General features: G+C 54.9%; 4 protein-coding genes across 5 annotated transcripts in view; 2 read left to right on the top strand and 2 right to left on the bottom strand.

The window, feature by feature from the left end:
• NDUFA11 (NADH:ubiquinone oxidoreductase subunit A11) overlaps nucleotides 1-1,461 on the bottom strand; it is a 6,121-nt gene extending 4,660 nt beyond the window's left edge. The window contains exon 1 of the mRNA XM_065874979.1: nucleotides 1,297-1,461. Coding sequence (XP_065731051.1) covers nucleotides 1,297-1,393 — 97 coding nt within the window. The 5' untranslated portion in view covers nucleotides 1,394-1,461. The remainder of the gene's footprint in view (nucleotides 1-1,296) is intronic.
• Nucleotides 1,462-2,496: 1,035 nt separating this feature from the next.
• Nucleotides 2,497-4,155, top strand: VMAC (vimentin type intermediate filament associated coiled-coil protein). The gene is made up of 2 exons (XM_065875531.1): nucleotides 2,497-2,687; nucleotides 3,837-4,155. Exons 1-2 carry the CDS (start codon nucleotides 2,497-2,499, stop codon nucleotides 4,153-4,155), a joined length of 510 nt encoding a protein of 169 aa, XP_065731603.1.
• Nucleotides 4,156-7,363: 3,208 nt separating this feature from the next.
• CAPS (calcyphosine) lies at nucleotides 7,364-8,214 on the top strand. Of its 2 annotated transcripts, none has more exons than XM_065874970.1 (4): nucleotides 7,364-7,446; nucleotides 7,514-7,691; nucleotides 7,836-7,961; nucleotides 8,113-8,214. In XM_065874970.1, exons 1-4 carry the CDS (start codon nucleotides 7,364-7,366, stop codon nucleotides 8,212-8,214), a joined length of 489 nt encoding a protein of 162 aa, XP_065731042.1. The 2 variants fall into 2 exon arrangements, with proteins under 2 accessions (XP_065731042.1, XP_065731041.1); XM_065874969.1 differs by having other exon boundaries at nucleotides 7,836-8,042.
• Nucleotides 8,215-9,800: 1,586 nt separating this feature from the next.
• RANBP3 (RAN binding protein 3) lies at nucleotides 9,801-62,950 on the bottom strand. Its single transcript, XM_065873846.1, has 17 exons — nucleotides 62,929-62,950; nucleotides 44,487-44,542; nucleotides 30,426-30,462; nucleotides 30,253-30,339; nucleotides 28,165-28,236; nucleotides 22,783-22,848; nucleotides 21,818-21,910; nucleotides 20,842-20,960; nucleotides 19,231-19,347; nucleotides 17,242-17,345; nucleotides 15,983-16,061; nucleotides 14,770-14,872; nucleotides 14,196-14,320; nucleotides 12,688-12,808; nucleotides 10,794-10,936; nucleotides 10,213-10,396; nucleotides 9,801-10,127 (listed from the first exon to the last, which is right to left on the bottom strand). Exons 1-17 carry the CDS (start codon nucleotides 62,948-62,950, stop codon nucleotides 10,084-10,086), a joined length of 1,572 nt encoding a protein of 523 aa, XP_065729918.1. The 3' UTR covers nucleotides 9,801-10,083.
• Nucleotides 62,951-68,996: the final 6,046 nt, after the last annotated feature.

Below are 68,996 nucleotides of genomic sequence, written 5' to 3'. Positions count from 1 at the left end.
GACATAGCGCCTCTGTCAAAGGTTTCCATCCGCACCCCCTCAAACACCCTCCAACAAGCCCCCCTCCAGGCTCTGTTCAAGCAGACGCCACAAAACCCATCCCCTGGGGCTCCCCCTTCAGCCTTCCTGAAGACTCTTCAGGAGGACCCTGGAGGCGCATTCCTTGCCCCAGTCACCCCCAGGAGCAGACCGGGATTTGCAGCCCGGCTCCCAAAGACACCGGGGCAGTTCATCCACCTCTCTAACCTTCAGTTTCCACCTCTGAGAAATGAAAATGGTAACGGTGCTTCTTATTAAATATGCAGAAAATGGTAGCGTTGACTAGGTCCTAATGCAAAGCCTCCCAGTGCAGACTCAAATTCTGCCAGGCCCTGTTGCAGGAGCTGGAGATACAGAGGTGGCCCCCAAACCCATCATACCTATGTCTCAGACTGAGATTGGGAAGGAGACTAGAAGAGGCTAGACTCCAGGGTCTCCCCTGCAGAGGACTGCCAGGGCTGTGCATCCCCTCAGATTCCCCCAAGGCTACCCTTATGGTAGCTGCTGACTCACTTCACATATCATCTCCACAGCGCCCCTAAGACCCCTCTGATGGCCCCCAATAAAAGTTTCAGATGTCTCTGACCACCCAGTTCTCCTGGATCCTACAAAGACCTCATCCCACTCCAGAACCTTCTCAAACTTCTGCCTTCAGACACCTCAATAATAACCCACGATCCTCCCAAACTATCTCAAAGACACCCGTTGGAAAGTTTCAGAACCCTCCAGCTTCTCTGACACCGATAATGGCCCCGTCCCACTCCACCGCTTCCCACTCCATCACTTTCCCAGAGCCTGGTGAGCGTTTCAACAATAACCTCAAAATGCCAGCACCCAGGGATTTTGACGACTCCAGTGGCCAGCTTGTCACATGTATCACGACCTTCCAGGGCCCTCCAACCCTGCCACACCCATCCCCCCACAACGTCTATCTCACACCAGCGGTCCCCATGGCCGGCTCAGACACCCCGACGATGGTCACGTACCACTCCGCGAGATTCCCAGCCCCCATGGGACCCCCTCGGACTGCTCCCAGTGACCCTATGACCTCTCTGCGCCCTGTGAGTTAGTCCGACACCCCCACAAAGTCTATCTTGTACGAGAGGCCCCGAGCGTCCCAAGGCCGCCCCAGACACCCCGACGATGACCACTGCCACCCCGCGGGATCCGCAGCCCCTCCAGGACGCCCTCGGACAGCCCCCAGTGACCCCACGGCCTCCCTGCGCCCTCCGCCCTGGGGACCCGACCGGCGCTCACCAGTGGCACCACCGATACTGGTGGTGGCGTAGGTCTTGTGGTGGCACTCGGTACCTTCGGGGATGTCCCAGTACTGGTGAAGAAGCGTCTTAGCCATGACGGAACACCCCGGGCCCCGCACCGCAAGACGCCCCGGCTCCCAGCGCCCAAGGGCGGACGCCGCTGACTCTCGCGAGACTTGCTGGGCGGCGCGCTCCGCCTCTCTTGCGGGCGGGACGGCAACAAGCGAGCAACTTTATTGAGCGCCGCGGAGGTGGACACGGGTCGCGCTCAAGCGCTTGGAATCGGGACTGGCGTAAAGGAAGAGCGCGTGCAGCCCTGGCCGATTTCTGGAGGGGGAAACTGAGGCCGACCAGGATCAGTGAAGGCAGATGTCGCTAGTTCAGCTCAGAAGGTCCTGGGTCAGGAGTGGTTTGACTCCCGGAGGTGGGGCCTAACTAGGGGCGGGACTATCAAAGGTACTAGGCCTATCCGCAGGCACAGAGGAGACCGCGGGGCCGTGCTCCACTTGATAGGAGAGAGACGTCATTATGGGGCGGGACGTGGCGGGATGTGGCCACTCCCAGTGCCCGAATCTGTGGGGAGGCTTGGTTACGCCCAGTGGCCAGTCTTAAGCCAGAGTCTGAACAGCGTGCGACTATTTGGGGGCGTGGTCAGGTTCAGGGGCTTAACGAGAAAGTGTCCAATCCCAGTGCTCGGATTCTTAGCACGGTGTGGTCTGTGCCCAGTTTGTGGCTAGTCCAAACCCCTGGGCGGGATGAAGAATGCTCTAGGCTTGGGGCGTGGCCAGAGCCCAAACATAACCTGAAGGCGTGTGGGCCTGACCAACCCGGCGTTAGCTTCTAAGTTGGGGGGGGGGGGGGTTGTTCTGTCTCGAGGGAATGACCAATCCTGCTGCCAGAGCCCGAACTGGGGCGCCACCAGAGGACAAGGCCAACCTGGGGGCGTGGTTTGTTAAGACCTTGGCCAATCTTGGAGTTAGGCCCGGCTCAGGGGTGGAGTTTCGAGTTGCCGGAACCAGCGAGGGTGTTCGGGTTTGAGGAGGGCGAGACCCAGCCCTGGAGGCGGAGCCTAGCAGTGATCGCGGCCAATCACGCCGAAGCCCCTGAACGGACCGCTGGGGGCGTGGCCCCGTGGGCGCGGCCAGGACCGGTTCCGGGCCGCCCGTGGGCGTGGCTGGGCCTGGACCGCGGCGGGGCCATGTCAGCGCCGCCGCCCCTGCAGATCCGCGAGGCGAACGCACACCTGGCTGCGGTACACCGGCGCGCGGCGGAGCTGGAGGCGCGGCTGGATGCGGCCGAGCGCACGGTGCGCACCCAGGCCGAGCGCCTGGCCCGCCACGACCAGCAGCTGCGCGCCGCCCTAGACGAGCTGGGCCGCGCCAAGGACCGGTGAGGCTCGGGGCCGGCCACATGGACTTCTCGGAGGAGGTGGGCGGAGGCAGAGCCGAGACTGGAAAGGAGGACCGGCAGGGGAAATCGTGTGCATTCACGTGGAGCCGGACTACTGGTGGGATTGGAAAAACAAACACCAAAATACTTGACTTAGTTTTCACTATGTAAAGTTGAGAGATGTCATACAAGTGTGGGTATCTAACTAGGCAAAATCGGCTGGTCCTGAGTGGTGCAGGGACCACCAGCCACCTGATGTAGGTACTGGAGCCATGGCAGGTTCTTGAGGAGGGGAGGATGGGATGATACCAGCAGTTTTGAAGAGTCCCTCTAGCTGAGGGTTGAAAGGGATGAGACAAGTGCCCAGGGAGGAAGGTGGTGCTGAGGACCGGGTGGGAAAAAATTCAGAGCTGGTTGGATTCATTACTTCATCTTTACTGAGCATCTACTATGGGCCAGGCACTGTGCTGGGTATTAGGGCACATCAGTAAGACCTATGCAGCCCTGACCTCAAGCAGACACATTGTTAGGCAGTTCCAATATGGGGTGATTGGGTGTGTGTGATGGAGGGCCACACGGCTCTGAGGGAGCCCGGAGGGAAGGCTTCCTGGAGGGGGAGCCATCTAAGCTGAACAACAAAATAGGAAAAGATGTAGGGGACAAGGGAACTGCAGGAAGAGCTACGGGGATGGATGAGGGAGTGTGTTAGTCTGCTGAGGTTGCTGTTAAAGAATACCACAGACTGGGTGGCTTAAACAACAGCAAATCATTTCTCACAGTTCTGCAGGCTGGGAAATCCAAGATCAAGGTACTGACAGATTCAGTTCCTTGTGAGGTCCTCTTCCTGGCTTGCAGATGGTCATCTTCTCACTGTGTCCTCACGTGGCACAGAGAGAGAGCAAGCTCTCTGGTGTGTCTCTTACAAGGAAACCCTCATGACCTCATCTAAACTTACCTCTCAAGGCCCCATCTCCAAGTACTATCACATTGTGGCATAGGGATTCAATATATGAATTCGGGGAGGGAGGGACACAGACATTCAGTCCATAATAGGGGGACTTTATCCTGACAGGGATGGAGGTCGGGAGCAGGGGAAGAGAACCTCTGGCTCCCCCGTGCCATAACTGCCCCGTGTTGCCTTCCTGCCAGTGAGATTGCCGCTCTCCAGGAGCAGCTGCTGACCTCCGAGGCTACTGTCCAGAGTCTGCAGGCTGCCGTGTGCCAGAGGGACAAGCTCATCAGGCAGCTGCAGCCCCGGGCTGAACTGCTGCAGGACATCTGCCGCCGCCGGCCACCCCTGGCTGGGCTGATGGCCACCCTGGCTGAGGCTGAGCGCCTGGGGCCCTTGCCGGCCAGTGTCCCCAGTCACCCACTCCCTGGTGGGCCCAGTTCACACCTTGCCAACAGTACTGGGGAGGAAGAGGACAGGGACCACCTCCAGCCTGCTGTGTTTGGGACCACTGTGTGAGTCCCAGAGTAGATTCCAGAATGGAGAAAGAGGACCCCTACGGGGACTTTTTCCACTGCTGTGGGTGTCCTTGGGGGTCACCAGTACCCCAGAGAGGACCCTGCGGCAGAGCCATAATCCTGTCCAAACGTCAGAACCTGCTAAAGAGTTATAGGTTTCAAATGGGCGGCCTACAGGAACAAATGCAGATGTTGAACCCAGAGAGAAGTTTTTGTTTTTTTAAAAACAAAACTTTGAATCAGTCAATCACCCTTGTTGGGAGAACTGGCAGTGCTGACACAAAAATCTGGATTTCTAGCTTCGGACTGGGCTGTGCCTGCCTGGATCTGAGTCCAGGGCACCCTCTTCAGTGAGTGTGAGTTTCAGGCTCCACATGTCTCTTAGGGCCAGATGTCTGGCCCCTGAAGCATCTGAGTTTGAGACCTCTCTTTTTCTGGTGGAGGTGGATGATTTGAGTTTCTCTCCCTTTTCCCCTTGCCCTGATTTTTGTTCGTCCCGAAGCATTCCCCACCCTAAAGCTTTTTCTTATTCTCATCTCAGTTCAGAATTGTGAGCCTCAACCCTCAGGCCATTTTGCATTGGTTATATGAAGACAAAAGTTTTAATCCTAGATTTTTTCCCCCAAACTCTATCCTTCCCTCAACACAGGGAAGAGTGTGTGCGTGTGTGATGTGCTGAGATGTCTGCAGCCAGGCTTTGCTGCCCAGGCAAACTCGGGCACCCCATAAGCTTTTCTTGATAGCGTCCTGCCTCAGGGTCTTGACACTGGCTGTTCCCTCCGCCTAGAATGCTCTTCCCCCAGCTGTCACATGACTAGCTCCTTGTCACTCAGGTCTTTGCTCAAACGTCACTTCCTCCCAGAGGCCTTCCCTGACCACCTTATTGGAAGTCATTCTTCTCCACTCCACCCCCACTGCCTCATTTTATTTTCTTTATGTAACTTCTTACCATCAGAGTGGAAGCTCCATGAGGGCAGGGTTTTTGTTCTCTGTTTGTCACCAGTGGCAGGCACACCCTGGGACCCCGGTAGGAACAGGATGGGTCTATGGGCCCTGAAGAGAGCCAGGGACCCCAGCACATCCCATGAGGCGCCCCGGCCAGTGTAGCTTTTGTAGCAGCAGCTGGCTCCTTTTTATATTCCTTAGAGAATCTATTTTTTCACTCCTTATTTCTATGCTGCCCTTCTTGGCCCAAGATATTCAGGGTGTTTTTTTTTTTTTTTTTTAAATCAAAACAGGGAACCCTGTGCCCTTCTCTGCCCAGCCCAAGTGCCTGGCCTGGTACCATGGTAGCTTTTTACCGCCTCCTGACTCAGGGAATGGTCATACCAGGAACCATGGCGGGGCACAGCCCCTTTCAGCCCGGAAGGCTCAGCGTCCACCCTCAGCCCTCAGGATGGGGCCGCCTGGCGTCTCACAGTGACCCCTCAGTGTGGCAACAATGGCCCGGTTTTCTCCTTTGGACGAACAGGGGTTGGAGGGTGCTGTTTGTACGAGGCGAAGGCAGGCTGGCGCCTGTCGGAGCTCAAGAATAAACCAAATGATTTCATGGCATTGGTCCTTCCTCCTTTCTTCCTGGTGGGGGAACTGGAGGGGGGCTGCTGTGCTGCTCCTGGTCCAGGGTGGGGCCCCGCTGGGTAGGGAGACACAAGTTACAGCCCCGGGAGCTTGTGCCAGGCACTCCACACACACGGTTGTGTCTCATCTCCTCAGACAACTATGCACACAGGCATCACCCCATTCTACAGCTGTGCAAAGCAAGGCTCAAGAGAGGTAAAGTGAAAAGGGCCTCTGGGTCGGAAGGGCCCTGGCCACTTCCAATTTTTTATTGTTGAAATTCTGATTCTCTTAAAAATGTGGAGATGCCCAAACAGAGCTACAACAGTTGTGGTTACATTCTACATGTTTCTATATATATATAGAAAATCCGACATTTGTAACCCTCATAGAAATACACAATGGAGTATTTCTTTGCCTATGTAAAGAATTTTGGACTGCAGCAAGCCACAAGAATTTCTGCAGCAGAGTGCCACTGCGGTTTCTCATAAAACTGATGGTGTTGCAATCAGCTGTAGCTTGAATCGCAGGACCGGGTGGCTTGTGATCCACGGCTTGGCTTCTGACTGTGGCAGCAACTTTCGACAATACCACTGTGCTGTGTGCCACTGCAAGCTTTGAAAAGCTTCTGATGATCTCTGGGTCTCTGCGGGTGGTGGCGTCCCCAAACGGGGGCCCACATTTTTAGTCCTGGGAAATCCATTATCATTTTCAATCCTGACTGTTGGTGTAACGCTCTCGGTTGGCAAGATGTCCAAAGTCTCGACAGAAGGCATTCAGTAATGGCGGCCTTGGTTCCTCTTGGATCACGGATGTCAGGGGTCAGGGTCGCTTCTCCGGCCGGTACCGAAGCCCCTGGCTCAGCAGCTTGTCATGAATGAGCCAGCCCACCAAGTGATGTTTGAGACCTGGAAACCAACCACCAGGTGACCCATATTGACTGGCCCTAAGTAACTACCAGGAATTGCTTTGTCCAAGTCAACGTTGATGTCTGTAGGACCCAGCTGTGAGCACCACCTGCTGGACAGGGGCCTGGGTCACCTCGAGTCCTTTAAAATTGGATCCCTCAGCAGCTTTGGCTGCGGCCCTGTGAAAAGGGGCTGGTGGCTGGTGAAGCCCAGAGAGGGGAGGGGACCTGCTCCAGGTCACACAGGAATTGGGCCTTGCCTCCCTCCATCCAGGACACTGGTCCCCACAGGGCTGTGGCCCACCCTTCCTCCTTGTGGTTAGGAAGTGACCCCCTCCCCCCCACCACCACCTGGGCCTGGCTTTATCCCAGGACCTGGGCACTGCAGGGAGTAAGCGAGCAGGACAGCAGGTGGACAGCGGCGGCAGCAACAGCACTGCCCTGTGCCTCTTGGCCCGCCATATGCCCCCACAGGGCCATGAGGCTCTGGTGCCTAGAGAGTTACAGCTGGGGCCCCTCCCAGTCTCCAGGGTACTGTCCCTTAGCAACAGCCCGGCCTGGCAGGACACACTGCCAACGCTGGGCAGAGCAGGCAGAAGGCAGGCGGAGCGGCTACCCGGACTCCAGGACAGACGAAGGCCAGGTGAGTGAGCGGGGGCACCCGGCCTGTAGCCTGGTTGCCAAGCGAGCGGGAGCCCCTCCAGATCTCTCTCCCATCCAGCAGACCAGGGAGCCCTGAGCCATCATGGATGCTGTGGACGCCACCATGGAGAAGCTCCGGGCCCAGTGCCTGTCCCGAGGGGCCTCGGGCATCCAGGGTCTGGCCAGGTGAGCTGTCCCCTCACACCTCCCCAACCCCCCGGATCACTTTCCAACCACGCCCCCTGCCCCCCAGGTTTTTCCGCCGCATGGACCGGGACAGGAGCCGGTCCCTGGACGCAGGGGAGCTCCAGCGGGGCCTGGCCGAGCTGGGGCTGGTGCTGGACACAGCCGAGGCGCAGGGCGTGTGCAGGCGCTGGGACCGTGACGGCAGTGGGACGCTGGACCTGGAGGAGTTCCTGCGGGCACTGCGGGTGAGGCCGGGCGCTCGACCGCGCGCGTGTCCCTCCACCCTGTCGTCCAGGGGTGCCCAGTCCTTGTGGGCTTATCCACATCGGTGTGGGGACTCGGGGGACCTCCCGAGCTCCACCCCCACCCCAGTCACCACCTCCCCCCAGCCCCCCATGTCCCAGGTCCGGGAGGCAGTCATCACAGCCGCGTTCGCCAAGCTGGACCGCAGCGGGGACGGCGTGGTGACTGTGGATGACCTCCGGGGGGTGTACAGCGGCCGCGCCCACCCCAGGGTGCAGAGCGGGGAGTGGACGGAGGAGGAGGTGCTCCGCCGCTTCCTGGACAACTTTGACTCGTCCGAGAAGGACGGGCAGGTGGGTGCGCGGGTACCCCACTCCCTCTGCCCACGCCGGCGGTCCCCCCTGACAGCCCATCTGCCCCCAGGTCACGCTGGCCGAGTTCCAGGACTACTACAGTGGCGTGAGTGCCTCTGTGGACACGGATGAGGAGTTTGTGGCCATGATGACCAGCGCCTGGCGGCTGTGAGCGGTGCACACCCAGTCGGCCGGCACCATGCAGCGTAGGGCCCCACCCGGCACCCCTGGGCCAGGGCCCCTCTCACCTGGGCTTTGAGCTGAGCAGCCCCGGGGTGGGGGATGGAGGGGATTGTGGGAAGATTGAGGCCGCAGAACCGGCTGGACCAGGTCTCCAGGGACACGGCTTGGCCACCAGGTGTCAGTGGGACAAAGGTTCCAACGATGGGTCACTGGTTCAGGAGCCCAGGGAGTGAGACCCTCCATGCCCACGCCATGCCGACCCCAGGTCTCCTCCTGGCTCTGCTCAAGTGAACCCTGTCAGCACCCTCACCCCTCCCTCGTGACTCCCCCAGGAAGCCAGGCAGCGCCCGGGTGGGGAAGCAAACTGCTCTTCTGTGAAGCAAGGCTCTGCACGGAGCGGTCAGTCTTGGAAGGCAGCCAAGCTTGGTCACCTGCCCAGGTGTGGAGTGCGGGGCAGGCCAGGCTGCTGAGGAACCGTTCCTGGCCAGGTTGCCTGGCTTCCTGAGGCCCCTGGGGCACGCGGGAGACCAGAGTTTTAGTTAAAAGTTTTAATGTAGTTCCCAAATACATTTCATATGACAATCTTACATAAATGTTCCAAAACACATGGGCGTTATCTGGTTTTACTTGTCACTAGTTGGCTAAGGCTTAAAGCAGAGAAGTGTGACCGGATCTGCTGGGAGGGCCTTTGGTGTCGTCCCGTGGCTCAGGCGCGGACGCGGATGCGGGCTGCACAGGCCACCCTGAGGTGTGGGCGGCACAGCTCAGACAGGCCTCCCCCTCACCCTGTGAGGGCCCTGTGCACACAGGCCTCCTCTGCGGGCCCCGCCGGGCGGGCGGCACCCAGCTGGCTCTTGGCCACGCTACGGGGTGGGGCGGGCAGAGGGCGCCGCTCCTGTGTGTGCTGCGAGCATGGGTTCTGCCCGTTGTCTGGAACCGGTCCGCTCGCTGCCCCCTCCTTGAAGGCCCTGCCAGGGTCCCCCTCTGCCTCTCACAGAGGCCCCCAGCCCTCAACGGTCTTGGGGGCAGAGATGTCCAGGGCTGGGCAAGGAAGGAACGGCCAACAGCAGGAAGCAGGTTTGCACCTGGGTGCCTGATGACGGGTGACCCATGTTATGGGAACAGACAGGAGGATGGGGGGGGAGCCCTCCCACGCCCTCCCACGCCCAGTGACCCTTTTCTAGATAGGCTCTCCAGGCCCAGGGCCCAACCCCTCCGCACCCCACGACTTGGCCTAGAGGAACCCCAGGTGGGGAGCACCCCCAGCACGGGGGCCGCGGCCACAGGGGGGACGAGGACGCAGCCCACGACAGAGCCGTGCCTGCTCGACACACAGGAGAGAAGCGCCTCGATTTAGGAAACCAAACACAAAGCCTTGGGGGGGAAAGAAAAGGTCTAAAAATAAACCCTCCGAATCAGAACGTGGGAGCTGGGAGGTAAAGACAGTAGTAACAGAAGGTCCAGCAGGCCCAGCGTGACACTGTGTGGACAGACCCGGTGCCCGGGCAGGCGGAGGTGGGGAGAGCTGGCGACACGACGAGGGTGGGGTGAGGAAACGAGGGGTCCCAGTCCCAGTGAGAAGCGTGACAAGTCTTAATGTGCCATCTCAATTCAAGGTGGGGAGGGAAGAAATGTTCTTTTTCGTTTCGCTCATCAATATGATGAGGTTCGTGTCCCAAACCACATTCAGGCAGTTCCCGAGTCTGCTTCTGAACGGGACGTGCGGATCCAGACTGTGGCCACCCAGCGGGGAGTGTGGTTCCCGAGCCCCGCGCCTCGACGCTGCCGGAGGGAGGGGCGGGCGGGCGGGCAGACAGACGGACAAAGCAGCAGGCTCGTGGGCAGCCGGCTCCCGGCGCTATGTGCTCCCGGCCGTCTGCCCGTCCCCTTCGTCGCCAGCGCCTGTGGGGAGCGGTGGCCTGGCCGTCAGGTATCTGCCCTGGACACAGCCCCACCCCTCGGGTCAGCCCCGGGACCCCCGGCTCACCGCCTCCGGTGGCCCCCGACGGGGCCAGGACGTCGTCGTCGTCGCTGTCGTCCTCGTTGGACGGGGCCGCCCCGGGCTCGGGGGCCGGCGTCCTGGCCTCCTGCTCCTGCTCCACGTGGCTGCGCAGGGCCAGGATGCGGTGGTGCAGGGCCGCGTACAGCTGGCCCGTGTCCTTGGAGCTGGCCTGGCGGAGGCAGAGGGGAGGGCCAGGTTACAAGGCCTCACGGGGAGACCCCTCCTCAGGTGACGTGGCCGCAGCCCCTGCCGTAATGGGATGTCCCAGCTCCCGGGCTGGACTGGGGAGGAGCCTGACCTCTCTCCTTGACAAACCCGGGGACAGCAGACCGAAGCTCCCCCAGGCCCAGGGCCTGTCCTCCCGAGGGGTCCACAGAGCCTGGGCCGGGCCAGCCTTCGGTGAGCCATCCCGACCCTGGAGGCCTCCTACTCTCCCCGGCCAGGCCCTCAGTGCAGGGCTCTGAGTGCTAGGCATGGGGCTGCCCTGCCCTCGTCCGGGGGCTGTTTGGACAGCTTTGTTCCCCGAGAGGCCGGGGGCAGCCCAGCCCGTCCCTGGGGCTGCTCACCGAGATCAGGAAGACCTTCACACCCTGGTCCTCCGTGTCCATGGCTGTGATGCGGATGCTCTTCTCACTGGCCTTGTCCATCTGCATCTGGGCCCACAGCTTGGTGTTGAGGATCAGCCGCAGGCTGCCCTGGGTCCGCATCACTGCAACCAACGAGGCCATCAGCTCTGCCCCCCACCCCTCGACGAAGCCGCTACGAGAACAGACACAATCTGCAGGAAAGCCAACACCCCCAGGGTGAAATCCCACAATCCCCCCAAGGTCCACGAAAGCCTCCTGTCTGCTGAGCGGCAGCCCTGGCAACCCCCCACCCCTGGCGGCACATCCAGTGGGTGGAGCTGGTGCCAGGGTGGCGGCTCCCCTGGGGAAGGGGCTGGACAGGCAGCAGCAGGAGGTGGAGGTGGGTCTGCACACTGGGGACAAGCCACACGAAGTCTACGCCCCCTGACTGTCGCCACCCACAGGCCGAGGCGCAGCTCCTGCCCCATGAAAAGGAGCTAACTGCTTAGAGGAAGGGTCGGGGCTGACCGCTGCTCAGAGCCTCCATCAGGAGGGAGACAAAGGTAGACTGAGGGCAGCACACAGTGGAGAAGAACAGGGGACAGGCCTCCCCTCTCTGGAAATGTGTGTGAGACCACGAGTTCCACCCACAGTGGGGTCCAAGGCCAATGTCGTCTTGCTCAATTTGTCCGAGCCTACCCACCCTGCCCGAGCCCCAACCCCATGGACACAGGTGAGCCCTGGCCTTCCTGCCAGCCCGGCCCTCCCTACTGGAAAACCTGGAGCAGATTATAGGCGGTCACCCCAGTCTGGGTGACCCTCACCCCCGCCAGCCCTCTGGGCCCGGCCTCACAGCCCGACCCGCCCCCCGAGGTGGACTTGGAGGGAAGGAAGGTCAATGCCAAGGATCAAAGGCTGCGTGGGGTGAAAGGAGACGACAGCCAGGAAGGATCTCAACAAGGGAGGGGACAGTGCAGTTACAACGAGGCTGGTCACAGGCTGATGACCCAGGGGCAGAGCCACGAGCTGCGGGGGCTCAAAATCCTGCGCCCTCTCTGTCCAGATACACTTGCACGTTTCCATTAGGGAAAATGAAAAAGAACAGTGCCTGAACAGAAGCCCAAGTGCATAAAAACAGTGCCGAAAAGACACAGCATGAGCTACGCCTGGGCCAGAAATGGATGTTTCTGTAAAGGCCGCAGGACAATTTTAACTGGGGAGGATTAAAAAAACAAAACAAAACAAACAAAAAAATGAACACATACGTTTCACATATATACAAACACGCCCGCACACACATCTGTTCTGTAACAAGCGTACTTCCGGGAATAAGATTCACGTGTAGATGGCCCCAGTAGCATTACTTACAAGTCAAAAACAATTAGGAACAACCTACATGTCCATCGGCAGGGAAATGGCTGAATACACTCACGGCCGACGGAATGTTAATCCATACAGAGGCTTTTCACAAACAGTCATATTTTAGGGAAAATTTAACAACACAGGAACACGCCCACAAAACGGCAAGTGAAAAGAGCAAGAGACAAAGTCACCCCACTTCCTTAACAAAGATCCACAGAACAGGAATGGACCGCCAAAACATTCTTGGCAGACAGAGATTTCCCTCTTTTTATAAAGAGATTTTCGTTGATGTTTGATTTCTTTGTTTACTCACCACGAAACAACTGACACTTTATAAGAAAATACGTTTGAAAATGGCTAAATCCTTTCATCCACTTTCACGATCAGGAAGAGGAACATCACAGAAGGGCTGGCGGCTGGAGCCTCTGGGCCAGGCCGGGTCCCGCAGGCTGAGGGCCGGCTGTGGGTGCAGATAGGGAGTCCCGCCCCGCCGCGCCCCAGGCTCCTCCAGAGAAACCTGGCCGAAGCTCACCTAGTCGGGACTGCAACGTCCCATCGTCAGTCGATGCCATGTCGTTGAGTCTGAGCAGCCCCCGGCCTCTCTCCACCCACGACTGCGAGGTCTTGTCAAAGACAAACAGCTTACACTGGATCTGGAACACAAGGTGGCCCTCTGGGTGAGCAGGGACCCTGGCCGGCAGACAGACCCCGGGAGCCTGCAGGGAACCCGCGATGAACCAGCAGGGTCAACGAACTATGGTCTGGGGGACACGTCTGGCCCTTGGCCACTTTTCTGTCCTGCCCTCGAACTAGAATGGATTTCACATCTTGAGAGGAGTATTAAAAAAAAATAATCATTAAGGAAATGCACATCAAAACCACAATGAGATACCCCTTCACACCCACTAGGATGGTAATAACCAAAAGGACAGATGACAACAGGTATTGGAGGATGTGGAGAAATCAGAACCCTCACACCTTGCTAATGGGGATGGAAAATGGGGCAGCCACAGTGGAAAACTGTTCTCCAACACATTAAACGTGGAGTTATCATATGGCCCAGAAATTCCACTCCTAGGTATCTACCCACGAGAAGCGAAGCACGTGTTCACATAGAAACTATTATGTGAATGTTCACAGAGCATCCTTCTTAATACCTCAGAAGTGGAAACAAACCAAGCGCCCACCAGCAAGTGACTGGATAAACAAATGTGGGCTATCAATACAGTGGACTGTTATTCAGCCTTGAAGAGGAGTGAAGCGCCGACACATGGTCCACCAGGGATGAACCTCGAAAATGTGGACACAGAAGGCCACATGTTGTACGATCCCATTCACGTGAAATGTCCACAACAGGCAAATCCACGGAAACAGAAAGTGGGGTTGCCTGGGGCTGCAGGAAGGGGGATGGGCAGTGACTGCTCATGGGCACAAGGCTTCTTTTTGGGGGGGCAAAAATGTTCTAAATTAGTGAATACAGTAAAAACCACTGTACTGTACGCTTTAAAAGGGTGAATTTCATAGTATGTGCACTGTACCTCAATAAAGCTGTTGTACAAAAAAACTGCAAGAGACCACACGTGGCCCTTTACAGAAAGAGCCTGCAGATCTCTGTAAGTCAGTATCTCTCAAGATGGAGAGAGAAGAAAAACTGAGTGGGGGAAAAAGTACCACTAAAAACCCCACATTAAAAACCCCCCAAAGCCACATATACGTGGTTTATAGACACACACACAGGTATGTGCGAAAGGACGAAGGGCAGATGGAGCCCCACCACACTGGACGTGCTGCCCCAGGAGGGGAGGGAGATGGGACGGGGCACGGGTGCCATAAAGTCTGGTCTAAGAAAAGAACACAGCACCACCGGGACAAAATAATCACAGCTGTTGACTCTGGGTGGCAAGAGGTGTTTGTTACACATCTTTGTAGTTCCCTGAATTATCGAGACTGTCTCAGAACAGACCGTTTTGCTCTAAAACAGAGCAGTACAAGAAGTCCGCTAGCCGCACCAACAGGTCCCCGAGGCCGGGCGCGCCTCACCTGCAGCACGTTGCTCTCGGCCTCCTCCCCGGTGATCACCTCCACCTTCTCCAGCAAGCACTTCCGCGCCGTCGCCTTGGTGTAGGCGGCCGCCGACTCGGCCAGCGACTCTGCAATGTTATTAGCTAAACGACATTGACTATTGATTTGGTCAGGGGGAGGGTGTACCTCACAGGACACCCAAAGGGTGGCTCTGGCCTCAAGGGGGCCAGCGCCTCGGGCCCACAGCGGACCCTGGCAACGCACCACGTAACTCTGCCTCGGAGTCTGCAGGGTGGCCACCGGGAGCGGCCAGTGCAGCTGCGGACTCCCACTCTCCCACTCAGGCGAGGACGGCAGACAGCGAGAGACCTCCGAGGGTGCTGAGAAGCGTCTGCCGCCTCAGGGCGAGGAGGAGGGCGACAACCACCTCAACCCCATCCTGGTCACCAGGCAGGGCCCCGGGCCTCGCCCCCCTCCTGCTCACTGGACCCCAGCACGCACGGCTGTGGGCTGTGCCCGAGGGTGGTTCACAGCGTCCCCGCCCCTCCCTGCCTCCCGGACGCCCCCAGGAGAGGGCAGGACCGAGGCCTACCTTTCTCGGGGGTGGCCTCCTGGGACGAGGACTCGGACCCGGACTCGGCCACTGTGTTTTCTCTGTTGGCATCCGGGCTGACCTCGTTTAACTTGGGCGGGCTCTGCGGGGAGCGAAGGCGCACAGGAGGAGGGGGCGTGGGGGGGTGGTCCCGGGGGCCGACCGCTGCAGGACAGGGAACCCCTCTGCCAGGAGGCAGCTCCTGGCGCCCCCCACCCAGCAGAGGACCCCCCTCTGCCGACGCTGGCCTCCCTCCCGCACTCTGGGGACCCGCCCAGCCCCAGCCCATGCCCACTCAGCGCCTGCCGAGCAGCATCAGAGACAGGCGGTCCTCAGTCCTCACAGGCCCGCCCAGACGCGCACGCGAGCCGCCTCTGGAGCCTCTGTGGCGTCACCTGGAGGCGTGTGCCACCAGCCGACCTTGTGCCACCTGGTCCCCCTGGCCCGTGAAGCAGTTCTTTGCCTACTTCATCGTAATCGAAAAAGGACAGTACTGACGCTCAAGAAAAGAAGCAGGTGGCTCCTTAGTGAAACAAACACTGAGACCAAGACGGCAGGAGTCAGGCGGGCCCCAAACAGCGCCTGAGCTGCCCTCACAGTGGACACAGCGGGGCTGTGTGTCACGATTGGGAAAGAAAAGGAAGAAAGAGAAGGAGGCGGGTGACAACCCTAGAAGCCCATCCCGGGCTGGCTGGGCTCTCTGGGACCAGGACGTGGCCCGCGGTCAGCCACGTGCCTCGGCCGTGGTGTGTCAGGAGTGCAGGGGACACTGGAGACCCTGCGGGGTTGCCCCCTCGCCCCCCACTTCTGTGCCGCAGCCTCACAGTGGCGATGGGGCTGCCCTCCCTTGGCTTCAGAGGTGGCACAGGGTGGTCCCGGCCCACATGGCTAAGGAATCTGGCCTGACGGCTGTCACCGCACCTGCCCTTAGCTGGGAGGAAGCGCGGCCCGTGACTCAAGGGAATCCCTTCTCAGGACGAGGAAGGACAGGATGCGCGACACTGGCTCCTACAGAGCCTCCCTAGGCCACCTGCGCCGCCCCCCGTTTAAGCTGAGTCTGAGCTGGGTCTTCTTTCTCTTACTTGGAAAAGAAAGCATTCTAATTTCACAGGACTCAAGGCAGCAGCCACACCCGACGTGTCCCAGTGACCTGCGGGACGCTCCGAGAGCCTTCCGGGCCCCGGGAAGGACAGTCCCCACGGGGGTCACTCACCAACACGCGCTCACTCATGTTCTGGCCAAATATGAATTTGCTGCTGGCGGCGTCGGCACTGTTGGCTGAGCTCTCTAAACTGAAGAGGAGACACGCTGTGAGCGCAGGGTGGCACAGGGCCAGGCGGTGTGCACGCCCACATGCGCGGCGCACACACACGGTCGGAGCGGAAAGCACGGTCGAGGCCCCGCTCCGCCTCGGACTGGGCTGGCGTGCCAGGGACAGGTACCCGCAGGCCTCCATGCCAGGCCTCTCCAGGCGGCAAACACAGACCCTTGGCTCGCACCGCCTGGCACCAACTGCACACGGGCGCCGTGTGACACACCAGATGCCCGTCTTCCCCAACCCCCAGGAGGTGGGCAGCACCGCACAGAGGCTGAGCGCAGGGGTGTTCCGTCCACTCCCAGCAGACAAACCCGGCTGTCTCTTGCCAGTGGGCTGCCCCCGGGAGGCACTGCAGCTCTCTGGGTCCCTCCCCAGGCCTGCACCAAGGAGGTGATGCCTCCTATGGGGTGGCCGGCAGGTGACACGGGATGACCTTCGGGGAGCGCTCAGCAAACGGCAGCTGCCCTGGCGGTCACACTTCATCCGGTTTAAGACATCACAGGCTGCACGTGCCTCCCAATTTGGGAAACACTCAGGTGCAAAAAATGCGTCTTAAAATATCTGATGCACTCTGCTAACCGGGGGCCAGGCAGCCAAGCAGCGAGGTCACTGTTCCCATCGGGCCTCTCCGAGGTGGGAGCCCGCACGGCGCCTGCTCTGCTGGCCCATCTCCCAGGCAGGGACGAGCCTTCCTTCTCAAACACCCCGGCAGCCAGGCTGTTGGCAAGTGCCACCACCAGTAGCGCCAACGGCGAGCCCAGGTCCAGGGCAGGGAGCACCTGGTGACAGGAGACAGCCGAGCTGTCACTGGCCCACCGGGTTCTGTTCTGGGCACGAGGCCCGGGTGACAGAGGTCACTCCCGGGGCTGGGCTGAACAAGCCCACGGGACTGGGGTCCTGCCTCAGATGTCTGCTGAAGCCCGCCATCCCAGCCCCTCCACATCTGTGTCCAGAGCAGAAAAGAGGGAGGGGCTGCAGGGTGACTGGGATTCTGGCTGCACGTGCCCTTGCCCTCCCGAGGATGGACTGGGCTGGCTCCTGGTGCAGGAGGGTCCAGGCTTCTCTGGGCCCTGAGGCAGGTACCGTGGGTGACCACGGGCCCGAGGCGGAGGCTCTCCCCGTACAAGGCTGGGCACCAGGCCCGAGGCGCAGACCTGGAGCTGATGTACTGAAGGAAGTAGTTGGTGGCGGCTGGCGCTTCTGAACTGGGGTGTCCGGCGTTCTCCATGTCCACTACTTCAGCGTTCTCATTTATTAACTGGGAAACAGAGAGGAAACACTGCTCAGAGAACGGCACGTCCTGGCCTCTGCAGCTCAGCCTGCCTCCACGGGCCCTACGCTGACATGCGGCATGGCTCCGTCTACATGTGTGTACCCTGGGGTGTGGTAAGGGTTAAGATACAAAAACAGTCCATAAGGCACTAGGGAGCCTTTTCTACCTTGTTTTAAAAAAGCACACTCAGGCTGGCACCTTGTTGGCATTTTTATCAATGCTTCTGCACCGAGGAATCACAGGTCGCTTACAAATCTTACATTTTAAGGGGTTCATTATAAACAAAACAGAAGCATCATTTCTCAAGGCTGCTTCTACGCCAACTGCCATGCTAGCCTGGTTAAATACATCCTCCGATGAAACTCTCCCGGGAACGCTGAGAAGTGGGTGTTAGCGACCTTGCTCTGAGTGAGGAAGCAGAGGCTCAGAGGGGTTAAGAAACCACAGCTTTGAGTCGCCCCCCCACCATTGAGAAGCTGGGATGCAACCATGAGACGCCCGGATCCCCACGAGACATCGCCCCCACCCCAATCTCAAGGCAGCGAGGAACAGATTCGACCTGATGGCTCAGGCCAGGCCCCCGGTCCCCAGCATGGGTGGATCTCCAGGTCCTCCCTGCTTTTGCCTCCTGCTCCCGGGAGGGCGCAGCTGCCAAGGGACTCATCATTTTGCCTAAAGCTGTGCAACATCAACACCTATTCTTGTGTCTCTTGGGGTATCTGTGCTTCTACTGGACAGTGGGCACCAAAGGAGGAAGCTGACGGCATGGCTTGACATCTCCTCCACACCCGAGAGACTCTTGTTTTCTCGTTTCAGGGCTTCTCACCTTTTGCATTACTGACCCCAGGCGCGGTGGTTCCCTGAGCGGGGACGGGGGCATCCTGGGCACTGTGGGGTGTTGGTCAGCATCTCTGGCCTCCACCTACTTAGTATCAGTGGCACCTACCCCCCAGCTGTGGCAATGACAAATGTCCCCAGACACTGACACTGCCCCTCAAGCCTCTAGGAGCTTCTTGCCAGATGAGCTGCTGGCAATGGCACAGAGGGACCTTCAGTCCCTGGGGCTGGGACAGGTCTTCCGAGAGGGCCAGAGCGTGGGGTCCAGAACCCAGATCCCCTGCCACTGCCACATGCTCCCCACCCCCGACTCAAAGTCCCCAGACTAGACCAACACACCTGGGGGGCAGCCAGGAGGTGACAGATCCTGTTGCCTCCTGTGGGAGAGAAAACAGTATCTTTCCACCTGCCCTCCTTGAAAAAAGGCGATGGCTCTCAATTGGGGGTGACATGGTCCCACGGGGAACATTCAGAACCGTTGGGGATGCTTTTGGCGGTCATCACTGGGGGCGGGGAGAGGGGGTGCTGCTGGCATCTAGAGGGCGGGGGCCGGGGATGCTGCTCAACACCCTACAGTGCACGGGACGGCCTTCCACAACTAAGAAGGATGCGGGCTGAACGATGCTAGTGCTGCAAGAAACCCTGAAGTAAGCACAGAAAAATCTCTCTGGCGACCTGGAAAGCATCGGATCCTAATGTCTGCTTCCTCCTTGGCTATAAACACGTCAGCTGTCAGGGCTAAGTTGCCTCTCTGAGCCTGGCTCCTGGAAGAACGAGGGAGCCTGCCGCCAGGAGCCACCGCTCAGCCCCACACTGGCAGGGGTGGGGCAGGGTAGGGGGCAGCCGGCCGGGGTGCTGCCAGGAGTCAGCAGCACAGCACGGAAGGGACGCAACAAGCAGCTGCTGGGCGCTGAGGCCCAGGACCACCCCAGACACGGCCCCCACTCCCCATCCCCGGGCAAATGAACCCGGGGGAGGCATAAAAAGATCCCTTCACTGGGTCAACAGTTCATCCGGCCTTCTGACCACATACCTTAACTCTGTCCCTCAGGTTCTGCCCGAACACAAACGCCTGCTGTGCAAGCTGCTCCTTCTTCTCGCAGCTCTCCTCAGAAGCACTGCTAGACTCATTTTTCTGCGAGTCTTTCTCCTGGTTAAAACAAGCAAACAGAACAACTGAAAAGAAGCAACACATCAGCCCTGAGAAGCGAGATGAGCCATCTCACACCACTGCATTTGCCTGGCATGGATCCTGTGGAGCGGGCCCTGGGGTGGGGGACCAGGGAGACGCCCTAGGGCTGGGGGGGACCAGACCTCTCCGGGGAGGGGGAGGGGCGAGGTCTTGGCAGTGCCCTCGTCACCGGGAACACTGGGTGGAGACGGTGGGGTGGGGGGTCACGTCCAGGTCTCCCTCCAGCTCAGAGCCCTAGCCACCAGTTTCTGAGAAGCAGTATGCTGTAGGAATGATTCCTTTTTCCAATTCCACTAACTGTGGTTTCAGGGTGGGGGGCTCAGGGACATCTGAAGATTGAATTGGAGATGTTCATTTTCACCATTTGAGCCTGAACATCCGGCGGCGGTATGGCAGCGGGTGGGGGAGGCAGAGGGTGGAGAACCTCAGGCAGCGACCTGTCTGCTGAAACGGGCAGAGTGGAGATAAACACACGGGTGCAATCTGTCTCCGTACGTGGAGCCCTGGATGTGTTGCTGCAACTCGGATTTCAAGTCCGTCTCTGCCAACCGCAAATGCAGGCTCTTCATTAAATGCCCCTTATTTTCAGCTGCTATGCAACGCTACTGGAAAACATATGCATCTGGCCTATATAATCCCAGAACCCTGGAAGACTTTTTTTTAAAAAAACAAACGATTTCTGGGCTTCCCTGGTGGCGCAGTGGTTGAGAATCCGCCTGCCAATGCAGGGGACATGGGTTCGAGCCCTGGTCCGGGAAGATTCCCACATGCCGCGGAGCAACTAAGCCCGTGTGCCACAACTACTGAGCCTGCGCTCTAGATCCTGGGAGCCACAACTACTGAGCCCACGTGCCACAGCTACTGAAGTCTGCACGCCTAGAGCCCATGCTCTGTAACGAGAAGCCACCACAATCAGAGGCCCACGCAACGAAGAGTAGCCCCCGCTTGCTGCAACTAAAAAGAAAGCCTGCGCACAGCAACAAAGACCCAATGCAGCCACAAATACATAAATATATAAAAATAAAAAGAAATAAATAAATGATTTCTGAGCGGACTCCCAAGCACACTTCTGCCACTAGAAGTAGCACATGTGTATGAACCCCTGAGGAACTGCTCGGCTGTGGAAGAGGGATGGGAGACATCTCTCCAAGTACAGCGGTACAAGGCCCCAACAGACTACGTGCGTGGAAACGAAACAGGCCTTGGGCTATCCGGCCCTAAGTGCCAGAGCCCCGCTCGTGGCCCCTTTCACTCAAAACCAACTGTGGAGTTCTTGGTGGGCTGGTGACCTGGCCAGTCAGTTGTGGTTACACATGGAGACCTCTGAGCAAATCAGGATGCTTTAGCATGGGCCAGCTTGGATATGGCCCAGAGTGGTCAACAGCCCATGCGCCCGGTGAGGCCCTGAGAAGCTTCACGTGCGGTGCACTCCCTGCCCCATTGCCGACGGACCTCGAGTGCTGGCGTCTCGTCAGAGGGACTCCTCCGGGCGGGGTTGTCAGGCGAAGCCGATGTCGCTGCCCCCGGGCAGTCTGCCGGGACACTGACCCCGTTGGTGCCGCTGCTCGGGACTGTGGGGAGAAAAGGACAGCAGACATCTCAGAGGTCAGCCCGGACCACCTTCAGCACCGCTGCCTTCTACCACTTGGGCTGACAGTGTAACGTCTCCTTCTTAAATAAGGAACGGATCCGGAATCAATACTGAAAGTCACAAATTCTTAGGTTAGAAAAACCCAAACCCCAAACCAACACCTCACAAAAGAAAGAATCCTTTACTGCTTACTCCACAAAGAACCATGTGAATCTTCAGTTTATTTAGAAATACTACTACTTAGGTGAAAAAAAAAAAAAGAAAATATATTTGGGGAATAATCATGAGTTTTATAAAACTAGTTTTACTAATAGTCTTTTTTTCTATGCACTTTCTCCTTTAAACAGTTGAGATTATGTGACATGTACAACTTTAAATCTGGCTTTGTTTAGTATTAGACCAAAACAATTTTCCATGCAATTAAAACCCTTCAGAAATATTAACTATTTTTGCTCCCGATGAAGAGCTCTTGAATTGTAGGGAAAGATTAAGAGGAAGAGAAGAAAAGTTTATCAGTATTAAGAAAATTAAGGATGAACTGAAAACCCCAGCCTTTGTGGATATAATAGAAATATGGTTCAGGTCTCTTAGACATACAGGACTGAGTTTTGCCTGCAAACACACAGGGACGCATCTGGGCCGCTCAGGGTTGGGGGGCCAGCTCTCAGGAGGCCAGTGGAACTGCCTGTCTTCCAGGCTCATTGGGGATTTGAGGGCTTGTTTCTCCAGCACTCTATTTCCCAGTGCGTTCAGCAGACGGGGCCAAAGCCACCTGCATCGTGACGCGGCTGTGCCCTGACGTGTGAGCCTGGGAGGGGCCATGGCTGAGTCACTCACCGGTCTGTGAGAGCACCTTTGGCTGCGGGGCTTGTAGCACTGCTGGGCGAAGCACGCTCCGCTGCTGCTCCTTGGGCTTCTGGCTCGGCAGACCTGGGGACAGAGGTCGGTTTGCCCGGGCCCTCCGACCGCAAGGGCAGAAATGCAACCCCCCCCCCCCACGCCGGCTCTCAGGCACTTTACAGAAAAATTCACCCCAGCAACGCATCTGATGTCCCTCTTGGGCTAGACTTTACAGGGATGCATACTGAAAAAATTAAAAACCCAAGATATTTTCTCTACAGTTAGACATACAAAATCTGGCTATTGTTATTTTTATATGTGATTAAATGAAACCCCCATGAAACTGATGTCTGCAAATTAATCCAGTGAGTACAGGAATGCTACAGGGGGGACCAAGAGACAGCTGTTCTCAAGCGTGGGGCTCGAGGGTCAAGGGCAGACGGTGAGGGGAAAGCAGCGAAGCCACAGTTCACCTCTCAAAGTTTAGGACTCTGCTAGGGGTCACGTAAAGGTACCCCTTGCACCTGCTTCTCAAAATGCCACGTTGAGAAAATCCCTCTGCCAAACATACAGGGCGAGGACCACGAGAACGCTCCTGGCCCTGCAAGGGCTTCCCGTTGGATGTGACGTGTCTCGATGGCGCGAGTGCTGGGCCCCGCTCACTAGCGGCTGCTCTGCTACTCAGGGTTAACGCTGTGGGCAGATCGCTCAGCAGAGACAGTCTCACAACTGAGCTACTGCCGGGCACGGAGCCTGAACGCCACCCACAAAGCCGGGCCCGCTCCCTCGCCGCCACCTCCTCGGGACAGCGGGCTCACAGGCAGGAGAACCTCCCTGGTCTGACGGGCTCTTTCCAGCGGTGTTCCAGTGCTCACGTGTCAGAAAAGTGAGCCCGGACCGCACTGGCACGCAGAGGCCGCAAGGCAGCCACTCTGTGCTCCTCCTTCAAGGCGGACACGCACCTGCACTGGGTGCCTGGCCGTGGATCAGGGTCGGCGGCTTCAACCGGAATCCACTGCTCTTTTCCTCTACAAGCATAAGAGAAAAAATAAAAAGCGGGCCTGCCTGGGGTGGGGCAGCAAAGCTAGGAGGGACCAGGGGCAGAAGAGGATTGTGGTCTGGGCTTCGGTGGCCATGGGCCTGGGGAACTAGGGAAAATGTTTCCAAGTTAAAACAGAAGAGCAGAGGCCCATCCAATCCCGTCTGTAAGGGAGGAGGCTGAGGGCTGCAGGCAGTGCTGGCCCTGGGGTGAACTGCTGGCAACGGAAAACTGGAGGGCGTGTGTGGGGCTGGTCAAGCTGCAGTCCACCCACCCAGCTACCTGCCGGGGCTGAGAGCTCGGAGGCTGAGCTGTGCTCGCGGGCCCCAAGGAATATCAGGGAGCCACAGAGTTCTGGTCCCTGGGACCCAGCTCCCTTTCCAGGGGGACACGTCTGTAATCAGGAGAAGCTTCTCTACTACCAGCAGACCTCTGAGAACTGAGATGCATTTTCTGTGGTGAAAGATCAAAGGTGGCAGACGGCAGGCTCTCTCCAGATGTGCCCGGAGTGCTTGCGGCTAATGAGGGCGCTGGGAGGCCCAGGAGGAGGAGGCGGGGCCTCCCTCAGGACGAAGTCTGGGATGGACTATGCAGAGCTGACAGACACAGGGGCTCAAAGCCTGGTTTCAGCTCAGCCACCAGTACATACAGACCCCTTAATCCCTGCACCTTGGTGACTCTGCCCATCTCAGGGGGCGGGGGAGACAGTCTAATGCATTCCCTGACCAGAAGGATCAGGATAAAAAGGCTTGTGACTCCAATAGGACACGTCTGTCCCCAGAAGAGCCCAGGGACAGCAGCATTTTGGGCCCCAGAGGCAGCCTCACTTTTGTGCTAAGGTCCAGCCCACGGGGGAAAAAAACCCTTTTCGGGTCATAGGGAACAAGATCAAGACAGAGAAATCCCTCGCGTGTTTTTACACACCAGCAGCGAGCAATCCGAAAGTGAAGAAAACAATTCCATTTACAATAGCACCACAGAGAATATAATACTTGGGAATAAACTGAACCACGAGAACTACAAAACATTGTTGGAAGAAAGTAAAGACTTAAATAAATGGAAAGATACCCCAAAAGGCCACACAGTGTATGACTCCATTTACATGAAATGTCCAGAGCTGGCAAATCCACGGAGACAGAAAGTCGATTTGTGGTTGCCAGGGGCTGGGAAAGACAAAGTGAGGAGTGACTGCTCAAGGGCATAGGGTCTCTTTTTGGAGTGACAAAAATGTTCTAAAATTAATTATGGTGATGGGTGCACAACTCTGTAGATACACTAGAAATCCTTCAACTGTACACAAAAACACCACCACAAACACACCTGGTCAGTCCACACTTTCAGGTATGAAACAAAATCAAATCAGAATTCCCAAACAGGGGGCTTCCCTGGTGGCGCAGTGGCTGAGAATCCGCCTGCCAATACAGGGGACACGGGTTTGAGCTCTGGTCCGGGAAGATCCCACATGCCACGGAGCAACTAAGCCCGTGCATCACAACTACTGAGCCTGCACCCTAGAGCCCGCGTGCCACAACTACTGAAGCCCGTGCACCTAGAGCCCGTGCCCCGCAACGAGATGCCACCACAATGAGAAGCCCGTGCACCGCAACGAAGAGTAGCCCCCCTCACTGCAACTAGAGGAAGCCCGCACGCAGCAACGAAGAACCAACTCAGCCAAAAAAACCACAAAAAAACCCAAAAGAATTCCTAAACAGGAAGGCCCTCTTCCTGTGGGCTATGTGTTGGTGAGCCAAACTGCTCTCCTTGGGCAAAAACAGGTTACAATAAGTAACTCTCACTGCTAGCTTGCATGAAGGAGCTGACCCCGACGGGCTCTGGGGAGCCTGTGCTGGTGGAGCTGGTGCCTCTCCCGTAGAGGGGTCGTTAACACCACACTCAGGAGAGCCAGACAGCACAGGATGCAGGCGAGGACATGCTGCCAGATGTTCCTTTTGGGAAGGGAAATACTGAATTACATTTCAAAGCTCAGGACTATTCAGAAGATGACTGGCAATTTAGAAACATTAAAAAAAAAAAAATGCGATGAAATTCGTAATTCATGTGATTTTAAAAAGCCCTTAGAGCTGGCTTTGCAGTGTTCACACTGGGGCTAGAGACTGCTCTCACCGCCCTGCTCTGACCGTTGGACCCCCGGGGCTGACCAGGCTAACCAGCAGGGGCGACAGGCCTGGAAAGTCACTGCCACTGAACCCGAGCACTGGGCCCAGTGCCTGGCCCACCCCAAGGATGCACAGGACATCCATGCTGAATGCTGCGGTGAATGGAGACACAGACGGGCGTGTGTGCCATACTCGCAATGGCAACCGGGGACTTGGGACGGCGGGGCCCAGAGCAGCAGGGAGGGTGCTTACAGGGCGGCGCACCCTGGAGGTCCTGCCACAAGCCCTGTCTTCACTGAAACAAACGTGGTCTCTTCTCATGGCCTCCAGAAGCTCACTTGCCCTGCAACGCAGTCAGGGTGCAGTGAAGAGGCACTGCCTGATGGCCAGAGCCCGTCACGGGGGTGCAAGGTCACGCCAAGGTCACAGGGGTGCACAGGCCGCTGTACCCATGTCTTCTCGAGGGCACATGCATGGCCCCCCGTGAGCTTGCTGTGGGGCAGCCTCCGTCCTCTGAATCATGACTGAAGCAAGCAGGCTTTTTTGTGCCCCACCTCAGAGAGACCCAGGTGATGAGGGAACTCTGGATTTAACCAGGAAGGCAGATCAGAATTTAACCTGGTGTGTACCACAGGCTAAAAAGAATCTGAGAGAAGGCAGCTTGGCGGGGGCTTGAGCGATGAGTAAGTGTGTTGAGGACAAAGGGAGCCAGGTTTCTTACTGTCAGAAAAGAGGCAGAAATACGAAGGGGGGGAAGGGGGGGGAGGTGGGGCTACAATGAACCCTGTTGGTGCTGGAAGCACCCACCCGAACCGGGGGTGACCTATACAAGCAGACAGAACAGCAGAGGCACAGAAACACGTGCAGATGTGAGTGTGTGTAGGCGAAGAGATCTACGTATGTCTGTGCTCCTGGCTGCGTGTGTTCTCAGCTCTGGGCACAGAGAGGGCTTGGGAGCAGCGACAGCCCAACGGCGACCAGCACGCAGAGCGCTCAGATCTTGGTCTCTAGAGACCACTCTCTACTAAGCAGAACCAGGATCCCCTTGAGGAAAGGGAGGGAAGAATGAGCCTGGAACCCCTTATGACAGAAAGAAAAGGACATGCTCGAAAGAATGATGCGGACATGGCCAAGGGGCACAGGCTTGTCGCAGCTCCCGGCAGCCAACTGTGGGATGATTAAAATAAACTGATGGTGAAGATAAAATCTGAATGTTAAGGTAAACACTAATAACGACAGATTATAACCCACTGACTAAAACAGGAATGCAAACATCCATGTGGCTCTAGTAAACACATGAGCAAGCAGTGGCAGAGAAGAGCTCTGCTGTCCAGCAGAGTGCCGACCCACAGGAGGCAGAAAATCCCCGGCCGGCCATCACCAGAGTAGTAGCCGCTCCCAGCAAGAAAACATCTCTGGAGGCTAACACTGCAGCAAAAAGTAAGAAGCGGAATGAGATTTTCCAGAGTCTCAAAGTATCTCTCCAGAAAATATTAATCAAAGGGTGAAAAATGACTTTTCAGCGGAGAACCTGGGCGGGCTCCGCCCTATTCAAGTAACAGGACAGTAAACACCGTGAGTCACCCGCTACGGTGCACAGGACGCACACAGCTTCACCTCTGTGGTGTTCTAGCCCCCAAGGGTAAGTTGGTCCGGTCACCGGGAAACAGCAGGAAAGCCAGGTTGAAGGCCTTCTCCAATGTAACCGGCCTGCACTCTGAAAGGTTATAAAAGCCGAGGCAAGCTCGAGGGACTGTTGCAGATACGTGATGCGTGAGCCAGGATCTGATGCCTTTGCCATGAAGGACATCACTGGGACGCCCCGGGAAAATCGAATGGGGTCTCTAGGTAGAGAGACAGAGAAGTGCTTTACCATTCTTAAGTGTTACAATTTTTCCCGCAAAAATTAAAGCTAAAAAAAAGAAAAGGCAGGCAGGCGAGGAGCTAAGAATAATTAGTTCACTCTGCAGAGTGGCTGAGCCAGTCTATATCACCGCTGCACGTGGCAGCGGGTCCAGGGGCCGGCCGGGCTGTGGCAGGCCTCGGGGGCAGGTCCGAGTTGCCCGCCTTGCTCAGGGCTGCCCTGCTCTCAATGCTGCAGGATAAAGGTTTCGGGGAAGAAGCGGGAGTGGGGCTGTCGCTCAGAGACCTCGGGGGCGAGCATTAGATTCCTAACAGAGCTCGAGGGCTGGCCTCAGTGGCTGATCACCCACCACAGCTGACACGGCCCCCGCGGTTCAGAACGTGACTCGCTAGGCCAGTGCCCAGGTCTTCCCAAGGACCCCTACAAACCAAGCTCCTCTTCAGGCCCTGTGAGGGGGGTCAGCTCAAAACAGTTTGCCTTTAGAGTCAAAATGAATTCAACTGTTTGAAACAATGTCATCCAATCAACCCTCAAAGTTCTAACAACTTGCCTCTTCCCTCGACAGTGCCCTCGTGCCAGAGTACTGACTGATCTCGCAGCGCTTTTGAAGTCGGCAATGAATTTATATAAGGCAGGTTGGGTTACAGAATTAAGATGGTTACACTCGCTCATTAAATCTTTTATGAGGAATTTCAGCCACATGGGAGAAGCCTTCAGGAAATCTTGGGGCTGGATCTCTAGTGAGAGACCAAAAAAGGAAAGCTCCACATTCTTCAGAAAGGATCAAGCTATTTTCCTTAAAATTTTAAGGCTCTGATTAAATATATTTATCTAAACAGATCTAAGTAATGTTAATTCATGTGAGAATTTAATACGCAGAGAAGGGGTCTAGAAAATTACATAAAGTTCAGAGTGGTTACCATTGGGATGGCAGAGTGCGTGGGAAATGGAGAGGTGGATTCTTTTACTCTATGTATTTCTGAGTTTTTAATGATACAAATGTATTATTTGTGCAAACTTTTGAAAAATGGGTAGTATACTTCATTACAGTTTTTTTTTGTTTTTGCTTGTCTCTCTCTTTTTTTTTTAAAAAAGGACTTGCAACTCCTTGTAACCAGGCCCTGCTTGTAGAAACAGAAATTAAGGGCTGATGAAGCCTGCCTCACACCAGATTCCAAATCTGTGCAGTGAAGAGTTGGGGAACATTTAGGAACTGAAAAAGAAGGTTGCCTTCAAACCACCCATTCCCGATTAAGACCTTGCTTTTCATCCCAGGAAACCCCCAGTGACCAGCCGAGAAAGGTAAAGGGACGCGAGGGCTCACCTGGTTCTGAGTCAGAATTGCCTGCAGATGGCTCGCAGAAGGTGGATGGCATAAAAACATTGTTTTTTGATACTGTCAACAAGGAGGTGCAGGCAGGGGAGGGAACAAGAGGAAAAACAGTGTGAGTAGGCAGGGCAGACGTGCACAGGATCACTTCTCCCACCTGAGGGGTCGTCTCCAGGCCCCACCGCTGGGGAAGGGGGGTCAGCATTGTGAACCTGGCCTTTGGCAACTCCCAGTAAAAGTGAAACCCTGGGACTCTTTCTAAAGCACAAGAAAGGTGGGTGTCCAGTGGAACAGCCTGAATCTGTTTGATACCTAGCAGTTGACTCTGGCCTGCTGTGGCCACCTGCCTCGTCCTTGTGCCCCTGTGGGAGCAGCCAGGAGGGAAGTGGATGCACCCGATGTTCTGAGTCTCCGCTGGGGCCAAGCCTCAGGCCCTGCTCCTTGTCACCAGTCGGGGCTCGGCTGGCTGCAGACCCCCTCCCCTCACCTGTTTAGGATCTTACAAAATCAACTGCTTCCCAGGTTGTGGGCCAGGCAACAATGCAGTGGGGCTGAAGATCTAACTGTGCGGACAGAAGGCAGCTAGCTAAGTGGAAACAGTGCAGTGCAAAGGCCTCCAAACGTGGGACTGCTTGTGGCTCCACTCCCCTGATGGCTGAGCGCAAAGCATCCCCTAGGTGGTGACGCACGAGAGGAGAGGGCTAACGCCTGCTGGCCCTCTACCCCTTTAGCCTACGGTCACAGCACAAACCGCCTCCTCTCTTCTCCGCTGCATCTTCTCGACGCACAAAGTGCGGTTCAGCAGTGGACAGTGAGCGGGAAGGAGTACGATCAACGGCCAGGAAGTGGATGCTCCCTCCTCCTGTGGTAAGGCTCACGTGACAAGCGTGCAGAGATCCTTAGAAAAAGGATGTAACCGCAGCCTGCACTGTGGACCGCCCGGATAGCTCCTCAATGCCTGGCTAGCAAACGACAGTGCCTCTATTCAGGGGGGTCTCCCGCAGTTGTGAAAAAGGATGAGGCAATGTCCAAAACAAGTGTTCAGGGAACAGGCGTGAAATTAAGTGTTACAGGGATGAGCGTAAGAGGACACTCACTTTCTACACTGTACATTCCTGTGACGTTTGCATTATTCTTGGAAGCAGAAACAAAGCTTCCAGGAGTGTCTTTTTTTCCCTTAAAGTGATATCCTTAGGGCTCACACTTGTAAATGTTTTACATGAATTCCCAAGAATGAGCTTCAAGCTGGGGAACTGGAGAGTGTCTGTAAGCCAGCACCGCAGACAGCACGGGGCGATGCCAGAGTGGACGGAGCCAGGACCGGGGGCGGGAGTGGGGAACCCTGCCGCAGCTTTTACCCTCCAAGGCGCAGGGGTGTCCCCAGGCTTGCAGAGCCCCCCGCTAAGTAGTCCCAGCATCTCCCTCTACCCCAGGAACCCGCCTCTTGCCTGAACCAGCCTGTGTCCACCAGCTGGTCTGCTGGCCTGTGTGTGTGTGTGCAGACCTGGCACCAGGCTGGAGCTTCCAAGCCCTTGGGCCCAGCCACAACCACAGGGACAGGGTCCCAGCCTGGCCAACCCTTCCAGGCTCCCCCAAGCCCCCTCGTCGGGAAGCTCATGGTATTCCACCACCAAAGTGCCTGCTGGGGCCACTGGACTCCCTCCTATGTACTGTCTGTGTGTGTGCCTGGGATTCTCAACTGGCCCACCGGACTCTAGCCACATGGCTGAAGGGCCAGGAGGACACCCCATTTCCCCCACCTTCAGTCAACACATAGCCAGCGGCCTTGCAAGGTGGACGTGCGCTTATTGGTCAGAGCCCCGACCAAGGCCCTGATGGTCCCTTTCAGAGGGACGATTTCTTCGCAAGCCTTGCTTATTAATAGTCTACTAGGTCTCACCCCTCCAGACGGGGGCACCTGTGCTACCCTCGGGCACGCTCCAGCCTCACTCCTGACGGAGACTGAGTTAATTCTAACGGGATGTGCACAGGGGACAGACAGGGGTGTGAGGTGCTGGAGGGGAACAGCGGGATTGGAAACACAGGTGCTGTCACCGTCTAACGAAGGGCTGCAACGGTTACCTGACTGTGAAGGCGGGAATTGCGTTAAAGAGGATGTTCTTTCTCGCTTGACGGGAGGACAGTAATTTCCATCTTCTCGGTCAGAATCTACAGAAAATGAGGAGGAGGAGAAAAATCAGGCTGCTTCCGCTTTTACAACCAAAACTGGTGAAACATTTGAGAGATTTCCTCACCTTCTCCACCTTCGGGGCTGGAGCCTCCGGCTGACCTCTGAAACAAGAACACATGTAAGGGCGGTCAGAGAGGGCCGCGCGGCCCAGGGCCCGGCAGCTCCTGACTTCTGCCACAAATGGATCCCGAAATGTAGCGTTGAGGGCACGTGGCCTGGGCTCAGTCACCCGGGTCACAGACAGGCTTTCAACCTAATGCTCAAAAATCCCCCATGAACCGTCACGCCTCTGCCTCACCAGGCCTCGTGCCAAGGAATCCTCTTAACGGCTGGGAACGCGTTCCCAGCACAGGATCAGTTTCCGTGTTTCTCCACCGGGTACAGCTAACTGGCGTTCCCCCACCCCAGCCCCCCAATTCAAACACTGAAACTGGATCTGGCCAAGTTCACTTTGCCAAGAGCTGGAAAGCGACCCTCTCTGCACCCTGAAGGGCTGCAGGACCGCTGACACTGGCTGCGTGACACTGGCTGCGTGACACTGGGTCATGGTGGTTCCCATTCCTGGCCCTGGCACATCCCATGGTATGGAACTGTTTCAAGGTGGGCTGTTACTTCCAGAGCAGCCGAGAGCTTTGAAGCCTTGGGCCAAAGTGTTCAGAAGAGAATCCCCAGGTACAACAGCTCAGACCGCAGAACCCACCGAACAATCATCAGCTGAGAGTGAAAGGCGGCTGAAGAATCTCCTCCTTGACAGCCTTTAATTTTAGAATGCGAACGAGCAATTAGGAAGCTTATAATGAGCCCCCGCCCCACGTGGGATAATACACAGTCCCTGCTGTACATCCCCTCTCAGGGCCATGAGATTCTTCAGAACTAAGCAGCCAAAAGGAAACTCTGAAGGGTGAACATCACCACCCCCGCCCCCGGGTCACCGGTTTAAGAGCAAGCAGGGGAGCCAATCTGCTTCTTTTCAGAAAAGCCCCTCAGGAGTCAAGTTTAGCCAAAGGAGGACCACCTGTCTCGAGGAGCTGTTAGGGATTAAATGAGATGATGCATGGGGAAGTGCTTGGCAAGCTGCAAAGCCGTGTGTAAAAGCAGTAACTGCTGTAAATAAGAAAACTGCAGACGAGAAGCCGGGGGACCTCCCAGAGCTGGGGTGGCACTTTCCCTGTAAAGGGCCAGAAAGTATTTTCAGCTTCACAGGCCCCATTCGGGCCACACGTTGTATATTCTTTATTTTGTTTTTACAATCCTTTAAAACACCATCTTAGCTTGTAGGCTGGACAAAAACAGGCGGGGGGCAGAGTTTGCAGACCCATCCTAAAGGACAGTGAGAGCATGGATGGTAAGAAAAGGACCCCAACCTGGCCTTCCCCCCCAACCGCCCCATCAGAGACCATCCACCAAAATGCCTGGGAAACGCGAAACCCTCGGAACACAACAGGGGCTCAATATGTGAACACATCATGGGGCCCAAAATGAAATAAAATACCCAAGGGTCCAGCAGGCTGGCTCTACATGAGTGCAAAACAGTGGCCAGGGCTCGAGCTCAGAGCTTGAAGGCACTGAATCCTGCTCTCGAAGGCTTGCCAAGCCTAGTCAGTTTCTCCTAGCTCTGCATGTCCTAAACCTGAAACACGGGGCAAATTATTTCACTGGCCCAAGCTTCCACTTCTTCGCTTGGAAAATGGCGGGGCCAGCGCTTCCTCCGTAGGGAGGGAGGTGCAGGGGGTCAGTGGGCTAAGCAGGCAGTGCCACGTGGCTCGCAAATGGACAGGCCACGCTGTCCCAGCCAGCTCACCCCCCTCAGGATGTCATACTTCGGGGCAGTGCTGGGGAAGGTTGGAGAGCCAGGTGAGGGACCAGGGGACCCTTGGAGGAGCAGAGAAGAGGGTCTTAGCATGGGGGGCCCAGAGAGGCGCTCTTGCAGTGCTGTCATTCTACAGGGCCCAGGCTGGCATCTGACAGAACAGAGCCATGTCACCAGAACATCGGGTGTTCCTCTCAGATGCTCCCCTGCCCTGGGTGACACCATGAAGGTGCAGGCTCCAGGCCCCTCCCTCCTACTCCTCCACAGCAGGCCCGGCCATCCCCAGCCCAGCCCTCGCCCTCAAGTCCCATCCTCGACTCCCCCCACCCCCCACCTTTTCACTCAACAAGCATCTCAACTCTCCCAAACCTGCCCATGGCAGCCTCTGGGGCCTGTGGGATCCGCTGCTTCCTGAATGACTTCTGGCACCTGGAAAATGGCCAGCCCCTTGCCTCTGTAGACACTGCTCCCTCACCCACGGACACCGTCCCTTCCCTTGCCCCCCAGACGAAAACCCCTCAGGCCGTGGCCTCACCGCTCCCTGCACTTCTCCATGGCTCTCACTCCAGCCGTGGGTCAGTGTCAGGGTCCCCCTCTAGCCTCTAAGTTCCAGGAAGGTGTGGCCCCAGCACACAGCGGGGCTTCACTGGCCTGTGTTCAGTGGAAGCAGCCGGATTCCAGGCACTCCATGGGCCATGGAGAAGCTGCCAAGGCATGTGTCCCCCAAGTTACACACAGAGCAACGGACCCAAAAGCTGTGAGGCCAGAGCGTCGTCCTGTTTCTCAGCTGCTGGGGAGGACAGTTCTCTGTCACCTCAATCTCAAGAGGACCCCCGCCTTTCCTCTTGGCTAGCTAGGTTAATTTCCACATGTGTGAATTTCCGAGCATTCCTTCTGCTACGGATTTCTAATTTTATCCCATTGTGGTCAGAGAAGACTCTGTGATTTCAATCCTTTTAAATCTACTGAGACTTGTTTTGTGGCCTAGTGAGTGGTCCATCCTGCAGCTTCCTGCATGCCCCTGAGAGGACCATGTACCCTGCAGCTGCTGAAGTCTTCTCTGTCCTCGTCCTGCTTCTGTCTGGACGTTCTAGCACCTGAACATGAATGAGGAGCACTGAGGTCTCCAACAATGTACTGGATTGTCTATTCTCCCTTCATTCTGTCAGTTTTTGCTTCGTGTATTTTGGGGCACTTTTAACAACACTTAACTTCCTCGCCTCTGCCAGTGACACCCCAAACCTCTCAGGGATCTCGGTCTCCTTGAAAATTTGATGGGTGCTAGGAGCCTTTCTCCAGAAAAGTACCCAGACCTCAGGGGCTGCAGCCCCGCCTCTTGGGGCCCAGGACTGCAGAGGCCGGGCGGCCTCCTGCAGCACTGGGCCCCCTTCGTCCATCACACCCTAGCCTTGCTGTCTCCTTCCTGTCTCCTGAACATGTCAACCCTGTTCCTGCCTCAGTGTTCCTTCTTCACATGCTACTTGCACAGCTGTCCCTGACCACCTCCAGGGTGAACCCCTGCTCACGGGCTACATCATCACCCAGCAAGCAGGAGCAGCTCTTCTCCACCCTACCCTCCAGGTTCTCTCGGGCCCCTGCCCTGTTTTGTGCATCACAGTTGGATGTGATCTAATGTGTCCATCTGTTGTTTGTCTCCTGCTACCATGAGGCCCTACCCTGTCTGTTCTGCTCACAGCTCATACACCCCACACCCAGGACACTGCACAACAGACGCTCAGCAAGTACTGCACAAATGGAGCCTGTCCTCCGCCACTGCCCCTTTGGTGACCTGGAAAAGAAAGGGCACCTGGCCAGACAAGATCAGATACTCCTAGACCCCTGACCCCAGGAGACCCTCAAATCCATGCTCCGAGTCTATTCTAAGACCCACCCCACAGGCATGTGGCAGGCCTCTTGGTCCTGGAAAAGCTGGGAGGCTAAGGCCTGCAAAGGACAGCACAGGAAGATTCCCCAACTGGGAGGACCTTCCAGAAGCTGCTGGAACCTCCTGGTGGGTCTGAAACAGCCAACTCAGAAGCAGTGAGGAAAGTGATGTCAACAACTCTCCTGAATAGGAACTAGGGCAAGGAAGCAGGAAGACAGACTGCAAAGTGAAGTCATTTCTGCTTGCCTTTGGAGCCTACTTGACAGCTAAAAACCCTCCACCACTGCCCGTGCGAGAAGCAGCCTGCCCCCCTGCTCCTGCCGGGGAAGGCCTGCGCTTGCTGTCTGGGCCTGGCTGCCTCATGCCGTCTTCCCCCAAAGCAGGAAAAGGCCTGGTGTGCGGCAGCTCCCCTTCAACCCACACAAGGCCAATGCCAGCTCCACAGACACTGTCCTCAGACACAGCAGCCTGGGGGTCAGGACGTCTTCCGTGTCAAAGTGGTCTGGGGGCCACCCCTCGCCCCCACCAAGGGAACAGCTCTTCAGGGGTCAGTCTAGAACAATGCCTGGGACACACATGGAGTCAGGCCTTGCAATCCCAACTCCTTGGAGCCCAGAAGGCTGCAGCCAAAACTCAGGAGCCACTGCTCCAGGGACTCCTGTGAGGAGGATTTTAAGAGCAGGCTCTCAGGATCTGCGCCTCTGGGGAGGAGCGGGGACAGAGCAGGGTGTGGAAGCCCCATTTCCTCCTCTGCTTCTTCCCACAGCAGAAGCCACCACTCAAGGATTGGGGCTTCAGAATGACACCCCGGGGACGCTGGGACCAGCGCCCTTTAAGGATGCCATGACGAAAATATGCCCAACAAACACTTACATGAGGAGGCCAAAGAGAAAGAAGACCAAAGAGAACACTTCAACTTATTTTTCTGGCGCTGGTGAACGAATGAAGTGGACGGCGGCCAGGCCGCGGCCTAGCGAGCAAGCCCCCCGACTGCGCGCTGCAAGGTGGCCTGAGTCCCGCCAGTGGGCGGGACAGGCAGCACAGTCCTCTCCCCTCAGAAGACACTGGAACCTCAGGGGAAGCAGCTCATTCTGTGAGGTGCGTATAAGTCCCTGTTGCCAAGTACAAAATAGGAGCGAACGCCTAACCCAGGATGGGACCACAGGTGTCAGAAGCTTCCGATCTTGGTGTAAAGGATGAAACAACGAAACTACAATCGTTAACTGAATCACTTTGCTGTACACCTGAAACCAACACAACGTAAATCAACTATATTTCAATAAAAAATTTAGAAATCAATAAACACAATTATGACTGTAAAGAAAAAATAAAATTACGATCATTCACTTTGCTGAGGCTTGCACCCTCCCCCCTCCCAAACATGGCTCTCATGAGGCTGCCTGGCGTGGCCTCGAGAGGACAAGGCTGCCAGGCCAGTCCAGGAGGAGGGGACGGAGCTCAGACACAGACACAGACAAATGGGCAGTGAGCAGGAATGAACGGTGCTGCCCTCCTGACCTCCCGGAAAAGACCAGAAAGCAACACCATGTCAGGGAAATTCCTTCCAGAAAATGCCAGACACCGTTTGGCCTGCCTGGGACTCAGTGATTCCCCATTTGGACGGCCCAGTTAGAAAGCCCACTGCTGGACTTCCCTGGTAGCGCAGTGGTTAAGAATCTGCCTGCCAGTGCAGGGGACACAGGTTCAAGCCCTGGTCCAGGAAGACCCCACATGCCGTGGAGCAAGTAAGACCATGCGCCACAACTACTGAAGCCTGTGCGCCACAACTCCTGAAGCCCACGCGCCACAACTACTGAAGCCCACGCACCTAGAGCCCGTGCTCCTCAACAAGAGAAGCCACCGCAATGAGAAGCCCTCACACCGCAACAGAGTAGTCCCCGCTCGCTGCAACTACAGAAAGCCCGTGCACGGCAACGATGACCCAACGCAGCCAAAGATAAAAAATATAAATAAATAAATAAAATTTAGAAAGTCCACTGCTGGGGTTGCAGGAAAATGGACGCCTGGGATTAAAAGTCACTTAAGGGGTGTCCTTGCCTTCATGTGGACCACAGGCAGATTCACTGCTGTTTATTCTGTAACTGAGGGAACCAGCTCAGAGATTCTTACCAAAAAGGCAGACATCGAAAAAAGAAAAAGAGAGGTGGCCTCCCAAGATGTGAATGCTGGGCAGGGGCAGGGCGGAACGAGGGTCAAACCCTGTGCAGATGCCAGAGGATGAGGGGCTGGGTCCAGACTCTTTCTAAGCTTCCTGGTGGGTCTCATAAACATATTTCAGGCTCGGCAGTGCCTTGATGCAGAGCTTCAGTCTGGTAGACTCCAGCCAGCCTCCAAGTGAGCACTGGGAGCGCTCACTCTCTCCAGATCAAACGGACAACTTAATCTGGATGTGGTTTGGTCTCCTTCAAGCTGCCTTGTGAGAGCCAGGAAGTCTGATATATTGAGACATTTTCCTGGTACTGAGTCTTCAATGGCCAGAGTTCTGATGAGACTGAAAGACAATAAGGGCCCTTTATAGGCAACAATTCAGCGAGCCACTATTTATTATAAAGAATTTGCAGCTTTACACTCGCTCAAGGGACCGTGGAATAAAGAAGAGACTAAACGTGAGGGATGGGACCTGTCGGGTAACATGTGGGCGTTTCCTGAACTCCAGTGTGGCATAGAGCAAGCTCCAAATCTGCTCTGATGCAAAAGCGACTAGTCCGAGTTAGCCATAGAGACATCTGAGCCGGGAAGAAGCTGGGCTCAGGTTCCATCTGCCTTGATCTATGCCCTGACTGACCTGAAGAACAAAGGTTGCTTTGCCTGGATGCCTGATCGGCAGAGAAAGCCCTGGCTGCTCAGAGCTGCCACAGGTGACGTGATGGTCACGCTGCTGCGACTCCCGACGGGACTGGGATCCCCGCTGGCTCAGAGCTGCCACAGGTGACGTGACGGTCACGCTGCTGCGACTCCTGACGGGACTGGGATCCCCGCTGGCTCAGAGCTGCCACAGGTGACGTGACGGTCACGCTGCTGCGACTCCTGACGGGACTGGGATCCCCACAGTTACGCGCGTGCACGTCACGGGCATGGCCTTGGCTACGACGCTGGTACACTCAGAAACTGCTTCCCCCAGCCCCGACTCTCTCCCACGTGACGTAACAACCATCCCCAGGCTCCCTGCCATTGCGCTTGACCTTGCATTTGCCAGTTGGGGCACTGCTTGAATGTCTCGGAATTAGAGTCTCTGACCCACAGTCCAAAAGAATTGAGGAGCCGAGCTCCACCGGCCAGGCTTCAGAAATCACTGTCTGGACCGGCCACAGCCCGAAGGCGAGGCCCCCAGGGTGCTTCCTGCACAGGCCCCGTCTCACCAAGTGGTCATCAGAAGTAAGGGGCCCGAAAGAGCCTCGCTTCTGGAAAGGCAGTTGCCGTGACACAGCCTCTACTGTTTGCCACCCTAGACTGAAAACCCTCAACCTCTTCAGCAGGAGATGCTCCGTAAACCGTGCTTTTCAACCCAGGCAGCAGCAGAAGGGCCCAGTCTCCTGGGCAGATCCGCACAAAGATCATCTGTTCTCAGGGAACTGAAAACATGTACCTGCAAAGGCCCAAGGCATGAAACTCATAACGCCCAATTTGGGAGAAGGTTCCAGCAGCTGCTCTGCCTCCAACCCCAAAAGTTGAAAAGCCTCTGAATTCTTGCTATCAGCCCTCGTGTGAGGACTATGCTCCCAGAACTCTCTGGCGTTAAGCCCCTCGGGCCGGAACCTCTCGTGGGCTTCCTTACCCCAAGCCCATTTCTATGCCACGCAGGACTCCCCCATACCCCGCCCCACACAGGGAAAGCCTGTTTCTTCTTTTCCCACCACACACGGATTCCTCCAGAATGTTAAAGTTTGGCTCCAACCTCACCTTGGCTGAGTATCACTTATTCCTGCGTATCCCAGGAATTAACAGGTGGCTCTAACAGAATTTTAGCGGCTTCCTTAAGGACACAGGAGACTGGTGATGGGACACAGGGAACCGCTAAAGGTCTGGGGTAAGGCCTGGGATTGTGACACCCTGCAAGGCTGCCCAGGGTTCAGTGTGGCAGAGCGGGATCCTCTGTTTTCTTGAAAGTCATTTTCCCCTGTCATGAGAATGGGGGTCTCTGTCACTAGGTACCGAGACGACGAGGTTTTCGATCCTGAATGTAGGCTAATGTTTACCTTTCCCAATTTATCAAACTCCAAAAACTCAAGACATTTCTTGTTCTGGAGAGCTCACAATCTTCTCCACCTATAATCTTCAAAAGCCTTCTGAATACAAAGATAAAGGGCTCAAGGGATTCCCTCTGGATTCAAAGGAAGAGTCTCTTCTTCTTCCTGCTTTGATTGAAGACAAGCAGTTCACAGCCCAACCACAGTCCAAACACAACCACTCTTGCAAAGCAATCTGCGGTAGACACCTTTTCCTATAGGTCAAGGAAGCCGGAGCCTTTCGTGTTTCTAAGATAACTGAACTTGAATGCCCAAATTCAGGGAGAGGAGAAGGAAAAATGGAGGGAGGGAGAAGGGGCCGAATTTGCTGTGGAAGGTTCTACCCCACTACTCAATACCTCTTTTGCCCCCTCGCCTCCTTCAGGAACCAGGACTAGCTTCTGGCTATGGGTAAATGTTCCCCCAACTAGAAAAGTCTCAATGTAAAAGGGGACTTCCTCTTTCCTGACTTTTTGGCAGCAGGAATTAAAGGGAGCTGAAGAGGCCCTTTGTTGTCTTTTCAGTTATCATCAGCTGCTGACAACCTGGGGTGTGGATCTGAGGGGCCCGGAGGGAAAGGGGCCAGTCCGGGTTGGGAGCCCCGGGCCATGGGATGCCGGGTGGAGGTGGACTTACCCCTGCCAGTTCTCGTGGAAAAGGAGGAAGCTGGGCTTCAGGAGCGCTGGCTGAAGCGCTAGCGGGGGCAGGAAGCTCTAGGGCATGCTCACCAGCTGACTCGGGGTGACCCGTGCCATGGTGGGGGGCCTCAGCCTCCCCCCGAGGCTCCTCTCCCGAATCCGACAAGTCTTTTTGCTCTGCAGAGGACTGGGAGCAAAAAAGACAATTTTCCTTCAATGTAAATAAAGCCAGCAACGCGGGGCAGGGGAGGGGGGCAGGGGAAGGTCTGGAGATGCTCGGCCTTCAGCAGCTCCTGCCCGGGAGGTCAGGCCAAGAGAGCCGGCACACGCTACCGCGTTCTGCTCCATAGAGCCAGCCCTCCACACTGACAGAAGGGCAGTGAGCGCGGACCTGCTGCTGTCGGACCTGGCAGGGAGCTCTGAGGTGTGCAAGAAGTTGGACCCTCCTTCCGAAAACTGCAAGGTGGCCCCTGTGGCACAGAGATCCTCTGCCGATGGCAGCGACTGAGGAAACACCCCTGTGACCAAGACGGGGGCGGTGCCTCTAGCAGAGGGGAACAGGGGCAATTGTGTCAAACTGTCCCCAGGGCTTAATAACCCATCCACTCAAACATACTCGTGAGGGGAGGTGGGCGCCAGCACCCTGTCTGGCCACTGGGAGAGCCAGGGCGGCGGGGCCAGGGCTTCTGCACCGGGGCTGCGGCCCCGCCAGCACCTTCCCATCTCTGCTGCTTAAACCCGAGAGGAAGGGAACGCTTTCTTGCTCGGCGAGCGCAGATGTGGGGTGACCCCGCGAGCTGGCAGACACACAGAGAGCCGGTTTTGTATCAGTGACAGGTGGGTGGGGCTCCGGCTGAAGGAGGGAGCCCCTCGGCCTACAATTCTCCCAGACTCCCACCGCACATCCCAAGCCAGGGCTTATCTAGAAAACAGCCAGCGTAAGGGGAAGCCAGTCCCCAAAGTCTTCGTCCTCAAAAGCACAGACCGCCCCGCCCCCCGGCATCCTTTGAGGTGGTTCTTGGGATTCTAAAGGGGCTTCCATGGGCTGAGGGCTCTGTGGCCAAGATTCTTCTTGAGAGGTGCGTTACAGAGCTGGTGTCCTGTTATAAATACATGGGCTCCGGTCCCCAAGCCTCTCCTGCCTGGCATCGTCCACCACACGTTTCTCTCGCTTTGTGAACTAAATGACCACGGGGCCACCCTGCCTCCCTGCAGACACGGCTGTGTTCTTCCTGCCTGTGAAGTGACTGAAACCTCTTTAGATAGGACTTGGGACTATTTTTAAATGTGTGAGCCTGCTAGATGAAAGGAACTACATAGAGGATTTTAAGAGAACTTTCAAACATTCTTATGAAAAAGCAAAAGCAACACAACTCATCCATACATCTAAAAAAGCCACCCAAATCAACTCTTCCTATGCAGGGGAGAGCCAAAGACATAAAAGGCCCTCCTTCCCAGGCCATTCCTCAAACCTGTCCAAGGCACTGAGGTTGGTCCACGCACTAGTCTGCTGCTAGTTTATGGCTAGAGATTTAACACCATTTTAAAGAGAAAATGAAACCCAGAGCTCTAGGGGAAATTGCCTATCTCTGTTCAGAACCACTTGGATTTTTTTTTAAAATCCCTGCTTTACGAATATAAATGTAGAAATGCCCTCGTGGCATGGCAGACTAGAGATGAAGCCTACGTCGGAGGACCAAAAAGAAATACAAATGCCATTCCAGCATTTTCTCCTTGGGTCTGAGTAAGCTCTAAGGAACCAAGATAGAGCCTGTAGTTTTTCAACATGTTTGTTAAAATCGGACATCGAGATTTTGGCAGGCTTTGACATCATCCTAAAATATACATGGCTGACAAAAAACCACGCATACAGGGTACGCTTGTTACACACACAGTAAGCTTCCAGTGTTGTCGGTGACACCCTGCTTTCTGCCCAACTGCTGTTGTAACTGCTTTCTGCCTTTTTGCTAAATGGACATTATCCTGCCAGTGCAACCCCAAAATCTTCTGCCTTCAGATTAGCAAATATTTGGAAAATAAAGTAAATGAAAGAAACATTCAGTCGTCACAAACAGTAAAACAAACTACGGAAGGAGATTCAAATTCTCTTCACGTTAAAGAGAAAAAAACTGTCTGTCTCCATTCAAGGCAGTTAAGAAAAGGTTTCATTTTTGCCCCTAAAACACAAATGCGTGGAAATGCAAGCATCTTGTGAAGAGCGCCATCTTGAGGAAGCTCAAGAACAGGAAAGCAGTAGAGACAGTTCCTGTGCTGTCAGTCTGGCTCCAGGTTTGCATTTCGGGCGTCAGGACTGGAGTTCCGCTGCTGCCCGATGCTCTAACACGGAACAATGGGAGGATCTGACGACTTGTCCTGAGACCAAGGGATGCCACCGGCAGGCCACCACCACCAATCTGTGGTTTGCTGCAAATGCAACTCCAACTGTCTATGGGCCTGACGGAAAATCCTGTGTGTCTCTGTCACCAAACCAACACCAAAACGCCTGGGCCGGCAGCCTAATTTTTTTCTTTTTGATTTCAAAGCCTTTGAAGGGGACTGTGGGCTCTTGGAGTGCATCCCACTGGGGCACTGGTGGTTTAGAGATCATTCACTGAAAGAAGGTAATGCTCCCACAGTTGACAACGGGACTTCTTGATCTTTGTGGATCAAAAAACAGCGGTATGGGAGACCTAGGTGACAGTTAGGAAAATTTCAATGTGGACTATATATTAGAGGGTATTTCTGAATTAATTATCATTTTCTCAGGCGTGCCCATGGCACTGGGGCCATGGAGAAGAATTCCTAGGAGACACTTGTGCTGGAGTATTTAGGGGAAAACTGTCAGGTGGGTGCAACTTATAGTCGGGCGTTTCTGGCATTTATGATAAAAATGTTAATGGTGAAGCCAGGTGAAGGATACCCAAGGGTCCACAGTACGATTCTTTTAACTTTACTGAGGATTTGAAAAAATTTTCAAAAACAGAAAGTTGAAAAGGGAAAATAAAAGCTCCCTCAGAAAAAAACAACGGCAACCTGAACAGATCTTCCCAACTCTTGCTACTGTGGCGTGAGGAGGGAGGGCTGAAATCGTGGCAAGGGGGGGAAGCTGGGAGGGTCTCAAGGCGTCATTTTGTGAGAAGTGTTGTGGCCACTCCTTGCAGACCTACCTTCCCGTCGCTTCCCCTGGGCCGGGGAGCCATGCGGCCATGAAGCCGGCTGTCCAAGCCTCTCCGCTTCCTTCCCGCCCGACGCCCGAGCTGTCATAGCAGCAGAGAAAGGAGGAGGGCTCTGTGTCCACTGGGCAGCCGCCCACCCGGCAGCTCAGAGGGCGGCCCCGACGGACATGCAGGCTCCTCCGGCCTCTGCCGTTAGACGTAGAGGTTTTCCGTGCCCTTCCGATGATCTTGTCACACAAGTGTGACAGCAGGCGAACTCTGAAGAGCTGGAGGTCAGTTATTTCTAGAAGCCCATTTAGAGCTGGCACTGAGTCAATATTTTGATGCACACGTTTTCACGGTGACGAGCACCTCCCTGGAGACTCTTCGGGTTCAACCTCACCCCGTTTACGTAATTGGCATCAACCTTCTGAAGGTGACACGTGTAAGTCAGCCTTTGAATTACGAAGCAACAGAACCACCTCAACCGTGAAAACAGTACTGAAATAAGAGTTAGTCATTTTAAAAGCATTTTAAATTCAGTCAAATAAACATTACGTTTTAGCGTTTCACCCTGCTGGCTGTCAGAAAGTCTTCAGGTTTTAAGAATTATTCATTCCAATTACTTGTTTCAAATCTGGGTTGGCAAACTTTTTCTGTAAAAGGCCAGATACTAAATATGTTCGACTTCGCAGGCTACCTGGTCTCAGTCCAAACCCCTCCACTCTGCTGTGGACAGCACAGGTGTGGCCTCAGCTCTCTGCACGGGCCAGGCGGGGCCGAACGCCAATAAAGCTTTATTGACAAAAACAGCAGTGGCGGCAGCCCTCTTAGTTGGCTGACCCCTGTTTCAAACTAAGAGTGGTTCAAAAGAAAATCATAATAAAACTCAAAATTCTAGAAAATCCCGATTCTACGGAAAACCTGAGAGAAGTGACTTTTACATCTGAAGCAGAAACCAAACACACCCACCTCTAAAAGCCAGAAGCACATCAAGCCCCTTCACAGTGACTGAACTTCCAAAGGACAAATGATAAAAACACATGTATGCACTGGTCAGGGCCCAAGGGACAGGGGACGGCAGAGGTTGATGTATCTTGAAAATACCACTCGGAAAACTGAAACCAAAAGGGAAGAACATTTCCTTGTTTTGTTTCCTAAAAAGATTCTTTGGCATAAGAATTAACAATGGGAAAGATTAATTTGAGAACAAGCCTAGCAGATGAGCCCCGGCTGACACAGAAGACAACCTGTGCGGGGGTGCGGGTAGGGGTCTCAGGGCAGCCGCTTCTCCTTCCCGCACCCTCCCCAGCACAGCCCTTGAACGCTGGGGATGCTCTCTTTTCAGGCCAAGGGGCAGGGTTTACAAGCAGCAGCCGGGCCGCCAGGAGTCCCAAATCGCCAGGTCAGCAGCCCCCAAACTCAAAGCCGGCCACCCTGTGGGGGGACCGGATATCCACCCGAGCACCTGGTCTGTGCGTCACGGCCCTGAGCCGAGAAGCCCCTCAAATGCTGTCTTCATCAACAAGACGCACACGGATTTCAGAACACCTGCATCAACGCAGCGCATTGGTCACCCTGAAATCTTGCCGTGGTTATGACATCACACCTGCTGTCATGTCCCGGGCATGAGGGCAGGGACCATCCATTTTTTTGACAAATAGGGGGAGTCCTCATACAAGCTTGGGAGGCATCACCACAGAACATCAACCATCTCTGGACACAACCCGGACCTTCCAGGCTGATCCGTTCAGGGAGGGAGACAACCCCAATGACTTCAAGATAAGCAACCACACGCGACTTTGTGGGAAGGCACTGCCGCACGCACCCACCAGTCCTCTGATGGGCTGCTAGCTCATCACGATGAATTAGGCGAGGTACTTCCAACGTCAGGGAAAACAAGACATTTAAAGCCCAAGAAGGGGGAAGCAACCTAACAAAGATGGGTGGTGAATATATAATGCAAGCTGACTACTAATTGTTCAAAATGCATTTATGGCAAGTTGGTTGGGGCCAAAAAAATCCCGCGAAAATCTTTAAAGGTCCTACTTTCCCCTTAACCAGCACTGCTCCCTCTCCTCTCCTCCCTCCCCCCCGTCCCCGGCCCCCTTTCTCTCCCTCCTACCAGATTTCCTAATGCACAGCAGTACTTCTAAAGCAAATCGTTAGGAATGAGAAGGAAGCTGATTCTTCCACTGCTTTTTTAAAGCAGGGTCTCTGAGTCCTGTCCATACACACCCCATCTTAACCTCGTGCCATGGTAACCTAAAGCCACCGGGCCTTTTCTCCATGGCAGAAGGTTCCTTGGCCATGCGACCTGGGGAGAGAGAGCTTGGGGAGAAAACAAGGCAGAGTTAACCATGTGAAGGGAGAACATACCGGCCCCTTACCTTTTGTCCTTTATCCTTCTGAAACACAAAGACGGGCGGAGCAATGGCAGGTTTTTCTGCAAAAAGAAAAATTGGTGTTTTTCCCCCCAACACTATATTCGTACAGTAAACAAAGCTACATTCGTTTGTAATAAGTAAAAACAAAAAACAGACCTGGTATAAAACTAGTAACTCAAAAGGTCATCAAATAGCTAAGAAAACAGTTTCTTCACATGGATGAGGGGAAGTGTTCAGTGTGAAAAAACTCGACACAGTGGTAGGATACGTGCACTCTTCTGTGTCCATGTACACACCAGTAAAAAGGTTCCAAGACTCACTCAGAACAGGCCATGTCACTGATGGAGGGAGTGCGGTGTGGAGGGTGGCCAGGCTGCAGGGTGCCCGGGTGGCTGCTACTCAGCACCACCAACCGTGGTGCTGCAGGAACGAGGCGCAGAGATGGCAGGTCCCCAATTTCAAAGGCTGGAGACTAGTTTAGCTTTTTAATTTTTTTTTTTTTTTTTTTTGGTCGTGCCATGTGGCTTGCAGGATCTTAGCTCCCCGACCAGAGATTGAACCCGGACCCCAGCAATGAAATTGTTGATTTTTGACCACTGGCCCGCCAGGGAAATCCCTAGGTTTTTAATTTTTCCACATCTGCAGGCCAGCTGAGGCCAGGGATGACCCATTTGCAACCTCTGCCCACGGGACGCATGCTCTTTGGAGAGCTTACTCCGCTCAAGTCAGCCCTGCATTCCACCTGGGTCTCTAAGTGAGCGTCCGTTAAAAAAAAAAAAAGTGTGGCGTTGTGAGAAGTCTGAAAGGCCATCTTGCACAGCTGCTGCTGAAGGAAGAAACCCTTTGGGATGTTGTCACTGGACCAGGGAGATGCCGCCGGTCGTTCTCAGGCAGCTGAGTCCATGGCTCTTGGCCACTTGCCCGAGCGGGCGGCCGCTCAGGAAGGCCCTGCCGCTGGCCAGCGGGTTCTGGACGAGGACTGCCTTAACCCGTGGGGGGGCCCAGAGGCGCCTGCCTCACTGCCTGGGGCCGGGGCGCGTGGCTCTGGGTGCGCTCATGAGTCCCGCGGGCGTGCCCAGGGCCTCCCTCAGCACTCGAGGCCTGGAGAGTGGCGTGGCCATATGGGAAGCCGGGGGATCATGAATTTGGGGAGCACTCGCACGACCCTTCCCCCTCCCTCAGTTGTGTGGAGCCGAGGTGAACCAGGAACCCGCACTCACACAGCTTTAACCCGGCAGAACCACTACGCGGGAGGGGACACAGTTTGCAGGCCATGAGAGCGCTTGTGGGGGATGCGGTCGGAGGGTCTGGTCTGGAGCATCAGGGAAACGCTCCCGAGAAGAGGCAGCTGTGCTGAAGCCTCAAGGAGAAGAGTGAAGGGAGAGGGGCAGGTGTGAAGGTGACAGGGAGCCCGAGGGGCGGATGGTGGCGATGCGAAGGATTTGGGACGGTTGTAAAAGGAGTGGAGGAAACACAGAGAGAACAGAGTTTGGGGAAGGGGGCGAAGGCGATCACCCACAGTAAAGAAGACGGGGCGGGAGGGACAAGGTTTGGGAGGCAAAAGGACAAGTCCGAGATGGGCAAATGGACACTGTCCCACTCCCCACCCCCAAAATTCCCACCCCACAGAGGAGTAGGACAGACGCCAATCTTCACTTTGGGGCCACAGCCCACCGACGGTGACCATTCCCTCCGCTGTGCTCACTGAAGCCTTGTGGCACTTGGGTCCGATTCACCACGACAGTCCTCCCCAGGCACAGCCCACGCAACCACTGGGGTGAATGACATCTAGGAGACCAAACTGCCACAAGGGAGGAGGGTGGAGGCGTGGAAGGGTCTTCCACGCTTCCCAAGACAGCTGTCTCCCCAGCACAGATGCACAGTTGCTCCACAGACCCGGGGGATCGAATGAAAGCATGAATGTGCTTACTGCTGGGCAGTAAATGACAGCAAAGGAAAGCTGGAGGGACTCTGGGGACAGCTGCAACTTCTCCACACCATGTCTACCACGGGCGAGCCCAGACACCTTCTGGCGCTGCCCTTTACCCCATAAGCCTAGCACCCAGGGCTGTGGGTCCAGACTCCAGCCTCACTTCTGCATCCGACTGCCCGCCAGCCGCAAGGCTCGGGGGTGTGCAGGAAGGAGCTGGGATTTTGGTCAGCCTAGGGCCCCCACCCCCGCCTTCCTCACCTCCGTGGTTTAGATGGAGCCCAACCTGGCTCTAGGCCCAAGGAGGAGAATACTGCATGCCCTGGCCCCAGGGGACACGGCGGCACATGAATAAGGCCAGGCCGCTGCCAGCGAATGAGACTCGGGTCCAGGACTTCCGTTGGAGCTACTGGGGAAGGGGTGCTCTTTCTCTGCAGGGGCTGCCAGCAGCTGGGTGTCACCACAAGGGGCCCTGGAGCAGAGCCAATCCAGCAGGAAGCAGAGCTGGGGATGGAGGAGGAAACTGAACCCTGGAGACACGGCTGGAGGCCCTGGGTCAGCAGGCCCGAAGCTAACCCCACCCCCACCCTGACTCTTCAGTGAGGCCAGCAAATGCTGATTTTTGCTTAAGCTGGCCTGAGCTTGACTTCTGTCTGTCCCTTGTCTCTAAGAGCCTCCGGCCTCTCCGGGAGAAGAGGCCTAGCCGCTGTAGACTTAATTAAACACACACCATACCCTGTAGAAGAAACCTGGGACTGGCCTCACAGTGAAGCCAAGATGCTCTCTTTCTCTTCCTAGCAGGCATCACCACCTGATGTACCGTGTGTGTGGGTTTATTATGGTCTGTCTCCCCTAGTAAGGGATCAAGTCCATGAGATCGGAGCCTCTGCCTCGCTCCCCTTGTGTCCCACAGTCTGAGAACAGTAATCGGCACCCTGCAGGGATTCAACAAATATTTGATGGAGGGATGAGTTAGGCAAGGGGGGCATTGAGAAAATGACCGCCAGGCTGTAAGGAAGGACTGGAACGGAGAGGAAGCATCTGAGTGGTAGAGGAAGAGCTTCCTGGTGCTGGAATTGTGACGGCTGATGTGCAGGCACCCAGGAGGGGCTGCCTGTGGGCCCCCGGGGCAGGACGGGAACAGAATTAGTTTCAGCAGGAGGCTGCCTCTGGTGCAAAGGTCCTGCCCAGCACCTCGTGGACCACACGGCAGTGTCCGGGCGCAAGCTGGGAGCGGTCCCATCTGCTGGAGGAACCCTCCTGCACGGCAACGGGGCATGTCGCACGGCTGCGGGCAGAGGCCAGCGAGAGGGGGGCATGGGGCTCTGGGCTTGTAAAGCAGACCTACCCTCATCACCTCCACTGCTGTAGTTCAGACCTCCCTTCTTTCTCCGCCTCTACCCTCACCCCCTGAAGTGAGGCCTCCACAGAGCAGCCAGAACCACTGGTGTGAAATTCACACTTTCAACTCAGCAACATCCTCCCAGACTAGGGCCGAAGGCCGTTCAAAAAGGGCACCCCGCACCGACCATGACTGTGGCACTGAAGAGCCCCCAGCATGTCCCACGCTTCCGGACTTCCGCCTGGCTTAGTCCCTCTGCCTCCAAGACATTCTCATCTTCTCTTCCGTGGCAGACACACATTCAGGTAGAGACACCACCTCCTCTAGGATGCTCCCAGTTTGAACTGGGCTCCTGAAGCCTGCTCTGGCTTATATCCTGCATGGGTTACACCAAGGGTACCTGTCAGGGAGGCTGAGAGATCACAGACACAGCATCTGAAACAGCTCTGCACGCAGCCTGTCACCTGGTGTGTGCACTGTAAGAACCGTCCAGTAAATGTTTGAACTAAACCCCTTCTGTACTTCTTCACATGGGTAGCACCAGCTGCTATGAGATCACATAAATATTTATGAAGCCCTTGTTCTGTGCAAGGCATCACGGGAAAAATGCGGAAAATGCGGAACGGGAAGCCGGGGGCAGAAAACTTCAGGGTAAAACATCTGATGAAAAGGGAAGGGGTGTGTCTGTTTACTTGGCCGTGTGTGTGTGTGTGTGTGTGTGTGTGTGTGTGTGTGTGTGTGTGCGCGTGCACGCATGCTATTTGCTTATTTGCTCCCCTGGCAGTATCCTCTCCTGGACCTTAAGCTCCATAAGAGTGGGGCCTCTGTTGTGTTCGCCTCTGTATCTTCAGAGCCAAACGCAGTCTCACACATAACACATGCTCAACAAGCAGTTAGAGAGCAAGCGGAACGCTGTGGGCCACACGGGCTGGGGCCAGGGAGGCCTGGGCCCTGGCAGCCCACCTCGCAGGCCACAGGGACCCCTGCGGAGGGCAGGTTTGGGGGACAGAACTTTGGTCAGTTCTCTACCAAAGACACAAAGCATCAGAGCCATGCGTGTTTCATTTCTGCTCATCCGCTTTTAGGGCCCAAAGTCCGTAAACTGCAAGCTAGTCCCGACTCCACGGCAGCAACACACACGTGCCCCCTTCCAGGCAGACTGTCTCTAACTGTCCCACATCACCACTGCTTCTGGTTGTCACCGAAAAAGCAGCGTCATCCAGCCAACTGAAACCCAAGTTTGGGGAACGAACAGGGGACAGAAGCAACGAGGCTCTTTGGACCTGCCTGAAGCCCCAGTCCAGCTTTTCTTTCACAAGTGAAGGGAAAACCACCACCAGAGATTTGTAGAGAGACCTAGGCCACCGCAAAGACCTAAAATATTAAAACGTTAACCAAATACACGTTATTTGATCCAGATTGTCCACCAGGTGTTTTTTTCTTTGTTTTTTGGTTCTGTGAAGGGCTCCCTGGGACTTCCCTGGTGATCCAGTGGTTAAGAATCTGCCTTCCAATGCAGGGGACGCGGGTTCGATCCCTGGTCGGGGAGCTAAGATCCCACAAGCCGTGGAGCAACTAAGCCCGCGCGCCAAGTAGGGAGAAGCCCGCGCACCACAGCAAACAGTCCGCATGCCACAACTAAGACCTGACGCAGCCAAATAAATAAATTCTCCTTGATCAAATTAGTCTGTAAAAAAAAACAGCCCACCTGGAGCGCTGAATAGACTCATCAACATAAGATGGGTTAAGAAAACCAACAGTAAAGAAAGCCGTTTCACCAAATGTTCCCCAAAGTTATCTGACCAGGCAACCCCTTTCCAGGAACACCGTGACGAGGCCTAAGAACTGTGGGTGACTGCGGCCAACATTGCTGTGTGAAGTGGGGTGGGATTCGGAACCCTCAAGTCACCTCAAAGAACAGACCTGCTCTGGGTGGCGCAGGCACTACCGTCTGGGACACGCTTGGTGAGTCAGCCTCACCTCAGCTTCCCAAGGTGCCGATGCCAAGTCCAAGGTGGCTGCTCTTGGTCTGAACCCCTCCCCCATCCTCCTCCACACGCCCCTCCTCGGCTCCTGTGCCCCAGATGGCTCCCTGCCTGAGCCCAACCATGATCCCAGCTCCCAGCAAGGGAAAACCCCTGCTTCCCCGATCCACCAGGTGGCAGTGGGTGGTGGTGAGGAGGCCGGGGACAGACCTGGACAGGCTGAAAGGAGTAGCCTCTGGTGACACCGCTGGGTGACATCCCGGCCCACAGCATGGGCTCTCCCTCCTGTCTCCTGCCATCCTCCACCCAACTGTCTGCTTTGGATGTAAACCTTGGGGCAGCTCAGCTGTGATCCCCAAGGACCAGGACTGGGTTCCGGACCTGGTCTTCACAGTCCTGGTGATAAGCACAGACAGGTAAGCCCAGGTGTGGGAAGTTGCAGATCTCTGCTCCTGTGACATCCCTCTGCCAGATGTCTGGGACCTCTCCCTGCTCCCAGGGGCACTGCTGACGTGGCTGTGACTGTCAGGGTGCTCTGACCACCCAGCTGAGCCAGGAACCACTCCTCCAACTGCACCTTGCGCTACGTCCAAAGAGGCAATCATGACAGTCACTTGTCAACTACAACTTCCAGCGATTCCACACATCTGAGTGCCCACTGTGCACCAGGTACCATGCTGGCTTCTACGGTGTGGTGGTGACATGGAGAGACATGTCCCCTGCCTGCCAGGAGCTGACATCAGACTTAGTTGAACGTTACAACACAGGGGAAGCACAGAAGGCACTCAGACCGCGGAGCTGGGGCACCCAACCCGGTGGGGCTGCAGAGAAGGAGCAGATCAGGGAGGGCTTCCTGAAGGAAATGCCACTTAAGCGGAAGGAGCAGCATTTAGCCAGGTGACCAGGAGCGGGGAGGAATGAGGCAGCACTGGAGGAACTGGAGGAAGGTCAGGGTGGCACCACTGGGCTCCCTTAAAGACAGACGGGAAACAACCCAGCCCAGGGCGAGAGGAGCGGAGTACAATCCCTCACACCTGCATGGCCCAGCGTAGAAGCTCCTGGCAGGTAAGCACCAATCACACTCAGGCAGTTCCTATCTTGAGCAAAGGAACCAAAGATGGCTCCAAATTAGTCGGGGGTCCCTAAGGTGCAGGCTGCCTCTTGACCCAAAGGGCCGTAGACCATTCTCCCTGCAGGGAGTGGAGGTCTCTGGGTAACAAAGGGGTCGCCAAGGAGGCAGGCCCTTCTACTAAAGCAGAAACGACTGACCAGGGGCCCTGGGACAAGGGAAACTCCTCGGATGGCTTGGGTGGGTGCGTGCGTGGGAAGTTCTAAAAGCCCCACCCTGAAGGCATCGCTGTAATCTGTGTACAGGGTCTTTGTCAGGGAGAGGGCCTGTAAACTGCCTCCTCAAATAGTGGGTAAGGAGGGTCCAAAGGAGGAGGAGCGTTTTAAGAAGCCCCACACTTGTCAGAATTAAAAGAGTGGGCTTCCTGATACCACCACTACAAGCAGGCCAGGGTACAGCACTCAGGGTTTCATCTGTGTCTTTTCTGCCCAGAGATTGACTGGTGGCAAAACCCTTAAAACAAAATGCCTCCTGTGTCTATTTCAGACCAGCAAGGAAGGGGATGGAGTGGGTACTGCCCTGCAGCCAGTCTAAGGAGGAGGAACTCCTAGGGAGAGGGTGGGTGGACGGCAGCTGCCCGGATGTGAGGAAAGGAGGCCAAGTCCCTACTGCAAGCAAGGGAAGGGGAGCAAGGAGCTGGCCTGGACCCCAGAGGTGGCCCCGGGGTAGAAGGGTGTGTGTCCCCACCCTCCAGGGTGACAGAGGTCTTGGGATCCCATCTTTAGACTTCTCCAGCCTCTGCCACGTAGTCACAGCGAGGACATTCCCAGATGGGGTTTCCCAGAACCCTGGGATGGTCTCTCACACAGGCCAGCAGTCATTGATCAGAAAATACTTATGGGCCAGGCACCTAGGTGCTCAGCACTTCATCCGCATCACTGTCCTGAAACTTCACAACCACCTTAGGAGGTAGGTCCTTAGTTTACAGAACAGGAACAGAGACTCAGAGAGGGCGAGCGACTTGTCCAAGGTGGGGCTGGGTCTCCAACCCAGGCGGGCCTGACTCTGGTCCCTGACCCCCGCTACTACCCACGCACCGCAAGGGCAAAAGGGAGAAGTCACCGTCCCATTTTGCTTCCTCCCATCTTTCCCTCTCAGGTGGGCCTTGAAGCTAAGAAACTGGGACTCTTCCTTTGAGAAGTAACATCAGGACTAAAGCAGCTGTCAGTAAACATTCCAGACAAACATCTCTGGAAGAGTACAAACGAAACTACAGGGTGAGCGATGGTCTGTGGGGTGGGCCCGCGGCCTCCAGCAAGTCGTGCGACCATCTGCTTCAGACCCATAGGCAGACCCTCAGGCTCCTCGAGGAGAGAATGCAGACCCACGCTTAACGGTGAGGCCCACTATGCCTCTGCAGCTGTCAAACGTGTAACCGTGGGAGACTGTACGTAACACATTCACAACCAAAGGTGAAAACACACACATTCTCTGTGTGTTTTCAGCCCCGCATGCAGGCCTTCCTTCTTCACACTATGCACGGAGGCAAGTACACAGAAGCCACGGGCAGGCCTGCCCCTCGACTAGCTCTGGCACGCCCCCGTGGCTGCCTCCAGCCTCCGTCTCTGAGGATGTCTGCTAAACTAAACAGAAGAAAATATGTAGACCCAGGAAAACACACAGAGAAGGGAATCTGGACTATCTTGGCCTGTTCTGTTTATTCCTCTCATAAATGATGGATCGAACACCTGCCAGGAAATAACCCCCATCTGGAAAGCCACACAGAATTCTTGTCCCAAGTGTCAGCAAGGTAGTTGTGCAAAATGAGCTTTAATCCTGCGCCGATGTGTCTTAATCTTATCTGTGCAAAAAATATGGAAAGCATCTTGCCAACACAAACAAGAGTCTGTTAATACGTGGCAACTGCTTTAATCCTGCGACACTTACTATCTCAAGCCTTCGAGTCCTTTCTTTTCTCAGGAATTATTATAAACAGTCCTGTGCAGCAACATAAAGGTGAATTTGTCACCGATGTGTCAACTCTGTTCGCCAGCTAATTCTTTGGTGAAGAGTAGAACTGATCTCAATCATGCTGTTGCTAGGCAATACCTCTCTGATTTCAGTGTACCGCAGGCTCAGCTAGTGGGCAGTGGGTCCCTTCATTCTTTTTTCGGTACTTGAATATATTTTTCCTCAGGCAGCTCTCCACTGGTCTCATGGAAATCATAGGGGGGCCCAGTTTTGGGAGATGACAGTATATCTTTCATCTTATGCCCTTCTTTCTGGGATGCTCTTCATCACAAAATTACCATCACCTACTGAAACCCGAGCCACTCTTCAGGGCTCTAACATGACCCTGCATTTCTGACAACAGCGGGGGTAATAAGCCACTTGGATTTGCTGAATGGTCCTAACTAGACCCGGAGGCAGGTGCTTTACATACTCCATCTCATTCAATGTCATCACAGCCCTATGGCATAGAAATTATTTATCGTCTCTGATTTGCAAATCACGAAACAAGACTGAGAGGCCTCGGAGAGACACGTGCCCTGCCCAAGTCACGAAGCTGGTAGACAGCAGAGGTGGGATCAGAACCCTAAGCCTGACTTCCAAGCTGGGTGCCTCACGTCCCCCTCGACCCTTCTCAGGCCAAGCCACATCCGCCTTCTTTACTTCTAGAAGCACCAGCCCTGCAGCCCTCTCCGATCCCTCCACCCCTGCCCCACCCACTCAGACTACAAGCTGCTGGGGCAGACCCTGCACTTTGGATACCTCTGTGCCTTAAATCGAGGAAAAACCCCATAAACCTATTAATACATCAAACAAAGTCAGCAACCTCACCTAAAACTACTGAGAAATTGGGGAGCCAGCTTTGACAGCACTTTTCTATTCTGCCACTAGATGGCGCGACACAAGCACAGCTGAGGTGAAGTATTGATGCAAGCGGCTGGCCGAAGATTCAGGGGAAAGTTCCAGTGAAGACAGCGGAAATCCCCTCACAGGAAGGAGAGCTAAGGACTCCAGAAAATCTGCTGAGGCTGCAGGCCAACTGATGAAGTTTGGGAACGCGGGCGCTGGTTTCTGGGTGTGTTCAGATGGGCCTCAACCACCTGCGGCTGGGACCCTGGGCAAGTTCCCGCGCTTTCCCCACATACTGCCTGTGTCTGTCAACAGGGATGGTACCTACGCCCCAGTCGATTCGGAAGGACTGAAGGAAATGATGCATATCAAGTGCTTGGGAAGTGGCTGGCATGCAGTCTGAATTCCACACTGGTGTTACTACTGTTACTAGAATTCCACAGAGACTGCAGATACACTGACGCCGTCTCAAAGCAGGGGTCTTGGACTCCAGGACTGTCTCCAGTCACCAGGCCCTCAACGATGACAAACACCTCCCGGTCTGGCCCCTTCCAAGAGCTGCCTGGACACGGGGACACCTCGCCACAAACAAGTCTCTCATAATCCCTTGAGCCCTTCTGAGGCCGAGGGGATCACTGAGGTGAGAGCCGACAGCAGGCCCACTAGCCAAGCCCTGCTCACAGCAACACGACTTCCTGAGAACCCACGATGAGCCAGGTGCGAGGCACCGGGCACTGGAGACAGGAGGAAAGGTGGACGAGGCCGCAGCCATCTAGTGGGAAGAAGAGAGAAAAACAAGCAGCCGAGGCGTGCGGGGACAATGAGGAAACCCTGGAGGCAGGCGCTAGACTGCCGCTGGAGCAGGGCGGTGGGCAGAAGGGGGCCGCGGCTGGGGGAAGGCCTCTCCCAGGCGCCATCTGAACCTTGGGTGTGAAGGAGCGACCAGGTGAAGGCGGAGTATGCCGGGCAGAGGGAGCCCCAAGAACGAACATCCTAAGGACAGGAAGAACCCGGAGGCCCATCTGACCCCAGAGTTCCCTTAGGGGAGGGCAGGAGGTGAGTGTGGAGACGGGGAGCATGGTGAGGAGTCCAAGCAGGGGTGTGATATGATCCGGTTCATTTTTCTGAAAGACCACCCTGGCAGTGGTCCCCATGAATCCTTTCCATTTCTGCGTGTTATGAAGTTTTGTAATATGACGTCGGGGAAGATCACCCTGGGAGTGGTGAGAAGAACAGATCTCAGGGAGGCAGGAGGAGTTGCCAGGGGGCCAGCGAGGAGCCCTCAGGTGCTGTCCAGGTGAGAAGCGGCAGTGACAGGGAGGCTCGGGCAAGTCTTGTGGCCTTGCAGACTGGGCGAGGCAGCTGGAGCCTGACTATTCTGGAGACAGAGCGTGCTGGTGCCTGAGCTGTGGAAGCACGTCTCGCTCACTCAGTGGCCGACGTGGTCAGCAAACACAACCCCCATTTTTCTGACAAGACTCCACAAGCAGGCGGCCCCCTCCAAGTGGCACTGATGATGAGTAACCCAGGCCCTGGGCTCTCAGATCCCCGGCGGCCACATCAATGCTGCAAAACATCCTCTGTCCTCTGAGCAAACGGTAGCCTGTTTTCTCACTCTTGCCACCCGAGAAGCCAAACTCTCCAAACTGTTTTCCCCACTCCCGCTCTGCTGTTACAGATGCAACACAGGCGTTAATTCTGGGCTGATGAATTCTCGAAATTCTGTGTGGCAAGCCTGGGGGAGTTTAATTTAGCAAAGGCATTTAAAACGTACTGCAAAAGCAAAGCTTACCTCCTAGACACGTGCATGGAGAAACCACTGTCGTCTCTGTCAGGTTTCAGGAGAATGAGTGCCCAGTGAGTCAAAATGATCCACTGGAAAGGATGAGCTGGGCTCCTAGACTCAGTGGCTGGAGGTGGGCACACTGGGACAGGCCGACTCCTCTTACAGACACGGCCTTGGGCTTCAGCTCCCGTGAAAGGGAATGGCCCAGATGCAGAGCATCTCGGAAGGTCCCCACCTGGAACTTGGAACAGTGCTGAAGGTCATGGAAAACACTGTTCCCCCTTAACAGAGACATGAAGTCCATGATGCCTACAGCTGCCAAAAGGCCATAATGGAAAAAAAAAAGTTGGGAGGGTGAGCCCTAAGCTCTAGTTGGCAAACAGTTTATTCTTGGACACTTTTATTTTGCCCCCAACTCCACCCCCTGGACACTGGGCAATGTCTGCAAACATTCCTGGGTATCACGATGGGGAGGAGTTACTAACAGCATCTGGTGGATGGAGGTCAGGGATGCTGATCAGCCTCCTCCTGTGCACAGGCTGCTCCCCCAACCACAAATGATCCAGCCCCAAGTATCAACTGTGCTGAGGATGAGAAAAAGACTGAGTCAGATCCCGAACTCACATTATACAGCAAAGTAAATTCTCAGTGGGTCAGACGGCACAAACCAGGGTGCTGCCCCGGCATCTGTGAATTACCTCCTCCCCCCCTCCCAGCCCCATCTGTGTATTCCAACGTGTGCACCATCCTAGGACTTTAGATCAGATGACTATGTTGCACAGTCTCTTGGCAGGGGGAGGGTCCACAGAATCCCCTAACACAGGGGTACTCAAACAGGCGCGATTTTGCCCCCGAGGGGACATCTGACAATGTCTAGAGACATTTGGGTAGAGGTCAGGGGCACTGCCAAACATCCCACGATACACAGGACAGATCCCACTGGAATGTCTCAATGAAACTTGGCTATAACCCGAAAGGAGCTTTCTCTCTACCTAGGTATCCAATCAGAAGACTAACAGCCAGTAGTAACTGACATAGATCCGCACCTACCAGTGGGCCAATCCCATGCCATATGTTCCTTTCACACAACAATCTTCAGACTTGATTAGCATCGTTCCCATTCTACAGATGCAGGAATTGAGGTCAAACAATTTGCCCAAGCTCCTGGGCAAGTAAGTGGCAGAGACACGACACAAACCAAGGGCACTTCCGATTGTGCCACAAGCTATCAACCGGAGCCTGCCAGTCAGTTCCGGTCTAAAATTCCTTTGAGGCTTGAGACAGGGGAGAAACCCACATGGATCTCCTTACAGGCCCCACTCAGGCCAAGCACCTGTCTAACAGGTGCTACGACAGGGCTGAAACCCAAATGGCAGCCAAGGTCAGGCAGGCACTGGAAAAGGGGGAAGTGGGCCAGGTCCCAAGCAAGTCGGTGGAGACAGCGGTGTCTAGGAAGGCACAGTCTATCTCAAGGTGGCAGCTGCTCCTTAGTCCTGGCAAATCATTACTGTGCAGGAACGCAGGCTGAGGCTGGTTGCTGTTTTTCAAGAGAAATCAGAAACCTGGATTATTCTTTCCCCTGAAATCTCGGAATTCTTAAGTATTGGCTCCTAATTAAAAGCAAACAAAGACAAACCTAAATGAGCCAAATTATATATGTCTGCTTGCCCCCAAAGCAAGGTTACAATTTCTGCCTGTGGTTTTTGACTCTGGCTCCATGTCGTGAAACATCTGTGGGGCCCTAGACACTGCGGACCTCCTGCAACAATCTCCAATGGTGCAGCCAAAGCATCAGTTTTAATTCTCCTCCACAACCTCCTTAAATAAGCGTGAAGCACGGTCAGGGTTAATATTCACAGCAAGTGCTACGCAACAGCACCAAGTGCCAAGACAACCAAGGATGAAGTGGAGTACAGGGACTTTACTCTGAGACTCTGTGCTGTATAGTTTTCTACCAAGCAGTGCACAGCCACACCGAACACGGCTTGTGGAACCACAGGAAGGTTACTGCACGAGGCGGCAAAAACAAACCCCCTTCAAACAAAACAGAGAACCCCTGCTGCTTGCTGCCAGCACTACCACCAGATCCTGAATAGACAACGAAGCAAACCCATCTGCCTCCTGATGGTTTCAAAGTACCATGGAGAGCTACCAAGGCTCGGCCAGGTCAATACCAGCTGCCTTTCCCAGGTAGTTTCCATTACATGAGAAAGGCCCTTTTCAAGTCCCCCAGATGCATCCCATTGCTCCCCAAATGGCCCCCATTTCCCACTCTACCCCAGTCTATTCTCTGGGCCTGAACTCACTTACTAGGCAGGAATTTGACTGGTACCTAAAATGCCCCCTTGGCTGGCCCCAAACACGGTCCCTGCTCCCAAGGCCATTCTAAGCTTCCTGGCTCTGACCCTAGGAACTTCCTGTCGCCTCCTCTCTCTCCAGCTCCTTCAGCGTACAAGCACACAGCAGATCCCGACCGGCCCTCATACCCCATGATGCCTGCAGGCAACGGGACTGCTGGGGTGAGTCCATTTTCCAGTTAACTGGGAGGCAGGCTGGAGATGTGGTGGAGAAGTTTTAAACTCGCAGAACTGCAAGCTTTTCTGTCTATACACAGGATCCCTGTCAAAACTTAAATTTTCTTCCAAGTACCTAAAGACTTTAGCATGGCACCCTCAGCTACCGCCAGGCCCCATCTGCCCCGGGTGTGAGAGGCATGCAAGAGTTGACCTCAGGACAAACCCCAGGGTTAATGTTTATCATAACTTCATGAAAACTTTGAAAAATTGCTTCTCACTTCTCCTAAGAATTAAGTTTAGGGCAGGGGAAGGGGTGGTGAGAATCAAGTGAACTGAGGATTCCAACTGTTCTGAGTTCTAGCTCATCAGTAAAACCTCAGCTGCATCCCATCCTCTCTGGGGTTAGGTCTTAAATCAAAAAGTAAGGTGAGAACTGATGAAAGCCAAACCACCCTTGAAAACCTCTGGACTAATACTTGGTCCGGCCAGATCAGGGGTTCTCAATGGGGGGCAACTGTGTGGGGGAGGCTCCCCTCACCAGGGGACACTGAGCAATGTCTGGACACTTCCGGTTGACATGACTGGGGGAGGGGGGAGGGTGCTATTGGCATCCAGTGGGTCGAGACCAGGGAAGCTGATCAACATCCTACAATGCCCAGCACAGCCCCACAACAGAGAATTATCTGGCCCCAAATGCTTAGAGTGGCGAGGCTGAGAGCCCCTGCCTAGATGATCACGCAATCAAAGTCAAGACAGAACCTAAGAGGACAGACAGCCCAGCTCTGGCTGCCTCTCATCCTGGGCTCACCCCAGGGGGTGGAGTCAGTGGGGGTGGATTCACCTGCACTGTTCAGACTCACTTCTTGCCCTCTCCTGCTTCGCTTTGAGCACTTCCCCTAAATGTGTCTGTAACATAAGTCCACCACAGTAAAAATAGCTACTATTTACTGTTTATTACCGGGCTGAGATAGGCGCTAAAGAATTTATGTGCATTAATTCAGCCAAGGGTCACAGCAACCATGGGATAGATACGATCATTGTTATCCTCATTTTGTTGCTGAGAAAACTGAGGCTCAAAGGAGTTAAGAATTTGGCCAAAGTCACTCAGAGAGTACAAGGCAGAGTAAGAACACAAACCCGGTTCTAATGCAAAGCCTGTGCCCAACCATCACCTTATATGGAGGGTCTCAACTGAGGGTGATTCTCCCCACCTCCTGCCCTGGGACACTACACAATGTCTGAAGACATTTTTGGTTGTCACGACCCCTTGGGTAGGGGTGCAGGGGAGGGTGTGTGCTACTGGGATCTTACGTGTAGTCAGGGATGCTGCTATGATGCTCAACATCCTACAGAGCAGAGGACAGGCCCTCAACAGAGAATCACCAGGTCCAAAATGTCAATAGGGCCAAAGTCGAGAACCCTGCTTTATACGGTCTCTTGGGTTTCCACCCTGTGTGTCCGCAGGCTGGCAAGGCGTCACGTGCACATGGTAAATTTTTTTTTTTTTTTTTTTTTTGCGGTACGCGGGCCTCTCACTGTTGTGGCCTCTCCTGTTGCGGAGCACAGGCTCCGGACGCGCAGGCTCAGCGGCCATGGCTCACGGGCCTAGCCGCTCCGCGGCATGTGGGATCTTCCCGGACCGGGGCACGAACCCACATGTCCCCTGCATCGGCAGGCGGACTCTCAACCACTGCACCACCAGGGAAGCCCTGCACATGGTATCCTTTAAGGCTGGGATCTAGAATCCAAGATCTCCTATAGCTCAAATACACTTTGCTCACCTTCTTCTCAGTCTCTTTACCTCTACCGGAGACGAAACGCCGCTGCCTTCAAATCCCGATGCCGGTCTACAAGGCAGAATAACTCCAGAGACAGGATGATTAACGACTTTGGGATGTATCAGTAGCGAAATGCCAAGCAGAAGAGAATATCCCAGGACACAAGTGTACAACACTCACACACTCCTAGGAGAGAAGCATTCCAGTTGGACCTTAATAGTCACGGACTACAGGACTACCAACAAAGGGCCGTGGGAGTTGCTGTCACAGCTGAGATCACCATGGTAAGGAGGGCCAACAAGATGCTGTACTGGATACACAACTGGAAGTGTTTCTTTCCACACAAGCACAGCACTCCTAACCTGTACTACTCAAGCCAGGGCTTCTCAACCCTAGCTGCACGTCGGGATCCCCCGTGCTGTTTTCTGTCTCTATAGATGCCCAGGTGTGAGGACGGATATGATTAGGATCCCAGTTTGGAAAGGCAGAAGCCAAGAGGGCGTCTGAGATTAAACAGCAAGTAGGAAAGCACACGTATGGCGCAGTCCCTAAAGCGTCAAAATGCATAGGAAGTCCCAGTCCACATAGTGGATAAGAAATTAAAGATCCTAGCAGGCTGCACAAGCCCAAACCAGGAATGGAGTGGAGAAACACATGACACCCAATTAAAGGGCGGCAGAGATATGAGAGGCATAAAAGACCACTAAGATTTGATTTTTTTTGGAGACAGCTAGGCCAGAACTAGTGTCAGAGGCAAAGTACTAGGTGAGTGTGGCATTTACTAGGCAAAAACTTTAAGTACTACAAAACAGTCCGTCTTCTCCATTTTACACTTAACCTGTTCAACGACGCAATTTACAATCGACAGCTCATGTGTCAGCGCATGTGCTAGAAATGGTGTCCCTGGAAAACAGGAATCCACAATTTTCCCTTTGTGCTCAAAGGGACACCTCACCACGAAGGTCCTGACGGATGAATTCACTCAATCCTTCAACAAACATTTCTCGGATACCTACTCCGTGCCAGGCACTATCCTAGCTGGGGTGGGGGATCCACCAGTGGCAGACAAAAATCCTCACCCTCATGGAGCTTACGTTCTAGAAGCAAACAAGTAGACCGAGCACACCGGCTGGTGATAAGTGCCGTGGGGCAACATGAAGCGGGGCAGAGGGGATAGGGAACGCGGATACGATTTGAAATAGGTGGCCAGAGAAGTTCGCAACGATAAGGGAACATGTGAGTAAAAACCTACAGGAGGGGCAGGAGCGAGCGTGGGGACATGTGCAGGAAGGCTGACTCAGGCAGAGGAACCAGCGGGTCCAAAGGCATACAGGAGAGAGGATGTGGACCACGCAAGGGACGCGGAGACAGCCAGAGTGGATAAAGCAGGGCCCGTCGGGGACAGAGTGGCGGGAGAGGAGGACAGGGAGGTGTTGGGGGCCATCTGCCTTCGGGGTTGGCAAACTGTCAGCTGGCTGAAGGTGGAAGGGAGGCCCAGGCAGCGGCAGCGGTGGTGGTGAGAGGTGGTCAACCCCGGTAAGATTTTTAAGGTAGAACTGACAAGATGTGCTGTGGCATGGGAGAGAAAGAGGAGTCAAGGGCGACGTCAAGGTGTTTGGCCTGAGCCATTCAAAGGATGGACTTGCCATTTACTACAAGTGGAGAAGGACGGTGGGCTGGGCAGGTTTGGGGGAGAAAGACAGGGGTTTTGTGTGATGTGGCTATTGGACATCCAAATGGAGATGTCGAACGCGACGTCGCATAGGAGTCTTGAATTCAAGAAAATGAATGAGCCCAGTACACAAATACACAGAGTGTGTCATACTGACTCCCATTTATCCAGTCCCCGTTCTGCCTGCAAATGCATCTTGTGAATGGAATGCCTCAACCCTCCACTGGCTCCTTTGTCTTATCAAAGACTTGCGGCCTACGTGGCGGGAGGGGGTGGTGATCAAGAAGACCACCTTGATCCACATCCCTGCTCCTCACTAGCTGTGTGACCTGCCTTGGACAAGTAACTTAACCACTCTAACTCAGCTTCCTCATGGGGAACAGGAGCCAACGGTACCTTCCTCCGGGAGCTTTCGTGAGGAGCGAGGGTTACTCCAGATCACACGCGCCCAAGACTTTGAACAGTACCTGGTAGCACTCCAAATGCTCCGCCAGGGTGAGCACTTATTGTCATTCGTGCACTCCTGCAGCTCAGTACAAACCTCAGGCCAGCAGGGAGCAGGGTATGGGGGGAAATCAGGGCCAGGCAGGTAGATCGCCTGCCTGTAGTTGGGCACCTAGACACGGAGGGAGCTAAAAATAGGCCTCAGAAGGTCTTGAAGCTACTAGCGATCTCAACGCCACGGCTGATTTCATCAGACAGCGGCTGATGCGGCCTTTTCCCTGGGCCATTCGGAACTGTAACCTTGTCAAAATCGCTCAGCCAGGATGTCAGCGCTCCGTAGAGGAGGGGATCGCACAGTCTCTGTCTCTCTCTCTGGAAGTGCAACCAACAAAAAGGGCCGAAAAGCCGCCAGGGCTTTCAGTGGCTCACACCCTGCGGCTGAACCTAAATGAGCGGAGACGAGGCGCGACTCTCGGGTCGCCAGGAAGGATCCGAGGGAACTGGCGGGAACTGGGGGGCTGAATTGGGGGTGGGGGTGAAAACAAACAAGACGTTCTCCATCCTCGGCGTGGGGCAGGCCCGCGGAAAATGAGAAGCCCACAGGACCGGGGGGTGGGCCGGCTCGGCAGCCAGGCAGGGGAAGGGGGAAAGCCGGGGTCCCCGAGAACGAGGGGGCGGGGAGGGAGCGTGGCGCGCTGGGCCCGCGACCAGGCCCGGAGATCCATTTACATCCGAGGCCGAGGCGTTGAGGCCGCGCTCCCGCCCCCTTCGGCCCCTGACCTGGCCTGCGAGGCGAAAGGGCCTCAGGGCCGCGGCCCCCGCCGTCTCCAAGGCCGTCTGGCCAGACGGTGGCAGGGCCGGGGCTACCGGGAGTGATGGGCCGGGCCGGTGAGCCCGGCCTGAGGGGACGCAATGGGGGACGGCTGAGGGACCCACTGGGCCGCTCTCCCGGAGAAGACAGGCCCCCCGCACCCCGGGGTGCTCAGCCCTCGGGCCTCTGGCCCCCGGGCCTCCCGCCGCCCGTTCCCTGGCCGCCGGCTGGCCCCCAACGGCACCTCCCCTACCTTCGTTCGCCAGGTCCGCCATTTTACTTCCTTAAGCCCTCCCACAAGGCCCCGCGCCGGCCCGGGCTCGTCTGCCTTCTGCCAGAAACTCCCGCGCGTGCGCACTTGCCAAGTCGACTCCGAGCAAAGCGGGCAGTTAGCGGCTGCGCGCGGAGCCCAGCGCGGTGAAGCTCTCGGGATCCGGGTCCGAGCCGGGCCAAGCTCGGAGCACGCGCCTGCGCATTAACCACCCCCGCCTCCTTTTCCCGCCGACCGAGGGGGCGTGGGCAGGGCAGGGCGCACGCGTAGTGGGCCTCGCGCGCGCCACGAGCAATGTGGGAATCTGCGTTCCCTGCGGCTGCGCGCCCGGAGTGGGTCTTCATGCTGCTGCTTTCCGCTTGTTTTTCGGCCTCGCACCCTCGGTGGGAGCTTGAACCGTGGAGGGCGCCGCGACCCACGCCTTCTCCTAGGTAGATCCCTGGGTCGGGGCGGGGGGCGGGGCTTTCCACGTGCGCAGTTCCGAGGCCCGGAGGGAGGCCTGTAAGGGGTCGTGGGGCGCCTTGTGTCACCCCAGGCCTCAGTTTCCCCTTCTAAGGGACCAGTACTTTAGGCAAACTTTCTGAGGCCACGTGGAGAGGTGGGGGATGGTTGGGGGGAGTAGAGGTCAGAGGTTGAGGATCACTGGCCAAAGGGAAGGTTCATGGCGGGGCGGGGCACAGGTGTTGATCCGGGACTTGACCTCACAGAGCCATCAGAATGGGAGCTCCAGGACGACTGGCCCCTGAGGCCCCGTACTGAACAGCGCCTGGCACCGAGCCTCACCGAGTGTCTTCACCGATCACGTGGGCTGATGACCGCTCCCTCCCCCCACCCCCCAGGACTGAGGGGAGAATATTGGACGCCCTGGGCTCATTCGCGACTCACCTGCTACGCAACATCCCGCGGGCTCTGCCTCATCTCCTAAATAGAGCCCAGATCCGCCCGTTCTCCCCAGCAGGGCTCTCTCTCCCTACTCCAGGCCAGACCATTCTCATCTCTCTCCTGGAAAACCCGATAGCATCTTTCTCTCTCTGCTTTCTTTCCTTTCATTTTTATGAAATAAGCATCACACAGAGGAATCTTTCAAAAATGTGAGTTAGATCAAGGGCACATCTTTTCTCAGTGCTTCCAAAGGGCTTTCTACTGAACTTGGAATAAATTCGAAACTTCTTCTTCAGGCTTACAAAGCCCCCCCGTTTTTTGCTGCCATGCTTCCCCTTGCTCGTTGCAGTTCAGCCATATGGGTCTTTCTGTGTCCTTGGAGCTCACCAAACCCCTTCCAGCCTCAGGATCTTTGCACTGGCTGATCCCTCTGCTTGGGACTTTGTATCCCTTTTTTTCCTGTTTGAGTCCCAGCTTCACTCCTGCTCCAGTATGATCTGGAGGAGGAGGTCCTATAGCCTGTGGGCCACATTTTTAATTATTGGGAGAAAACCAAAAGAAGAATTGCTCATGACATGTGGAAATTGTATGGAATTTAAATTTCAGTGTCCATAAATGTAGATTTATTTGAAAACAGCCATACTTAGTCATTGACATAATGTCTATGGCTGCTTTGGAGCTGCAGAAGCAGAGCTGAGCCCTTTTAACGGACTGTCGGGCCAACAAACTTAAAATATTTACTCTTTGCGGCTTTATAGAAGTTTGCCAACCTCTAATCTAGGACACGTGTATTTACATGGTTGTCCTATACATTTCTGTACAACCAGTGGGGTGTGGTGAATGTTTAACAACAGCTGCTTCTCTGGGGGGGAGAACGTGTGTTTCTGTGTTTATATGTGTGCCTGTGTGTGTATAGTTTATTGTGAATTTTACTATTTTCCCATCACTTTAAGTCTTGAAGACAATAAAACAATAAATTGGACCCTGGCTCGTAGTGCTGGTTTTCTTGGTATAAGTGTACTTCAGCTGTGGCTGATTTCAAGCTACCAATGGGAATGTCACTAACCAGAGTTGAGCTGAGGTGTGCTGTAGCACACTGGATTTTTTTTTTCTTCTTCTAGAGCCTGCTGCTTTCTTGCTGCAGCCCCCAAAACAGCATCAGCATCACCTGGGAAATCTGTTGAAAATACAGACTCCCAGGCCCCAACCCAGACCTGGATTCTGCTTCCGGGCTGAAGGCACAGGCCACAGAGCTTGGTTTAGAAATTCTCTTTTTTTTTTAAACTTGTGGCTCGCGGGCTCTAGAGCACAGGCTCAGTAGTTGTGACGCACGGGCTTAGTCGCTGTGTGGCATGTGGGATCTTCCCCAACCAGGGCTTGAAGCCGTGTCCCCTGCATTGTCAGGGGGATTCCCAACCACTGCGCCACCAGGGAAGTCCTAGAAATTCTTAAGGAATAGCTAGAATGTCACTGTTGGTCACCTGCAGCGCGTAGACTTAGGTTTGCTCATTTCTAGCTTATTGGAATCACTATTCAGTACATTTCGTTATCTGTAACTTCTCTTGAGTAAGTTATTAGTTTAAGTTTACATTAAATAGGTACTGTATATCACCATTTCAAGTATAAAACCACTAAGCCACGAATAGGAGATAACTGTTTATCACGAATAGGAGATAAACATGAAAACAAAACAATGTTTTTACATTCTGGGTAGATACTATTGCCTGCCAAGGTCCTGTGCCCCAAGCCTGCTTTTTTTTTTTTTTTTAATGTAAAGAGAGATTAGCAAAGTATTGGAGGCATATTAAAGGCACATTATCACTCAACTGAAAACGCGATGAGGAGTAAGAGAATTGAAAATGGGGTAACTCTAATCCACGAGATTCCTTGTCATGTAATGCCCTGTCTGCATGTCTCCAAAAGTCATTTCATATACCACATCCATCCCACACTTTGGGAAACTCCCAGCAACATGTCACCGCTTGATAAATATAATCCAGTTGTGGTTTTTTAAGGGACGTGGAGAGATGCTAAACCCATCAGCCTGACAAGGCGACTCGATTTCCCTTGGTTTCACAATTCTTATCCCAGTGCCGAGGCTGCCAACATCATGCCCGTTAGTTGTTCCTTTGTTTTCTATATCTGGTCTCCTCTAACACATTAATTTAGTCAACGTTTTTGTTTTTGTTTAGCTGCGCTGGGTCTTCGTTGCTGTGTGTGGGCTTCTCATCATGGTGGCTTCTCTTGTTGCAGCGCATGGGCTCAGTAGTTGCGGCACGCGGGCCCTAGAGTGCGCGGGCTTCAGTAGTTGCGGTGTGCAGGCTTAGTGGAATCTTCCCAGACCAGGGATTGAACCCGTGTCCCCCGCATTGGCAGGCGGATTCTTGACCACTGTGCCACCAGGGAAGTCCTCAACATTTACTTATTAAACAAATATTTGATTACCTACTGTGGTGGTTTTAAAACGGCCCCAAATTCTTTGACCCTCTTCCCATCAAGAGGTGAGGTCTCAAATGCCACCTGATATCACTTATATGTGGAATCTAAAACACGACACAAATGAACTTATCTACGAAGCAGAAACAGACTCACAGGCATAAGAGAACAGACTTCTGGTTGCCAAAGGGGAAGGGAGGCGGGGGAGGGATGGACTGGGAGTTTGGGATTAGCAGATGCAAACTATTAAGTATAGGATGGATGAACAACAAGGTCCTACTGGGAACTATATTTAGTATCCTGTGATAAACCGCAATGGAAAAGAATATGAAAATGAATATATATATATATATGTATATAACTGAATCACTTTGCTGTACAGTAGAAATTAACAACATTGTTTATCAACTAAACTTCAATTAAAAAAAAAAGGTGAGGGCTCTGTTTCCCTTGAATGGGAGTGGCTGGTTACTGGTCCATCAGTAGAGTCCGTGGAAATGATAGCATGTGACTTACGAGGCTGGGTCATGACAGGGACAGAGGATGCAACTTCTGCCTGCTTTGCTGGAACAGTTGCCCTAAAAGCCTTCAGCCGTCATGGAAGCTGTCCACCCGCCCTGAGGCTGCCATTCTATAAGGAAGCTGAAACAGACACTGAAAGGCAAAGCCCTGAGAGAGACCTGCCCAGCCTGGCCCTTCCTGTTTCTCACCCCCCATGAAAGATAAATGATAGTTGCTGTTATGAGCCAAGCCACTAAGTTTAGGAATATTTGTTACACAGCAGTATATATCCACCACACCTACTGTGCCTGACACACTGTCCTACATGACGTTCTAGTAGAAGACCCGCAGGAGAAGCACTCTAGACAGAACAGTGAGTGCAAAGGTCCTGAGGCGGGAACCAGCTCGCTGAGCTGGAGAACAGCGAGGAGCTCAGTGTGGCCAGGGCAGAGTGAGCGAGGGGCCATGCAGGGCCTTGTAGGCCATAGAGTTCTCGGAGGAGTTTGAGGTTTTTCCCAAGACAAGGGTCGGAAGTGGGAAGTGGAGGGATCCAGATGGTTTCCCTTGACCATCTGACCTCTCTGCTGCCTGCTTCCTCCTCGGCTCATCAGGAGAGAAGTCTGAGGAACCCCCAACCCACCGAGCCCGCGCTGAGCTCTGAGAACTGGGAACTTCCTTCTCTACAGCCAAGCCCAGGAAAAAGGGCTTTCACAGCTGTAATTCTGTTCTCATCTTCCCATCGTGGGCAGGGAGCTGGCCCCGTGAAGTATCTGCTCCGTGCCCAGCCCCACGCAGAGGGTGAGCACCCAGATATTAATCAGCTACAGTTCCTGGCCTCCTCTGCTCAGCAGCGCCCCCCCACACCACCTCCGCGCCCCCCGCCCACCCCGCCCCGCAGTCCACAGGGTCAAGTTCTTGACAGCAAGGTGTCCATTGCAGCTGACGCTGAGGCCAAGAGGAGGACCCTTGACTTGAGCTGGGTGCACTAGCTTCTCTCACTCTGCGGCAGCTAAATGTGGTATGGAGCTAGGAGGAAATGCTGATCGTACTCTATTTTATTTGTAATTAAAAAGATTTAACCTTCAATTTAAAATAAATTCAGACTTACCCTAACCCTAAAAAAAAAAAAAGAAAAAAATTCAAATTTACAAAGAAGTTGCAAAAATAGTACCAAGAAATTCCATACAGCCTTCACCCAGCTTCTCCAAATGTTAACATCTTACGTAAACAGCAGGATGGTCAAAACCAGGAAATTCACACTGACGCAGTACGATTCACTAGCGTAAAAACCTATTCAGGTCCCACCTGCTGACTGCCAGTGTTTTGTTCCTGTTCCAGGATCCAGTCCAGGATTTCTTGTTGCATTTAGATGTCATTACTCCTCAGTTTCCTTTAGTCTGGATTAATTTCTCTGTCTTATTTTTCCTTCCCCATGACACTGGTGAGGTGTGCTGCCCAGCTATTTTGCAGAACACCCTTTCATTTTGGGTCTGTTGACTGTTTCCTCCTGATTAAATTCAGGTGTTGAATTTTTGGTGTAAGTAACATGGACGAACCTATCAGGAGGCACCTGATGTCAATTTGTACCATTTACAACTCAGATCACCGGTGTAGGCCAGTTTACCACTGATACTTTTCCCTTTGTAGTTATTGACTATTTTGTGGGGAGATAAATAGGGAATAGTTGAGGAAGAGGAGGAGAGGCAGATGGAGAGAAGAGGCAGCTAGCTCTTGCACTCCATTGCTTGTGGTCTTTCCATGCATGATTGCAATTTTAGTAAACAAAACAGCCTCCCATTCTAGGCCAAATCCCGAGCTGGCTGGTTTCCCCGGGGTGAAAAGGAAGAGGCTGTGTCACACAGTGACCACAGGGGGGCAGCAGAGGATTGGAAATGAAATGAAAACTGGGCTCTAGGATGAAAAGCAGTTTAGTTCCTTCTAAGTAAATAAACTTGCAGAAGCTCAAAGGCTCTGCCCCAGCTGAGGCCTGTCATCTTCTGGGAAACAGGTCAGGTAGTTGCTGGCTGCTCTGATTACACTCCCAGCACTAGGCATGCACCACGTCTAAAACAGGGGCTCTTTATCCTGGGCGGGCTTCGGGGTGGGGGGGGGGTGCCTGAGAATCCCTTCTGAAACTGCCTGCAAGACTCATGGGTACCGAGGATGTATCGGTTTGGAGACTGCTTGCAAACCCCCCAAGACACCTCTGTCAAATGTAAGCAAGTGGAAAG

The sequence above is a fragment of the Phocoena phocoena genome, chromosome 3 (genome assembly GCF_963924675.1).
Source record: "Phocoena phocoena chromosome 3, mPhoPho1.1, whole genome shotgun sequence".
Classification (NCBI taxonomy): Eukaryota; Metazoa; Chordata; class Mammalia; order Artiodactyla; family Phocoenidae; genus Phocoena; species Phocoena phocoena.
This window is presented reverse-complemented; position numbering and strand designations above follow the sequence as displayed.

What these genes read in the sequence shown, in the direction of transcription:
- VMAC (XM_065875531.1), top strand. Translation starts at nt 2,497, where the DNA reads ATGTCAGCGCCGCCGCCCCTGCAGATCCGCGAGGCGAACGCACACCTG. An exon ending in CTGGGCCGCGCCAAGGACCG is followed by an intron (nt 2,688 to 3,836) that starts GTGAGGCTCGGG and finishes CCTTCCTGCCAG; the next exon opens with TGAGATTGCCGCTCTCCAGG.
- CAPS (XM_065874969.1), top strand. Translation starts at nt 7,364, where the DNA reads ATGGATGCTGTGGACGCCACCATGGAGAAGCTCCGGGCCCAGTGCCTG. An exon ending in AGTTCCTGCGGGCACTGCGG is followed by an intron (nt 7,692 to 7,835) that starts GTGAGGCCGGGC and finishes ACCTCCCCCCAG; the next exon opens with CCCCCCATGTCCCAGGTCCG. An exon ending in CGTCCGAGAAGGACGGGCAG is followed by an intron (nt 8,043 to 8,112) that starts GTGGGTGCGCGG and finishes ATCTGCCCCCAG; the next exon opens with GTCACGCTGGCCGAGTTCCA.
- RANBP3 (XM_065873846.1), bottom strand. Translation starts at nt 62,950, where the DNA reads ATGGCGGACCTGGCGAACGAAG. An exon ending in CGGCCAGGCACCCAGTGCAG is followed by an intron (nt 21,911 to 22,782) that starts GTGCGTGTCCGC and finishes CTCTGTCCCCAG; the next exon opens with GTCTGCCGAGCCAGAAGCCC. An exon ending in ACCTGAGGGACAGAGTTAAG is followed by an intron (nt 17,346 to 19,230) that starts GTATGTGGTCAG and finishes TCTGTTTCCCAG; the next exon opens with TTAATAAATGAGAACGCTGA.